Consider the following 72089-nt stretch of genomic DNA (forward strand, 5'->3'; position numbering starts at 1 on the left):
CCTCTCCTTCCTGTGAGCTGGCTCTCCTCGTCCTCTCCTTCCTGCGAGCTGGATCTCCTCTTCCTCTCCTTACTGTGAGCTGGCTCTCCTCTTCCTCTCCTTCCTGTGAGCTGGCTCTCCTCCTCCTCTCCCTCCTGTTAGCTAGCTCTCCTCCTCCTCTCCTTACTGTGAGCTGGCTCTCCTCTTCCTCTCCTTCCTGTGAGCTGGCTCTCCTCTTCCTCTCCTACTGTGAGATGGCTCTCCTCATCCTCTCCTTACTGTGAGCTTGTCGGCTAATTTGACTCCATCTATGGATAGGAAGAGAAAAACAACACATACAAGCATAACATAATATAAAACCATAGAAGGTGAGATTTATGTTAACTAAATACTGCTTGTGTAGTTAGTGGCATAAATATTAGAACAGTGTGTTGAAGTTGGTAATTATTGCTGTTTACTCATGGAATTTGTATTTCAGATCAAAAGAGGAATATGACAGGAAAATATTTAGATAGCAAACTGTTATTTCAGGGTATTTTATAACCCAGAAACAACAGCTATACATTTGCCTCAAAAAATCCTTTGATCTGAAATACTAATTAGCCTACATGAGTACACTGCAAAAATGACCCAGCTTACTTCACTATCGCAATACTTATGACACTACCTGTGTTGTGTGTGTGGGGGGGGGGGGGTGTACCATTGGACACTTGTCCCGCTATCTACCCTACTATCGTGGACACTTGTCCCACTATCTGCCCTACTATCGTGGACACTTGTCCCACTATCTACCCTACTATCGTGTACACTTGTCCCACTATCTACCCTACTATCTTGGACACTTGTCCCACTATCTACCCTACTATCGTGGACACTTGTCCCACTATCTACCCTACTATCTTGGGGACTTGTCCCACTATCTACCCTACTATCGTGGACACTTGTCCCACTATCTACCCTACTATTGTGGAAACCTGTCCCACTATCTACCCTACTATCATGGACACTTGTCCCTCTATCTACCCTACTATCATGGACACTTGTCCCACTACCTACCCCACTATCGTGGACACTTGTCCCACTATCTACCCTACTATCGTGGACACTGTCCCACTATCTACCCTACTATCGTGGACACTTGTCCCACTATCTACCCTACTATCGTGGACACTTGTCCCACTATCTACCCTACTATCGTGGACACTTGTCCCACTATCTACCCTACTATCGTGGACACTTGTCCCACTATCTACCCTACTATCGTGGACACTGTCCCACTATCTACCCTACTATCGTGGACACTTGTCCCACTATCTACCCTACTATCGTGTACACTTGTCCCACTATCAACCCTACTATCGTGGACACTTGTCCCACTATCTACCCTACTATCTTGGACACTTGTCCCACTATCTACCCTACTATCGTGGAAACTTGTCCCACTATCTACCCTACTATCATGGACACTTGTCCCACTATCAACCCTACTATCGTGGACACTTGTCCCACTATCTACCCTACTATCGTGGACACTTGTCCCACTATCTACCCTACTATCGTGTACACTTGTACCACTATCAACCCTACTATCGTGTACACTTGTCCCACTATCAACCCTACAATCGTGTACACTTGTCCCACTATCAACCCTACTATCGTGGACACTTGTACCACTATCAACCCTACTATCGTGGACACTTGTACCACTATCTTCCTTACTATCTTGGACACATGTCCCACTATCTACCCTACTATCGTGTACACTTGTCCCACTATCTACCCTACTATCGTGGACACTTGTCCCACTATCTACCCTACTATCGTGTACACTTGTCCCACTATCGTGGACACTTGTCCCACTATCTACCCTACTATCGTGGACACTTGTCCCACTCTCGTGGACACTTGTCCCACTATCTACCCTACTATCGTGGACACTTGTCCCACTATCTACCCTACTATCGTGGACACTTATCCCACTATCTACCCTACTATCGTGGACACTTGTCCCACTATCTACCCTACTATCGTGGACACTTGTCCCACTATCTACCCTTTTATCGTGGACACTTATCCCACTATCTACCCTACTATCGTGGACACTTGTCCCACTATCTACCCTACTATCGTGGACACTTGTCCCACTATCTACCCTACTATCGTGGACACTTGTCCCACTATCTACCTTACTATCTTGGACACTTGTCCCACTATCTACCCTACTATCTTGGACACTTGTCCCACTATCTACCCTACTATCGTGTATACTTGTCCCACTATCTACCCTACTATCTTGGACACTTGTCCCACTATCTACCCTACTATCTTGGACACTTATCCCACTATCTACCCTACTATCTTGGACACTTGTCCCTCTATCTACCCTACTATCTTGGACACTTATCCCACTATCTACCCTACTATCTTGGACACTTGTCCCACTATCTACCCTACTATCGTGAACACTTGTCCCACTATCTACCCTACTATCGTGGACACTTGTCCCACTATCTACCCTACTATCTTGGACACTTGTCCCACTCTCTACCCTACTATCTTGGACACTTGTCCCACTATCTACCCTACTATCGTGGACACTTGTCCCATTATCTACCCTACTATCTTGGACACTTGTCTCCAAGCAGCATTTTTTTATGTTTATGTCCCTTTAGCTGTCAGCAGTTGTTTCAAAAAGACACTTTTTTGAAGATGCTGCGAAAATGATTCTCTCCTCCATGTGTCCAACAACTGCATGCGACCATCTGCAACACCTGTCGATACCTGTATTCAGTATTGTTGCGTTGTTGCACAAAATGTTATGCAGCAGTGATGCAATGACGCTGTCGGTGTGATTAAGGCGTTACTCCCGTTCCTATTGCAGAATGCAGCCTTTTGACAGCATGTACTAAAGTCGATTTAATCCACACTTGCATTAGTCCCCTCCTTTGGTGATTGTCATTTAGGCTGTGACAACCAAAAGGCAGCAGACAATCCTACAGTATGTTTTAGCAGGGACGTTTGGTCGGGCAACCTGATTTGTAACTATGAAAATATTTTGTGAACCCTAAAGTGTAAATTTGATTCTAGAGTGGTGACAATACATAGAAAAAAAATTCAGTTAGGGTGTAGGGGCAGATTAATGTCATTTTATCTTCAGGAGATTCTATTGTCTATTAACTTTATTTAGTCTGTTCAGTGGAACAATTGTCATTCTTAACAATGGGCTAAAAATATATGGGTATTTATTTTACTGTTCTTGTCAGCAAGAATACTACTGCTATTCCCCACACCTATTTTATTATTCCACTTCTTCACAGTTCTGCCAGTGTATTCACATATTTGACATCGGATATGCCTAGTTGTGTCTTTAAAAAACGAATGATATGAGGCTTTGTATTTTTGCAGCCATTCATGGACAGTTTTGAATAAGCATTGAAATAAAATATAATTAGACAGTTTAGTATTGTGCACATGCTAGACAGAGATGGAAAGGAGACTCACAACTCATAAACTGATTATATGTTGTTTATATAGCGTAAGATGACGGCAAGTATCTTCAACTAGTAGGCGTAAACCACCTGAATATTGATATTTATTGGATTTTCTTTTTAAGTGGTGATTTTGAGAAATGTATTGTTATAACAAGAACATTTTCAAACACCCAGGAATTGGGAAACATAGCTCAGGGGTGGCCAAACCTCCTGGAGAGCAAGCAGGATTTTCTTCCAGACCTCATTTGAAGAGAGAGTTCACACCAATTACAAAATGTTTGTAACCTTGAAAGCAATATATGGACAAGGAGACTGCAATCTATGATTTGGTTACCCACTGCAATTAATATTACTATTTATTGTGCAGAACCTTGGTGTAGTGGTAACACTATCTGGCAAGTGTCACATACAACATTCCACCTGAGAACAGGGATCCATCCCTTCTTCCTACTGTTTCCACTGTCCTGTAGGATTTCACTCCAACCCCAGTTGTAACTAACCATCTGTAATGGCTGTCTTCGGGTGAAAGAGAGGAGGACCAAGATGCAGCGTGGTGATTATCCATAATTTAATAGGATATTTAAACGACGAACAAAAACAACAAACTGACAGAAGGAACCGAAAACGCTACAGTCCTGAACATGGGAACACAGACAACACAGGAACACACGAACAGGAACAATCACCCACAAACAAACAGTGAACACAGGCTACCTTAATATGGTTCCCAATCAGAGACAATGACAAACAGGCTACCTTAATATGGTTCCCAATCAGAGACAATGACAAACACCTGACTCTGATTGAGAACCATATTAGGCCAAACAATAAACCCAACATAGAAACACAAAACATAGAATGCCCACCCAGCTCACGTCCTGACCAACTAAACAAAGACTAAACAAAGGAAATAAGGTCAGGAACGTGACACCATCTTATAAACCAGAATCAGGTGCGCTAGATCAGGGTTCGAATGAAAACCTGCAGGATGGTACTATAGCTCTCCTGGAAAAGGGTTGGACATCACTGTTATAAACTAAGCATATAAAATGAATCCTCCAATTGCAACGTCTGCCTATGAACACACATATTGTCTCAAGAAAATGTTATATTTTTAATACCCTCAAACACCAAGTTACAGTAGACACTACCTATAGGCCATCATCGCTGTCAATCATGAATGATAATCAATCACGTTTTACCGGCGAAACTGCATCTGCATGCCAATCATTTGATTGATCTCGATCAGTTTCAATAGAACAGCCTATTTTTTTAAATTTCAACTTTATTTAACCAGGCCGGCCAGTTGAGAACATGTTCTCATTTACAACTGCGACCTGGCCAAGATAAAGTAAAGCAGTGCGACAACAACAACACAGAGTTACACGTGGAATAAACAAACATACAGTCAAGTAACACAATCTATAAAAAATCTATATACAGTGTGTGCAAATGGCATGAGGAGGTAAGGCAATACATTGTCCATAGTAGCGAAGTAATTACAATTTAGCAAATTAACACTGGAGTGATAGATGTGCAGATGGTGATGTGCAAGTAGAGATACTGGTGTGCAAAAGAGCACAAAAAAAGTAAATAAAAACAATATATAGATGAGGTAGGTAGATTGATGGGCTATTTACAGATGGGCTGTGTACAGCTGCAGCGATCGGTCAGCTGCTCAGATAGCTGATGCTTAAAGTTAGTGAGGGAGATATGTCTCCAACTTCAGCAATTTCTGGAATTTATTCCAGTCATTGGCAGCAGAGAACTGGAAGGAAAGGCGGCCAAAGGAGGTGTTGGCTTTGGGGATGGCCAATGAGATATACCTGCTGGAGCGTGTGCTAAGGGTGGGTGTTGCTATGGTGACCAGTGAGCTGAGATAAGGCAGAGCTTTACCTAGCAAAGACGTATAGATGACCTGGAGCCAGTGGGTCTGGCGACGAATATGTAGCGAGGGCCAGCCGACGAGAGCATACAGATCGCAATGGTGGGTGGTATATGGGGCTTTGATGACAAAACGGATGGCACTGTGACAGACTGCATCCAGTTTGCTGAGTAGATTGTTGGAGGCTATTTTGTAAATTACATCTTCGAAGTCGAGGATCGGTAGGATAGTCAGTTTTACGAGGGTATGTTTGGCAGCGTGAGTGAAGTAGGCTTTGTTGCGAAATAGGAAGCCGATTCTAGATTTCATTTTGGATTGGAGATGTTTAATCTGAGTCTGGAAGGAGAGATTACAGTCTAGCCAGACACCTAGGCATTTGTAGTTGTCCACATATTCTAAGTCAGAACCGTCCAGAGTAGTGATGCTAGTCGGGCAGGCGGGTGTGGGCAGCGATCAATTGAAGAGCATGCATTTAGTTTTACTTGCATTTAAGAGCAGTTGGCGGCCACGGAAGAAGTGTTGTATGGCATTGAAGCTCGTTTGGAGGTTTGTTAACCTTTCTGGCGCAGGGGTCCCGCTAGCGACCCACCTCGACAACATCTGGTGAAATTTCAGAGTGCCAAATTCAAAATACAGAAAACGTAATATTAAACCTTCATGATAATACAAGTGTCAAACATGATTCTTTAGCTTCGAGTCTTGGCAATCTAACCGCATCGTCGGATTTCAAAAAGGCTTTTCGGCGAAGCACAGTATTCAATTGTCTGAGGTCAGCGCCCCACAACAGCATATTATCCAAACAAGCACAGCCTCACAAAATCCCAAATAGCAATAAAATAAGTCACTTAGCTTTGAAGATCTTCCTCTGATCACAATCACAAGAGTCCCAGGAACACAACGACTGGTCGTTTTGTTCGATAAATTCCTTCTTTATATCCCAAATAGTCCATTTAGTAGGCGTCATTGAGTTCAGTAATCCACCCGTTCAGAATCCAGACATAGGAGTTCCAAAAGTTACCAGTAAAGTTTATCCAAACCAATCAAACAATGTTTCTAATTCATTATTAGGTACTCTAATATCTAAATAAACAATAATATTTCATACGGAGCGAACTATTTTCAATAGGAAAGGAAAAGAACGCAGCGCGCTCCCTCGGTCACGCACGCAGTGAGACTAGTTTTGCCATAGGACTTCCTCAGGATAAACAACTATTCCTCATTGGTTTTTCAGAATACAAGCCTGAAACCATGTATAAAGACTGTTGACATCTAGTGGAAGCCATAGGAACTGCAATTTGGGAGGAAGCATATCCTAGCTTCTGGGCCTGAGTAACAGGCAGTTTACTTTGGACACCTCAGTCATCCAAAATTCCGAATACTGCCCCCTATATCTAACAAGTTTTAAGAAGTGCCAGATGTATACAGAATGGTGTCGTCTGCGTAGAGGTGGATCAAGGAATCACCAGCAGCAAGAGCGACATCGTTGATATATACAGAGAAAAGAGTCGGCCCGAGAATTTAACCCTGTGGCACCGCCATAGAGACTGCCGGAGGTCCGGACAACACGTCCTCCGATTTGACACACTGAACTCTGTCTGAGAAGTAGTTGGTGAACCAGGCGAGGCAGTCATTTGAGAAACCAAGGTTGTTGAGTCTGCCGATAAGAATGCATTTTCATCTTCTTAAATTACTGTTTCTTGAGCTAATTAGAGCAGATGATAATAACAAACTATTACCCTTTCTTGTATTTTGTTTCAATCAAAGTATATATCATTATAGTGGTACACTTTGTTGAGTTTTGTTGCATGGTCATTTTTGGGGAACTATTCAGCTCCAACCATCCTAAAATCTGATTAGAAATGAGGAGGTGTTGTAGGTTTAACAGTAACATTACAGGCCTACTATGCTATGGTATTATATTCAGTTCTGTTATGTAAAATACTAATGATTCATTATGTGATCTTGCTTGTCCTTTGATTACTATATACCCTATTACAGAATAAAGATTGATTCATCTTTGATCTAACTTTACTAAACAACGAGCATTGTGAGAAGTGATAATATTCTATTTGTAATAATAATAATACGTGATGAGCAGGACTATTAGACGTAGACAACAGATCTTGATGAGGGTTATTTTAAACCATTGGATCGCCCTTGTATGGTGCTGAAAAGGACAGCTTTGATTTGATTAGCTTGATAACATGGTTACAATATACTCTATAAGAGAATAGAATAAAACAGAGGGGTGAACTATAAATTCATGGAATTTATTTACATAGATGTAATCATCAAGTCAATTGACCAAGTAGTGAACATGAATCATTACTACATAGATTTGCAGGAAATTAGTTTTAAAACAGTCATAAAATCAATATGTTGGTGTGGTGTATTCATGCATCTCAATAAACTCGAACCTAAATGCATTATTACCTCCAACTTGGCCCAATTCACATTTCCAATTGACCACCCTGACATACCAAGCTAGAACGGGCCCTGCGGCATCTCAACAAATAGCCAATATAGGCTAAATATCCCAAGCAGGGCTACGGCAACTTCCAGAGAGGGTCAAGCTCTTGGGCTTTGCGGTGGCCACTCTGGTTTGGGTGTCCTCGGCAGAACAGTGTCACTGTATTTGTTACTTTTGTAACTTTTATGTCGTACTTTTTTATTTTTATTGTTGTATTTTTCTTAAAACTGCATTGTTGATTAAGGGCTTGTAAGTAAGCATTTCACTGTAAGGTCTACACCTGTTGTATTCAGCATTTCACTGTGAGGTCTACTACACCTGTTGTATTCAGGATTTCATTGTGAGGTCTACACCTGTTGTATTCAGCATTTCACTGTGAGGTCTACTACACCTGTTGTATTCAGGATTTCATTGTGAGGTCTACACCTGTTGTATTCAGCATTTCACTGTGAGGTCTACTACACCTGTTGTATTCAGCATTTCACTGTAAGGTCTACACCTGTTGTATTCAGCATTTCACTGTAAGGTCTACACCTGTTGTATTCAGCATTTCACTGTAAGGTCTACTACACCTGTTCTATTCAGCATTTCACTGTAAGGTCTACACCTGTTGTATTCGGCGCATGTGACAAATAACATGTGATTTCATTTGGTGGAGTTTTATGAACATCAAGGCAGACACACTGAATTATTTATATTTTTTTCAATGTTCTGAAGTTGTCAAGCATCCAACGGGTCTCTGCAGTGCACACACGTAGCCTACAGTTTTCATAAACGGCCAGAGAGAAGACAGGGAAGAAACCACCATTTTACCTCTAGGCTGCTGCAGATTACATTTTTATTTAGTTTGTAATTCCATCGTTTTTTTTTTCATGGAATTATTGCGGTAATTAAATGTAATTTACTTAGAATCGATCAGAATACATTTTCCTTGTATTCTCAAATTGAAAAAAAAATGTTTTCCCTCAGCACTGCACACCTGCTTACTAGTGAAACCAAGGCAGCTGCACTGCGCTACTTCATCAATAAAAGAGTGTGTGTATGGGGGGGGGGGGGAATTATTCGCTGCACACCAACCGCCAAACTACTTCCTGCGGCTATGAGCCAATTAGAAAAATCCCTTGGCTCTGGAAGAGTTGGTGGAAAATATAGCAAAGAACTGGCAAAGCTCTATATGTAGATTTCTGAGGACAGAACAGTAAGTCCCTCCTACGCTCCAAATGTACAGTATATGGCAACGCAATAGGGACTTCAGAGTATTCTTTCCTGCTCTGACTGGGTGACTCACAGCACATGGCGAGCTAGCAGCATGCTATAATATACTGAACCAAAAAATGTATGCGACATGTAAAGTGTTAGTCCCATGTTTCATGAGCTGAAATAAAATATATCAGAAATGTTTGATGCACACAAAAAGCTTTGTTTACTGAAATGTTGTGCATACATTTGTTTACCTCCCTGTAAATGAGCATTTCTCCATTGCCAAGATAATAAATCCAGCTGACGGGTGTGGCAAGAAGTTGATTAAACAGCATGATCATTACACAGGTGTACCTTGTGCTGGGGGCAATTAAAGGCCACTCAAAAATGTGCAGTTTTGCCACAGATGTCTCAAGTTTTGAGGGAGCTTGCAATTGGCATGCTGACTGCAGGAATGTCCACCAGAGCTGTTGCCAGTTCATTTATTGTTAATTTGGCAGCCACAGACCATGTGTATGGCATTGTGTGGGCGAGCGGTTTGCTGATGTCAACGTTGTGATCAAAGTGCTCCATGGTGGCGGTGGCGTTATGGTAGGGGCAGCCATATTTGTATTTATTTATTTATTTTATTTAACCTTTGTTTAACTAGCCAAGTCAGTTAAGAACAAATTCTTATTTACAACGATGGCCTAGGAACAGGGAGTTAAACTGCCCTGTTCAGGGGCAGAATGACAGATTTTTACCTTGTCAGATCTGGGATTCGATCTAGCTATGGACAACGAACACAATCCCATTTTATCGATGGCAATTTGAATGCATAGAGATACTGTGACAAGATCCCGAGGCCCATTTGTTTTAAGGTGTCTGTGACCAACAGATCCATAGACTAGAATTTATTTCAATTGACTGATTTCCTTCTATGAACTTTAACGTGTTGCACGTTGCGTTTATATTTTTATTCAGTATACATCAAGCAAATGTTCTTTCCCTGGGCATGTGATGTAGAGACATTCAACTCCAACATGGAGTTCTGTGTGCTTGCTCTTTATTTTTTTAAGGTAAATTGATCTATTTGTGTACAGGTCCAAAAGTATTGGCACCCTTTGTAAAGATCAGCATAAAGACTAGAAAATAAATAATACAAATATGGAGCTATAGTTTACCAAAATAAATTGGGGAAGTTAATTCTTAGAGCTAGGGTCTTTTTTCCTCAATTTCCTCAAACACTGCCTGTTACTCAGGCCCAGAAGCCAGGATATGCATATAATTGGTAGCATTGGATATAAAACACTTAGAAGTTCCTAGAAATTTTAAAATAATGTCTGAGACTATAACACGATTGATATGGTAGGTGAAATGTCTAAGAAAAACCAACCAGAATTTAAAAAAATGGAGCTCCCAGGCTCTTATAATGGAAAGCTATGGGTTCTATGTAATTCCAGCTCCCAGATTGCAATTCCTATGGCTTCCACTAGATGTCAACAGTCTTTGTTCATTGTTTCAGGCTTCTCGTTTCTTCAAGAACGAGCAAGAATTTTGAGTTTTTGTACAAAGACTCCCAGTTCAAAATCAGTCTGTTGGCACACACTTACTAAATGTACTTTTCTATTGAACATACTTCTTTCCGTATGAAATATTATAGTTTTTTTTTACATTTTAGGATACCTGAGGATTAAATAGAAATGTAGTTTGACTTGTTTGAACAAAGTTTAGATTTTCAAAAAAGAGTGATTTGTTTAATCGCAATTTGTGATTTTATGAAGCCTGTGCTGGTTGAAAAATATGTTGATGTGGGGCGCCGTCCTCAAACAATCGCATGGTATGCTTTCACTGTAAAGCCTATTGTAAATCGGATAACACAGTTATATTAACAAGAAGTTAAGCTTTTAAATGATATAAGATACTTGTATGTTCATGAATGTTTAATATTACGATTATTTATTTGAATTGCGCGCCCTCCAATTTCACAGGATGTTGTCGACTGGTGTCCCACTGACGGGACGCCTAGCCCTGTTAAAAACCTCATCTTGCGAGGACAACAACACTGAGCCTTTTTCTGGGAGGGATCTTCGACTGTTCCTTGATACAGAAACGTTCCAGATCTGTGATATCATTCGTCTGCGCTTGTGGACTGCCCCCTTCAATTCAAACCACAGGTTTTCAATGGGGTAAAATTCCGGAGACTGATGGGCATTGCAAAATGTTGATTTGTGGTCAATTCAACCGCTTAAGGATCGGACCCTTTTTTTTACATTTTCTCCTAAAATGACATACCAAATCTAACTGCCTGTAGCTCAGGCCCGGAAGCAAAGATATGCATTTTCTTGGTACCATTTGAAAGGAAACACTTCAATCAAATGTATTTATAAAGCCCTTCTTACATCAGCTGATGTCACAAAGTGCTGTACAGAAACCCAGCCTAAAACCCCAAACAGCAAGCAATGCAGGTGTAGAAGCATGGTGGCTAGGAAAAACTCCCTAGAAAGGCCAGAACCTAGGAAGAAACCTAGAGAGGAACCAGGCTATGAGGGGTGGCCAGTCCTCTTCTGACTGTGCCGGATGAAGATTATAACAGAACATGGCCAAGATGTTCAAATGTTCATAGATGACCAGCAGGGTCAAATAATAATAATCACAGTGGTTGTCGAGGGTGCAACAGTTCAGCACCTCAGGAGTAAATGTCAGTTGGCTTATCATAGCCGATCATTCAGAGTATCTCTACCACTCCTGCTGTTTCTAGAGAGTTGAAAACAGCAGATCTGGGACAGGTAGCATGTCCGGTGAACAGGTCAGGGTTCCATAGCCACAGGCAGAACAGTGGCACGGCCAGGTGGACTGGGGACAGCAAGGAGTCATCAGGCCAGGTAGTCCTGAGGCATGGTCCTAGGGCTCAGATCCTCCTAGAGAGAGAAGGAGAGAAAAAGAGAAAGAAAGAAAGAGAAAGAAAGAAAGAGAGAAAAAGAGAGAGAGAATTAGAGAGGGCATACATAAATTCACACAGGACATCGGATAAGACAGGAGAAATATTCCATATATCACAGACTGACCGTAGCCCCCCAACACATAAACTACTGCAGCATAAATACTAGAGGCTGAGACAGGAGAGGTCAGGAGACACTGTGGCTCCATCTGATGATACACCCGGACAGGGCCAAACAGGCAGGATATAACCCCACCCACTTTGCCAAAGCACAGCCCCCACACCACTGGAGGGATATCTTCAATCACCAACTTACCATCCTGAGACAAGGCCGAGTATAGCCCACAAAGATCTCCGCCATGGCACAACCCAAGGGGGGGCGCCAACCCGGACCGGAAGATCATGTCAGTGACTCAACCCACTCAAGTGACGCACCCCTCCTAGGGACGGCATGGAAGAGCATCAGTAAGCCAGTGACTCAGCCCCTGTAATAGGGTTAGAAGTTTGTGGAAATGTGAAAGGAATGTAGGAGAATATGAAACATTAGATTTGGTAAAACATAATACAAAGAAAAAAACAAAAAAAATGATTTTGTACCATTATCTTTGAAATTTAAGCAAAAGGCCATAATGTATTATTTAGGCCCAGGTGCAATGTAGATATTGGCCACTAGATGGCAGCAGTGTATGTGCAAAGTTTTAGTCTATATTTTATTTTATTTCACCTTTATTTAATCAGGTAGGCCAGTTGAGAACAAGTTCTCATTTACAACTGTGACCTGGCCCAAGATAAAGCAAAGCAGTGCGACAAAAACAACAACACAGAGTTACAAATGGGATTAACAAACCTACAGTCAATAACACAACAGAAAAATCTATCTACAGGCAATAAATAGGCCATAGAGGTGAAATAATTACAATTTAGCATTACCACTAGAGTGATAGATATCTGATCCAATGAACCATTGCATTTCTGTTCAAAATGTTGTATCAAGATTGCCCAAAAGTTCCTAATTTGTTTATTAATAACTTTTCATGTTCAAAACTGTGCACTCTCCTCAAACAATAGCATGGTATTATTTACTGTAATAGCTACTGTAAATTGGACAGTGCAGTTTGATTAACAAGAATTTAAGCTTTCTGCCAATATCAGATATGTCTATGTCCTGGGAAATGATCTTGTTACTTACAACCTCATGCTAATCGCATTAGCCTACATTAGCTCAACCGTCCCGCAGGGGACCCACCAATCCTGTTAGTGTCTTACTGGAAGATCCACTTGCAGTCAAGTTTCAGTCTCCTGGCAGAGGCAACCAGGTATTTGGATAAAATGTCCTGGTACTGGGTAAAGTTCATTATGCCTTTGACCTTATTAAGGACCCCAGGACCAGTGGAAGCAAAATAGCCCCATAACATTGAAGATCCGCCATCACATCCTACAGTAGGTATATCTTTTTTTATTCCGTAAAAGGCATAATTTCTTCGACTCTAAACCCACCACTGTCAAGCTCTATTTTCATGTTTTTTTTTTCATACAATATAGCTGAGTATTTGTATTATTTATTTTACACAGTATTTTTTTCTTACCTTATCAAGGCTGCCAAAAAGATTGAACCTGACTGTCTATAATCCTCTGACACATATCTTATCTAATAAGCTGCATTGGCTGTACAAGAACAGGAAGCCACACATAAGAAGTAATGTAATATGCTGAATCCGATTACAAAGAATGGCCTTGGTTGCTTTGGTTCTTTTTTTACAGAAACATAGAGCACACTTTATTGTCTTTTAGGCCTGCAGATGCATCAAATCATCATAATCAAATCAAATGACATTTTTTTTTGTGTAGACAAACAGCGAAATCCTTACTTACGGACCTTTCCCAACCATGCAGAGAGAAAAATAGAAAAATAATAACTCAAGGAATAAATACACAATGAATATCGATAACTTGGATATTTTATGAACGAAACGAGCTTCTGGATATCAGAACAGCGATTACTCACCTCGAACTGGACAAAGATTTGAGTCCGACGTGAAGGATATACTGCTTCTCCGAGACCAGGCCCAAATCCCAGTCATTCACGTGAAGAAAAGATGGAAATATAAGGGGCAGAGATCGGGGTGCCTTGTGAGAATTCGTTGCAGAGTGGGTAACCCGCCTCGAACCATCCATTCTATTGGTCAACGTGCAATCACTGGAGATCACTGGAGAATAAACTTGTCACGAAGACCGCACTCAACGAGCTGTGTAAGGCCATCAGCAAACAAGAAATTGCTCATCCAGAAGCGACGTTCCTAGTGGCCGGGGACTAATGCAGGCAAACCTAAATCCGTTTGACCTAATTTCTACCAGCATGTCACATGTCCAACCAGAGGAATAAAAACTCTAGACTACCTTTACTCCACACACAGAGATGCATACAAAGCTCTCCCTCACCCTCCATTTGGCAAATCTGACCTTCAAATCAAATGTTGTTTGTCACATGTGCCAAATACAACAAGTGTAGACCTTAACGTGAAATGCTTACTTACAAGCCCTTAACCAACAGTGCAGTTCAAGAAAAGAGTTAAGAAAATATTTACCAAATTAACTAAAGTAAAAAATATTATAAAGTAACACAATAAAATAAAAATAACGAGGCTATATACAGGGTGAACCGGTACCGAGTCAATGTGTGGGTGTACATGTTAGTTGAATAATTTGTAGATAAAGGTAGAGGTAAAGTGACTATGCATAGATAATAAACAGCGAGTAGCAGCAGTGTAACAACAAATGGGGGGGGTCAATGTAAATAGTCCAGGTGGCCATTTGAGGGGGTATACACCGCATGGTATAGAGGTCCTCGACGGCAGGAAAGCTTGGCCCCAGTGATGTACTGGGTCATACGCACTACACTCTGTATGGTCAGATGCCGAGCAGTTGCCATAATTCTATCATCCTGATTCCTGCTTGCAAGCAAAAACTAAAGCAGGAAGTACCAGTGACTCGCTCTATACAGAAGTGGTCAGATGGCGCGGATGCAGCGCTACAAGACTGTTTTGCTAGCACAGACTGGAATATGTTCCGGGATTCATTCAACGGCATTGAGGAGTATACCACCTCAGTCACTGGCTTCAGCAATAAGTGCATCGACGACATCATATCCACACTGACCGTACATATATATCCCAATCAAAAGCCATTGATTAGCTTGGTGCGGATGTTGCCTGTAAAGGGTAGAACTGCTCCATTCAAGGAGCAGGACACTTATAAGAAATCCCGCTATGCCCGCTATGAACCATCAAACAGGCAAGGCGTCAATACAGGACTAAGATTGAATCATACTACACCAGCTCTGACGCTCGTAAGATGTGGCAGGGCTTGCAAACTATTACAGACTACAAAAGGAAGTGAGCTGCCCAGTGAGCTGCCCAGTGACACGAGCCAACCCGATGAGCTAAATGCCTTTTATGCTCGCTTCGAGGCAAGCAACACTGCAGCATGCATGAGAGCACCAGCTGTTCCAGAGGACTGTGTGGTCATGCTCTCTGCAGCCGATGTGAGCAAGACCTTTAAACAGGTCAACATTCACAAGGCCGTGGGGCCAGACATAATACCAGGACGTGTACTCAGAGCATGCTCGGACCAACTGACAAGTGTCTTCACTGACATTTTAAACCTCTCCCTGACCGAGTCTGTAATACCTACATGTTTCAAGCAGACCACCATAGTCCATCTGCCAACGAAAGCGAAGGTAACCTGCCTAAATGAATACCAACCCGGAGCACTCACGTCGGTAGCCATGAAGTACTTTAAAAGGCTGGTCATGTCTTTCATCAGCACCATCATCCCAGAAACCCTAGAACCACTTCAATTCGCATACCGCCCAAATAGATCCACAGATGACGCAAACTGCCCTTTCCCACCTGGACAAAAGGAACACCTATGTGAGAATGCTATTCATTGACTGCAGCTCAGCGTTCAACATCATAGTGCCCACAAAGCTCATCACTAAGCTAAGTACCCTGGGACTAAACACCTCCCTCTGCAACTGGATCCTGGACCACCTGACGGACCGTCCCGTCAGGGTAGGGAACAACACATCTGCCATGCTGATCCTCAACACGGGGCCCCTCAGGGGTGTGTGCTTAGTCCCCTCCTGTACTCCCTGTTCACCCACAACTGTGGGGCCAAGCACGACTCCAACACCTTCATTAAGTTTGCTGATGACACAACAGCCGTAGGTCTGATTACCAACAACAATGAGACAGCCTATAAGGAGGAGGTCAGAGACCTGGCAGTGTGGTGCCAGGACAACAACCTCTCCCTCAACGTGAGGAAGACTAAGGAGCTGATCGTAGACTACAGAAAAAGGAGGTCTGAACACGTCCCCATTCACATCGACGGGGCTGAAGTGGAGCGGGTCGAGAGTTTCAAGCTCCTTGGTGTCCACATCACCAACAAACGATCATGGTCCAAACACACCAAGACAGTCTTGAAGAGGATAGAACAACACCTTTTCCCCCTCAGGAGACTGAAATGATTTGAAATGGGTCTCCAGATCCTCAAAAAGTGCTGCAGCTGCACCACCGAGAGAATCCTGACCGGTTGCATCACCACCTGGTATGCGAACTGCTCGGCATCCGACCGTGAGGTGCTACAGAGGATAGTGTGTATGGCCCAGTACATCACTGGGGCCAAGCTTCCTGCCATCCAGGATCTATATACTAGGCGGTGTCAGATGAAGGCCCCAAAAATTGTCAAAGTCTCCAGTCACCCAAGTAATAGACTGTTCTCTTTGCTACCGCATGGCAAGTGGTACCAGAGGGCCAAGTCTAGGACCAAAAGGCTCCTTAACAACTTCTACCCCAAGCCATAAGTCTGCTGAACAATTAATCAACTGGCCACCCGGACTATTTACATTGAACTCCCCTTTGTTTTTACACTGTTACTAGTCGCTGTTTATTATCTATGCATAGTCACTTCACCCCTACCTAAATGTACTAATTACCTCGCCTAACCTGTACCACCGCACATTGACTCAGTATATACCCCCTATATATGGCCTTGTTATTGTTATTTTATCGTGTACCTTATATTTTATTTTTAACTTTAGTTTATTTTGTAAATATTTTCTTAACTCTATTTCTTGAACTGCATTCTTGGTTAAGTGCTTGTAAGTAAGCATTTCAAGGAAAGGTCTACACCTGTTGTATTCGGCGCATTTGACAAATACAATTCGATTTTATTATATTTGATATATACACAGGGTACCAGTTGATATGCAGGGGTACAAGGTAATTCAGTTAGATATGTACATATAGGTAGGATTAAAGTGACTAGGCACTTTAATGAGAAAAACTGATGATGAACAACCATATGTAGAAATTGCACATGGTGTATTCTACTATTGTTGCTCACAATAGTAAGTTGAAACCCCGACTGTGTCCACCCCCCCTGCTAGGTTTTTCACGCTCAATAGTTTCCTGTGTGTATCAAGAATGGTCCACCACCCAAAGGACATCCTGCCAACTTGACACAACTGTGGGAAGCATTGGAGTCAACATAGGCCAACATCCCTGTGGAACGCTTTCAACACATTTTAGAGTCCATGCCCTGACAAATTGAGGGTTTGGCCGTTGTAGGCCATCATTTTAAATAAGAATTTGTTCTTAACTGACTTGCCTAGTTGAATAAAGGTTAAACGTAAAACCTTTCAGCATAGCTCAGTGCTTTCTGTGGTGGTGGGGCAAGCAAGCACAATATACGGAGCGTTGCACCGTGATTGGCTCAGTGATCTGTCACTGATGGGGACACTATGTCACCGCCAAGTCTAAGGGTAGAGCTAGAAAATTCAAGCCCCGTGGGTGCTGCCATAGAGTTACATTAGAAGTGCCCATCCAAGAAGGCTCAATGTCATTGGCCACAGATAAAATGAAGTCAAATCACATATTTACAGTAGCTTTGATTGGACTGATCATGTCAACATCATGTTTTCAAAATATAGCAGTCATCATCTTGAATCAAGTCGACAATCTACTGGTAAATCCTTTTTAATCCTTGTCATATGAAGAGGTATAATGAAGAGAAGTTATAGATAAAACGTATTGGTGCTCATCGGCCATTGGACATAAATATTACACAACAAGTTGGAAATCGCAAATTCAACAATGAGTGGTTTGGAAGGAATCAGTGTGGTTAACTGCAAGCATTGCAAAGCAATCATTAGCCTGCTATTCAGTGGAGTGGCTGTGTGGTCCCACATCTGGGATTAAGGGTCCCTTTTCCTAGTTCAAAATGATAAACATTCAACATTGACCATGCAGTCAATGAAGCATGATTTGTGCTGTGCTCAAAACAACTGTTAACTCGGAATTGCAAAATCTGACTTTTTTTGAGTTCAAGAAAACTGGGAACTTGGGAAAAACGAGCTACAGCTGGGAAAATACGTTTTGAACTTTCATCCAACTCGGAAGTGTACATTCGGAACTCTGGACACTTTCTAGAGCTACGACCTGAAGATCACAGACGTCATGATTCAACCTTTTTTTTGAGTTTCCAGTTGTCTTGAAAGCACCATAAATCCAGAAAATGCCAGAATTTGATGACAAAGTCTGATGACAAAATTTTCCCACGAAGGACTGCCACGCCACCTTCCTATTCAAGTGAGCACAACAAGGTGAGCCCAAAAATGGGTTGTATGCTGCTGAATAAATTATGTAATATGCCAGGGAGATATGTATACTGTAGCTAAGAAAGTAATACTAAGTGTATGTTGTGTAGTAAGATGTTAGTATCCCATGTGCCTCACCCTAATAATTTAGTCTATTTACCCCTCTTAATTTCGCCTACTGTTCTGACTTGGTGGTGCACATGTAGCCTATAACTTGTTTTTGAGAAATGTAGTCATTGAAAATTGTAAGAGCCTTCATTGGCTGTTTATATGCCCCCTTTATTTATCCTACGGTTCTGACTTGGTGTACAGGGAGAATACTGTAAGAAAGGCCCATGTTCTGAATTTCTGATGCTGTACATTTCAAAAGTGCTGAACAAATAGTTATATCGACTACGTCCGTCCTAGCTCGCTCATAAATGTCTTAATCAAAATGACGGATTGCCTCGTATCCGCTTGTCGTCTCCTTATGCCATAGTTTGTACATCTCAATTGTCAGTAGAAACAACATTAGTTTAAGCAATTCAGCCATATCAGCTATGTTTTTTTTAAAGGCAGTAAATGAGGCTGAATGAACTGTTTCACGTCCAGACAAGGCTCCGTTGATAGCCAGGTGTAGCCGTGGTGAGGTGTTGGGACAGCTGTTGGGACTGTAGGCCCTAACAGTTTGTGGGCACCGTTTGTCACCGTTATAGTGCAATTAATGTATTGTTTAGTGTTGTGTTGTGTAGTGGCTTTGTTGGCATGCATCCCACTTCTTTTTTTTTCTCCACCAAGATTTACATCCTAAAATCACCACTGGTCGTATGTATGGGGGACAGAAGAAGGGTTAGTCATTCAAAAACCATGACAACCCTTATTATTTCTATTATTTTTCACAGAGTGACTCCATGTAATGTATTATGTGATTTAGGCTTGCCTAAACAGAGGCTGAATAATTATGCAACGACTATATTTTAGTTAACATTCTTCCACTTTGACATTACATAGTATTTTGTGTAGATTGTTGACATAAAAAAATCACATTTCAATCCATTTTAATCCCACTTTGTAACACAATAAAATGTTAGGAAATCCAAGGGTTCTGAATACTGACAGACGATAGCATACTGTACATGCTCCATTTTCATTGTGCTAAACATGCTACATGCTAAAGCACACAATGATCTTATAGTGTACAAGCAGTGGGATCTCAATGGGTCTCTTATAAAGGTTTCCCACCCTCATACAGACAAATACAACTTGTCTGTGGCTTTGTATTGCACTGTGCTACTGCCTCCCACTTTCTATTAAGTTCATCTGGTCATACGCAAGAAAGAGTGAGTGGGTAATATATTATTGTGAATGGAAAACAATAGAACATTTAATTAATTCTGGCAAGAGGGGCCCGATAATAACATTAATCAAGAGGGTCTGATAATAACATTAATCAAGCGGGTCAGATAATAACATTAATCAATAGGGTCTGATAACAACATTAATCAAGAGAGTCTGATAACAACATTAATCAATAGGGTCTGATAACAACATTAATCAAGAGAGTCTGATAACAACATTAATCAATAGGGTCTGATAACAACATTAATCAAGAGAGTCTGATAACAACATTAATCAAGAGAGTCTGATAACAACATTAATCAAGCGGGTCAGATAATTACATTAATCAAGCGGGTCAGATAATAACATTAATCAAGAGGGTCAGATAATAACATTAATCAAGAGGGGTAGATAATAACATTAATCAAGAGGGTCAGATAATAACATTAAACAAGAGGGCCAGATAATAACATTAATCAAGAGAGTCTGATAATAACATTAATCAAGAGGGTCAGATAATAACATTAATCAATAGGGTCTGATAATAACATTAATCAATAAAATGCATGTGCACACATGTAGATGCACACACACAAACACAGTGAGTCATACAATATTGTCCAATAATAATTTTGATTTCAAAGATCGGCTGACACCATTTCAAATGAATGAACCCAAATTTGATATACAAACAACTCTTAATGGGGCAATCAGCAGTTGGTACATCCACTAACATATACAGTTGAAGTCGGATGTTTACATACTGTACACCTTAGCCAAATACATTTAAACTCAGTTTTTCACAATCCCTGTCATTTAATCATACAAAAAATTCCCTGTCTTAGGTCAGTTAGGATCGCCACTTTATTTTAAGAATGTGAAATGTCAGAATAACAGTAGAGAGAATGATATATTTCAGCTTTTATTTCTTTCATCACATTCCCAGTGGGTCAGAGGTTTACATATCACTCAATTAGTATTTGGTAACATTGCCTTTAAATTGTTTAACTTGGGTCAAATGTTTTGGTTAGCCTTCCACAAGCTTCCCACAATAAGTTGGGTGAATTTTGGCCCATTCCTCCTGACAGAGCTGGTGCAACTGAGTCAGGTTTGTAAGCCTCCTTGCTCGCACAAGCTTTTTCAGTTCTGCCCACAAATGTTCTAAAGGATTGAGGTCAGGGCTTTGTGATGGCCACTCCAATACTTTGAATTTGTTGTCCTTAAGCCATTTTGCCACAACTTTGGAAGTATGCTTTGGGTCATTGTCCATTTGGAAGACCCATTTGCGACTAAGCTATAACATCCTGACTGATGTCTTGAGATGTTGCTTCAATATATCCACATAATTTTCCATCCTCATGATTCCATCTATTTTGTGAAGTGCACCAGTCCCTCCTTCAGCAAAGCACCCCCACAACATGGTGCTGCCACCCCCGTGCTTCACGTTTGGGATGGTGTTCTTCGGGCTTGCAAGCATCCCCCTTTTCCCCCCGAACATCATGGCCAAACAGTTCTATTTTTGTTTCATTAGACCAGAGGACATTTCTACAAAAAGTCAGATCTTTGTCCCCATGTGCAGTTACAAACCATGGTCTGGCTTTTTTATGGCGGTTTTGGAGCAGTGGCTTCTTCCTTGCTGATTTTTTGGGCTGATTTCTTTTGATTTTCCCATGATGTCAAGCAAAGAGGCAATGAGTTTGAAGGTAGGCCACAGGTACACCTCCAATTGACTCAAATGATGTCAATTAGCCTATCAGAAGCTTCTAACGCCATGACATCATTTTCTGGTATTTTCCAAGCTGTTTTAAGGCACAGTCAACTTAGAGTATGTAAACTTCTGACCCACTGGAATTGTGATACAGTGAATTATAAGGTAATAATATGCCTGTAAACAATTGTTGGAAAAATGACTTGTGTCATGCACAAAGTAGATGTCCTAACCGACTTGCCAAAACTATAGTTTGTTATCAAGAAATTTGTGGATGGTTGAAAAACAAGTTTTAATGACTCCAACCTAAGTGTATGTAAACTTCCGACTTCAACTGTAAATGTTTCATGATTTTAGTTCAACTGTCATACCTCATCAGAACCCCAAGTATAATCTTGTTTTAATCCAATGTTTGTAAACAAAGTAAATGTAAACAAACACTGTATAGCCTCAAAACATGGTCCAAACTATACTGTGTATATATATAATGTATGGTCAGTTCTTGCATCCGTACTTCTGTCTATGAATTTGAGAGAGATTACATTTCTCCAGCACCATCCCTCAGCTTTTTACCAAAACAGTGGCGGGTATGACTCTTTGTTATTCTTTTAACTGTTATTGTTTTACCTGCTGATTAATCCTTTAACAGTTCAAACCAATGCATCATGTTATCTGTTGAGTTTAAAAGTGCAATGCAATTACGGAGATAAAGTCGTTTTTGGTACAAAGAGTCTGTTGACGACGTGACAAGAAAACAGGAGCATTTTATACAGTTGGTCTCTTGAGTATTGAGTATGCATGTTTTTATATTAACAGCACTCATAGGATATTAATATCCTTGAATGTAGAAATGACAGGGGATCTGTAATTATCCCCAGGCCTTTTCACAATAGCTGTGGCTATTGAATCATGCTTGAGAATGAAACGCATAGTTTTCTTTGAGTGTAAGGCATGTTCTTTTCACCTTTTCACCTGTTAGTGTATTCATCCAACAGCCCTTTGTGATCAACCTTGCAGTACAGTCATATGTAGCTCGCTTCTAACGTGCTCGTGCTCACCCAAACTTCAGACGTTAATGTTAGTCATTGCCCCGACCAAATACTTTGTTCCTGGCCCCCATAGAGAGATCATAAAACAGACGGGAAAAATACCTGACGGAAAAATACACCAGTGCTCCGCATATTGCCTCAGTGAAAACAAGCCCACGAAAGACCATATGGTTTAACAGATGTAGGTCCCAAGGTGGCTTTGCTGGCATGATATTTCCAATGCCTAAGGTACTCTCAGTATTTCTAATTACCCCATGAATGCAGCCTTGGCATGCACCGTGTTAGACATTAAGTTGTAAAAAAGCACTGTCTTTCACACTCCATAGAGCCTGTGAAGCCTCAGCTCTTTTTGACGAAACATGTCTGGTTCGGTGACTGTAAATGAAACTAAAGTAATTTAAAATTCGGATTATTTTGCCACAATGGAAGCTCCAATGCATCATTATGTGTCGTACGTTTTCCATCTGCCACTGTCTTCAGGGGAAGCCGTGGATGTTTCACTTTTGAAAGCGAAAATAAAGTATATTTTTGATTGGATAAACTTTTGAAATTGATAGCGCGATGTCTGCGCGACGTGTCTTTAGTTGAAAATGAGTCAATCTGTTGTGAAACAGTTTGAAACATAAGACAAGAAAAAAAAAATACCTGAAAAAAACACCAGCACTGCTGCTTGGTTTTTATACACTACATTCGTGATGTAATTGTCACGGGATGGCGTTGATTGGAAACAGCATCAAGGACTCCCAAAGAAGCTACAGTAGAGCCACAGTGGAGGGGAACCTCCCACAAAGCTCCTTTTTGACAGAAAATCTTGGACTTCTGCTGTGTGTGTTTTGGACCACTGACAAAACACACACAGCAAGCATTTCTATGCCTGTGGGCAGTGGTGTTTCTTCTCCAGAGTCAAACGATGCCTCAAGTCCCGTCATGTCAATCAAAGTAACTTGAACCCTGTGGCCTTGGCAACCTACTGCATGCCCGCTATAAGAGAGGTAGCAACAGCAACTTGTTCCTAACGTGGTAAAGATTTTTTTTTTTTTTACATTTTAAATATTATCTGTATTCCTGTAAACTTGGGCCAATAAAAAGTTTGACTCAATAATATGTTTGAATTAACAATCTCATGCAAATAATGTGTTATCTGAACAATACCTTTGCCAAAATCCTGTATAAAAAACGTATGCCAATAATGTGTGAAACCCAATGGATGGTTCTTCTTCAAATGACACCTGCTCTGTCAGGGTATAGAGGCTTCAGAATGACTATCCTGTAGACGCCTGCTCTGTCAGGGTATAAAGATTTCAGAATGACTATCCTGTAGACACCTGCTCTGTCAGGGTATAAAGATTTCAGAATGACTATCCTGTAGACACCTGCTCTGTCAGGGTATAAAGATTTCAGAATGACTATCCTGTAGACACCTGCTCTGTCAGGGTATAAAGATTTCAGAATGACTATCCTGTAGACGCCTGCTCTGTCAGGGTATAAAGATTTCAGAATGACTATCCTGTAGACACCTGCTCTGTCAGGGTATAAAGATTTCAGAATGACTATCCTGTAGACGCCTGCTCTGTCAGGGTATAAAGATTTCAGAATGACTATCCTGTAGACGCCTGCTCTGTCAGGGTATAAAGATTTCAGAATGACTATCCTGTAGACGCCTGCTCTGTCAGGGTATAAAGATTTCAGAATGACTATCCTGTAGACACCTGCTCTGTCAGGGTATAGAGGCTTCAGAATGACTATCCTGTAGACACCTGCTCTGTCAGGGTATAGAGGCTTCAGAATGACTATCCTGTAGACACCTGCTCTGTCAGGGTATAGAGGCTTCAGAATGACTATCCTGTAGACACCTGCTCTGTCAGGGTATAAAGATTTCAGAATGACTATCCTGTAGACACCTGCTCTGTCAGGGTATAAAGATTTCAGAATGACTATCCTGTAGACACCTGCTCTGTCAGGGTATAAAGATTTCAGAATGACTATCCTGTAGACGCCTGCTCTGTCAGGGTATAAAGATTTCAGAATGACTATCCTGTAGACACCTGCTCTGTCAGGGTATAGAGGCTTCAGAATGACTATCCTTACAGGTTTGGCATCGTTTCAGTTAGCAGCTGATTTAGAATTTGGTTTTGTGAAGATTAATGGCTCATCTCTCCAACCGGAGAAGGCGAGGAACTAATTATTTACCACCCTGTTAGATTTGTTAACCACATTGGGAAAACAATGCCAATTTAATGTCAGTCGTGAGAAATATGGGGAATATTCTTTTTTATTTATAACCTCAACTCCTGTACATTCACAGTTCATTGAAATGATTACTACACATCAGTCACCGGATTAAAAAAACAAACAGAATGTCATCAAAATGAATGTCTCCTCCCCTTGTTTTCCACCACAGCTTGACAAAGCTATTGACCTGCTCCTGAATGTGACAACACCTTCTACAGTACAGTTTAGGTAAAGTCCAGCGAACCACTGTGTCAAGGGGAGCGGTTTAGGGTGAATCCCGAATGAAGCCTTTCTTCTGACACACATGTGTCGTGACTTGACTTTTAACATTAATCTAAAGACTGTTGTTTATCTAATTACCTAAATATGTTTAATTGTTACCTTAATTAAATTAATAATGTAACAATTAACTCATTAGGATCTGGGGCAGCACGAGAGCGGATCTTTAAAAAGTTACCATCTCCCGAATTAAAAGCTAAAGCTATTTACCTATCACATCTATAAACAGTCAATGTATTAATCACAACATCATATCATATTATCATTCTGAACAGTCATAACATCCTTGCATCTGCAAAAACCCGAGGCTTACTTATGATTCAGTACTACACAAATTGGTTGGATTTTTATTTACTAGCTAAGTAAATGGTAACACATGATAAACTTGCTCACTTAATACATTAAAACAGGTCTCTAGCGGACTGACAACAATATGGCTCCTTGTTACAAAAGACACGGAGAGGGCGAGAGAGAGAGGGACAGAGACACTTAACGTTGGTACATTTAGAAACTACTCCCACTTACAGTTAATCCTATACTTTGCACACAAACCGCCACCCACTTGGAGTAAGAAATCATGTATGTATTTACGTGAAATGCCTTGGTTTGCCTATATCTCTCACGGAACCGGGCCACCTTGGAAAGGGGGTTGAGCCTTTTCCCGACAGGCTTGTAAGGCTCTGATTGTCCAAAAATGGTTCCAACAAGTCTTCTACTGTTGTTCTCCTTTGTAGTTGTCAAGTATCCGGTGACTTGTCGTGTAGTCCTGAACAGAACTACAGAGTTGATTTTCCTTCCAATCGCTCCTGAAGATGCTTCTTTGAAGATAGGCTAGCCAGCCGTGTCGAGGGTTCGCAGTGGTGTGATGAGAGTAGCCTAATACGATGTTTGAACAGAGTAGTAGAATGGTCCCACTTAAATTCACATTTCTAGATACTTTACTTAGGACAGTTAATCAGCCGTACCAGTGATTGTCTGGGAGGTGAGTTTATCATCTCTACCTCGTGTTGAGATTCAAAGTTCATACCACTTTAAACATGCAGCGGCAGGTCAACGCTTTTCTGGTCTGATGTGTTTTTTCTTAACCCATCATTTTGTACAGTGTGTTCAAAAGGGGCGGTGACTTGTGTTCACTCAGGGGCGTGACTTGTGTTCACTCAGGGGCGTGACTTGTGTTCACTCAGGGGCGTGACTTGTGTTCACTCAGGGGCGTGACTTGTGTTCACTCAGGGGCGTGACTTGTGTTCACTCAGGGGCGTGACTTGTCACGGTGCAAAGCTTATGTAAAACAATGATCTCTTATAGCTTCAGAAATCACATCACTCTCTTAACAAAAACACTTGAATTATTTTTCATATTTTATGCACAACCTATAGGATTGGACACTTCATACATGTAGTGGGCATTCTTTCCAAGTTACAGTATTTATATATTTTTTAATAACATCACAAAATAACCCCCAAATTACATTAGTGTTCTATAGGTCGCCTCTGACCATTCCCCACGTTCTATGTTAGAAATATTGTTCCTGTATTCGCTTTTGAACATTAGAGTTTCAGCGGGAAAAGGTACATTCCTTTGGGGAGGGAGACCTGAATCTTCTCCTTTTGATTTACAACAGGACGTGAGCTGTTAACCCCCGCCAGTTCCCTCCTCCCCCCTCTGAGAGGGGGTCTGGTTGAAGATATTCATTGCAAACCTGATCTGACCTATTTTGAATCTCGTGGAAAAGTCCTGACACACAGCTTTAGATCCCCATCTCATCCTGTGTTCTTATAGCAGGAACTAGATAGAAATGAGGCTAATGAGACAGAGATTATCACTGGTTAGACGGCAAATCAATTGACAGATAATCTGGAATTTGAGTTTGAAGACAATTTCTCAGTCAGGTCAATTTTTTAAAAGCAATAACAGTCCAGACACCCTAGCCATTTACCCTGAGCAGAATGTAAACAATCACCTAATTATTTGCGTATTTCCAAAGATGCTATAACCACCATGTCAGGCATCTGCCTCCAAAATGGTTCTTAATTCATTTGATCTCCCAGCTCTAAGCCTGCGTGATTAAGCCTATGAGACAATTAGACGTGAGAGAGTGAATTCGCTGAAACGTAGGCATGTGCATGACATTTTAATTCCTCAAGAAACTGTTTATTTCACCCGCACCATTATCTAACACATGTCTGTCCAGTAAACTGTCATCTATTATAATGTCAACTTACAAAGCAGTAATACCATGTTTGCAGACTGAAAACCATTCTGGGATTTAATTTGACCATGAGAGCTGCTCTCTGAAAATCAGTCAGACTTACTTACAGAAAACATATTTGAGAGCTTCATATCCTTGTCATTTGTTATCACCAACCATATCTGTAGTTGGTTGGCTTTAGCTACACTATATACTGTATACAAAAGTATGTGGACATCCATTCAAATTGGGGCTTCCGAATGGCACAGCCGTCTAAGGCACTGCATCTCAGTGTTAGAGGCATCACTGCAAACACCCTAGGTTCCAATCCAGGCTGTATCACAACCGGCCGTGATTGGGAGTCCCATAGGGCGACGCACAATTGGCACAGCATCGTCCGGGCTTGCCCGGTGTAGGCCATCATTATAAATCAGATTTTGTTCTTGACTGACTTGCCTAGTTAAATCAAGGTTGAATAAAAAACATTTGTGGATTTGGCTATTTCAGCCACACCCATTGCTGACCGGTGTATAACATTTAGCACATAGCCATGCGATCTCCATTGGAAAACATTGGCAGTAGAATGGCCTTACTGAAGAGTTCAGTGTCTTTCAACATGGCACCATCATACGATACCACCTTTCTAACAAGTCAGTTAGTCAAATTTCTGCGCCGCTAGAGCTGCCCCAGTCAACTGTAAGTGCTTTTAATGTGAAGTGGTAACGTCTAGGAGCAACAACGGCTTAGCTGCGAAGTGGTTGGCCACATAAACTCACAGAACAAGACCGCCGATTTGCTGAAACGCGTAGCCCATAAAAAATAATCTGTCCTCGGTTGCAACACTCACTGCCGAGTTCCAAACTGTCTCTGGAAGCAACGTTAGCACAATAACTTTTTATTGGGAGCTTCATGAAATTAGTTTCCATGGCTGAGACGCCACACACAATCCTAAAACCATCATCAAATCAAAGATGTTAATGCGAGTGTAGCGAAATGCTTGTGCTTCTAGTTCCAACCATGCAGTAATATCTAACAAGTAATCTAACAATTTCATAACAACAAAGGAATGAATAAGAATATGTACACATAAATAAATGGATGAGCGATGGCCGAACGGCATAGGCAAGATGCAGTAGATGGTATAGAGTACAGTATATACATATGAGATGATTCATGTAGGGTATGTAAACATTGTATAACGTGGCATTGTTTAAGTGACTAGTGATACATGTATTACATCCAATTTCTTATTATTCAAGTGGCTAGAGATTTGAGTCAGTATGTTGGCAGCAGCCACTCAATGTTAGCGATGGCTGTTTAACAGTCTGATGGCCTTGAGATAGAAGCTGTATTTCAGTCTCTCGGTCCCAGCTTTGATACACCTGTACTGACCTCGCCTTCTGGGTGATAGCGAGGTGAACAGGCAGTGGCTCAGGTGGTTGTTGTCCTTGATGATCTTTTTGGCCTTCCTGTGACATCAGGCAGGTAGTTTGCCCCCAGTGATGCGTTGTGCAGACCTCACTACCCTCTGGAGAGCCTTACGGTTGTGGGCGGAGCAGCTGCCGTACCAGGCGGTGATACAGCCCGACAGGATGCTCTCGATTGTGCATCTGTAATAGTTTGTGAGTTTTTTTGGTGACAAGACAAATTTCTTCAGCCTCCTGAGGTTGAAGAGACGCTGTTGCGCCTTCTTCACCACGCTGTCTGTGTGGGTGGACCATTTCATTTTGTCCGTGATGTGTACGCCGAGGAACTTAAAACTTTCCACTACTGTCCCGTCGATGTGGATAGGGGGGTGCTCCCTCTGCTGTTTCCTGAAGTCCACGATCATGTCCTTTGTTTTGTTGATGTTGAGTGTGAGGTTATTTTCCTGCCACCACACTCCGAGGGCCCTCACCTCCTCCCTGTAGGCCATCTCGTCGTTGTATATAATCAAGCCTTTCACTGTAGTGTCGTCTACAAACTTGATGATTGAGTTGGAGGCGTGCATGGCCACGCAGTCATGGGTGAACAGGGAGTACGGAAGAGGGCTGAGAACGCACCCTTGTGGGGCCCCAGTGTTGAGGATCAGCGGGGTGGAGATGTTGATTCCCTACCCTCACCACCTGGGGGCATCCCGTCAAAAATTCCAGGACCCAGTTGCACAGGGCGGGGTCGAGACCCAGGGTTAATGATGAGTTTGGAGGGCACTATGGTGTTAAATGCTGAGCTGTAGTTGATGAACAGCATTCTTACATAGGCATTCCTCTTGTCCAGATGGGTTAGGGCAGTGTGCAGTGTGATTACGATTGCGTCATCTGTGGACCTTTTGGGGCGGTAAGCAAATTGGAGTGGGTCTAGGGTGTCGGGTAGGGAGGTGATATGACCCTTGACTAGTCTCTCAAAGCACTTCATGATGACGGAAGTGAGTGCTACAGGGCGATAGTCGTTTAGCTCAGTGACCTTAGCTTTCTTGAGAAGAGGAACAAGCCTTGCGAGGGTTAACTCGATTAAATGTTTTACTCACGTTGGCTGCGGTGAAGGAAAGCCTGCAGGTTTTGGTAGCGGGCCGTGTCTGTGGCACTGTATTGTCCTCAAAGCGAGCAAAGAAGTTGTTTAGTTTGTCTGGGAGCAAGACATCGGGGTCCGCAAAGGGGCTGGTTTTCTTTTTGTAGTCCGTGATTGACTGTAGACCCTGCCACATACCTCTTGTGTCTGAGCCGTTGAATTGCGACTCTACTTTGTATCTATACTGACGCTTAGCTTGTTTGATTGCCTTGCAGAGGGAATAGCTACACTGTTTGTATTCGGTCATGTTTCATGTCACCTTACCCTGATTAAAAGCAGTGGATTGCGCTGTCAGTTTTGCGTGAATGCCGCCCTCAATCCACGGTTTCTGGTTGGGGAAGGTTTTAATATTCGCCGTGGGCACAACATCACCGATGCACAACAATACATCAATGTTGTTGTTTGACGCTATCTGGAATATATCCCAGTCCACGTGATCGAATCAATCTTGAAGTGTGGAATCAGATTGGTCGAACCTGCGTTGAACAGACTTGAGCAAGGATGTTTCCTGTTTTAGTTTCTGTCTATAGGCTGGGAGCAACAACATGGAGTCATGGTCAGGTTTGCCAAAAGGAGGGCGAGGAATGTCAAGCGTTGGCTGGAGTGGTGTAAAGCTCACCTCCACTGGACTCTGGAGCAGTAGAAACCCGTTCTTTGGAGTGATGAATCACACTTCGCCATCTGGCAGTCCGACTTACGAATCTGGGTTTAGCGGATGCCAGGGGAACACTATCTGCTAGAATGCATAGTAAACTTTTGTAAAGTTTGGTGGAGGAGGAATAATGCTATGGGGCTGTTTTCCATGGTTTTGGCTTGGCCCCTTAGTTCCAGTGATGGGAAATCTTAACGCTACAGCATACAATGACATTCAAAACAATTCTGCGCTTCCAACTTTGTGGAAACAGTTTGGGGAAGTCCCTTTCCTATTTTAGCATGACAATACCCCCGTGCACAAAGCAATTCTACTGAGCTATATGGAATTTTTTTAAGAAGGTCATAACAAGGATACTTTGGCTATTTGATTTTTTTCATAGGACGACATTCGGAAGCGTTTCAAATGAACAGGAAATGCCCCAATCCACTACGACATTGCTCTTTAAAGGGGCGATTCACAGTTGAAACAATAGCATAGCGTTTTCCCTGCCACTGTTTCGGTAAAAAATTGAGGGATGGGGCTGGAGAAATATAACCACTCTCAAATTCATAGACAGAACTATGGATGCAGGGATTGACCATCCAATAAAAAATCCTTATCAATCTACACACAATACCCCATAATGACAACGCAAAAAAAACTACGGAAATACATTATTTACATAAATAGTCAGCCCCTTCGCTATGAGACTCAGGTGCATCCTGTTTCCATTGATCAACCTTGAGATGTTTCTACAACTTGATTGGAGTCCACCTGTTGTAAATTAAATTGATTGGACATGATTTGGAAAGTCACACACCTGTCTATATAAGGTCCCACAGTTGACAGTGCATGTCTGAGCAAAAACTAGGCCATGAGGTCGAAGGAATTGTCCATAGAGCTCCGAGACAGGATTGTGTCGAGGCACAGATCTGGGGAAGGGCACAAAAAAATGTCTGCAGCATTGATGGTCCCCAAGAACACAGTCACCTCCATTCTTAAAGGGAAGAAGTTTGGAACCACGAAGACCCTAGAACTGGCCGCCCGGCCACACTGAACAATCGAGTTCCTCTGTGGAGATGGGAGAACCTTCCAGAAGGACAACCATCTCTTCAGCACTACACCAGTCCACCAATCAGCCCACTTAGAGTTTGTCAAAAGGCATCTAAAGGACTCTCAGACCATGAGGAACAAGATTCTCTAGTCTGATGAAACCAAGATTGAACTCTTTGGCCTGAATGCCAAATGTCACGTCTGGAGGAAACCTGGCACCATCCCTACAGTGAAGCATGGTGGTGGCAGCATCATGCTGTGGGGATGTTTTTTAGCAAAACAGACTGAGAAAAAAGTCAGGATCGAGAGAAAGATGTACATAGAAATCCTTGATGAAAACCTGCTCCAGAGTGCTCAGGACCTCCATCTGGGGTGAAGGTTCACCTTCCAACAGGACAACGTCCCTAAGCACACAGCCAAGACAATGCAGGAGTGGCTCGCGACAAGTCTCTGAATGTCCTTGAGTGGCCCAGCCTGAGCTTGGACTTGAACCCGATCGAACATTTCCGGAGAGACCTGAAAAATAGCTGTGCCACGACGTTCCCAATACAACCTGACAGAGCTTGAGAGGATCTGCAGAGAACAAAGGGAGAAAATCCCCAAATACAGGTGTATTTGTATTTATTAGGGATCCCCATTAGTTCCTGCCAAGCCAGCAGCTGCTCTTCCTGGGGTACAAACACATTAAGGCACATTGTGTGTGTGTCTCTTCACTGTCCCCGCTGTTCCATAAGGTGTATTTTAACCTGTTTTTAAATCTGATTCTACTGCTTGCACTGATGTGGAAAAGAGTTCCATGTAGTCATGGTTCTATGTAGTACTGTGCTCCTCCCATAGTCTGTTCTGGACTTGACGATTGTGAAGAGACCTCTAGTGGCATGTTTTGTGGGGTATGCACGGGTGTCCGAGCTGTGTGCTAGTAGTTTAAACAGACAGCTCGGTACATTCAGCTTGTCAACACTTCTCACAAAAACAAGTAGCGATGAAGTCAATCTCTCTTCCACTTTGAGCCATGAGAGCTTGACATGCATATCAATTAATGTTAGCTTGTTGGTTATTACTGCATTGTCGGAACTAGAAGCACAAGCATTTCGCTACACTCACATTAACATCTGCTAACCATGTGTATGTGAAAAATAAATTTGATTTGATTTTGATTTCGCTCCTCATTTTCTTTTAAGGACCAGCCATGCTGCAATGTTCTGAGCCAATTGCAATTTTCCTATGTCCCTTTTGGGGCACCTGACCACACGACTGAACAGTAGTCTAGGTGCTACAAAACTAGGGCTTATAGGATCTGCCTTGTTGATAGTGTTGTTAAGAAGGAAGAGCATCGCTTTATTATAGACAGACTTCTCCCATCTTAGCTTGTGTTGTATCAATATGTTTTGTCCATTACAGTTTACAATCCAGGGTTACTCCAAACAGTTGAGTCACCTCAATTTCCGCATGATTCATTACAAAATGTAGCTGTGGTTTGGGGTTTAGTGAATGATTTGTCACAAATACAATGCTTTTAGTTTTGAAATATTTAGGACTAACTTTTTCCTTGCCACCCATTCTGAAACTAACTGCAGCTCTTTGTTGAGTGTTGCAGTTATTTCAGTCGGTGCAGTAGCTGACGTGCATAGTGTTGAGTCATCCTCATACATAGACACACTGGCTTTACTCAAAGCCAGTGGCATGTCGTTAATAAAGATTGAAAAGAGTAAGGGGCCTAGACAGCTGCTCAGCTGCTCTCAACTAATTCCTGACTCTACCTGGAATATGTTGGAGAGGCTTCCATTAAAGTAACTCTTTATCCACATTGTAGCAGGGGGTGTAAAGCCATAACACAAGTTTTTCCAGCAGCAGACTATGATCGATAAGTCTAACAAAACAGCCCCCCCAAACTTTTTATCATCAATTTCTTTCATCCAATCATCAGTCATTTGTGTAAGTGCTGTGCTTGTTGAATGTCCTTTCCTATAAGCCTGCTGAAAGTCTGTTGTCCTGTAAAAAAGCATTGTATCTGGTCAAGCACAATTCTTTCCAAAACTTTACTAAGGGTTGGTAGCAGGCTGATTGGTCGGCTATTTCAGCCAGTTAAAGGGGCTTTACTATGCTTGGGTAGCAGAATGACTTTTGCTTCCAGCGAGGCCTGAGGGCACACACATTTTCTAGTAGGCTTAAATTGAAGATATGGCACATAGGAGTGGAAATATCGTCTGCTATTATCCTCTGTAATTTTCCATCCAGGTTGTCAGACCCCGGTGGTTTATTTTTTTTTTACCTCATCCACACTCACTTTATCGAATTCAAAAGTACAGTGCTTGTCTTTCATAATTTGGTCAGATATATACAGTACTTGGATTTGTAGTGCCAGTGTTTGTTGCTGACATGTCATGCCTAAGTTTGCTTATCTTGCCAGTTAAAAAATCATGAAAGTAGTTGGCAATATTAGTGGGTTTTGTGATGAATGAGCCTTTTTGGGGCCACGGATAAGCTTGTCACGGATCCCTCCGGAACTGTCCTTACGCACACCTGGTCCCTATTCCCAGTGATTAGTAATTGTATAAGTGTGCCCCTTGTTCACCATTGCCCTGTCAATTATTGCTCCAAAAGCCCATTGGTTCGTGTGAGTACCTGTGCTATGTTTTGGCTTTCGTGCCACGTTTATTGTGCAGACGATTACGGGTCTCGTCCCGTGTGATAATCATTGTGCGATTGTGTATTTATTCGAGGCACTCGTTCGCTCTTTTGTTTTGGGTTTCTACCCTGTGATTTGTATACGTGTTTGTTTGGTCTTCTTCCCCGTGCCTTTACACGGAACGCTGTAATTTGGGAAATAAAAACCCCTATTACGCATTCCTACGCCTGTCTCCTGATCCGTATACCAACCTGACATAGGTCTTCAAGTTTTTTACATTCTTTATATAATTCATATCTGTTTAGATAGTTTAGTTTCTTCTTATTGTTATTTAGTTTACTTTATTTAGTTCACATGCTTTCTCAATTTGCAGTATGTTTTCCAATCGGTTGTGCTAACAAACTTATTTGCCATACCGTTTGCCTCATCCCTCTCAACCATACCATTTTTTAATTCCTCATCAATCCAAAGGGATTTAACCTTTGTGTAGTCTTAACATTCTGTATACCCCCCTTGTCCTAAGGGTCAAAAATGACCAGCCTTCACTAAAACCCTAAAATAAAGCAGCTTCAATTAATTTTAAATCCCAAATCTATTTTGCATGAAGAAAACAACCTTTCATTTATCACAAACTTTGTGAATATCTGGGTTTTCCCTCTTTATAATGCAGAAAGACTGCATTTAATCAGTGGACACCACTCGTTTTTATTACAACACACCTGTCATAATTGTTTTCTTTACTAAAGTAGAGGTTTATTGTTATTATTATTATTATTGCTAAAGGTACTGCATAGGTGTAAAGATTTAAAAAAAAATGTTTGCAAGAGATAGCACTTGTATAGCCTAAGAAAGTAGCAGAAAGTAGTTTTGAATGCTTTTTATTGAAGGGAAACAATAACAGTCTAACTTTTTTGACAACATAGTGATATATTCTTATATACAATGAGGAATTCAACTACAAAATACTAGTCTTCTCCTATTTTTTTACTATTTTTTCCCCACCCGCAAGGTGTATAAACAACAACAATAAGAATAAAATAAGATAATACACACAAAACAAAAACATGAGGCACATAAATCAATCAACAAATGTAGGACAGTATGCAAGTGTGTGTGTGCATGGAATTTGCAGATGTATTTCTCACATGTGCAGCACATAGTATTTGTTTTACAGTCCATCTTTGGGGGGCAGAATTGGCTTCTCCTCCTCTTGCCTGCCCCAGCTGCAGCCTCAGGTGGATCAGGACAAGATTCAGGCCCTTGAAAAGCTTTCACAAGCGCTGCAGAGGCTGATGTGCAGGGGAGGCGATCACTTCTTTGAATGTGTGGGGTTACAAGTGCCTTTCCCAGCTGCTCCAGGAACACCCTCCTCTTGTTCTGCTTATCAGGCATCCAGGTAGGGTTGATCTTGTTCCATATCACGAAGGCATTGTATGAGGACACATCAATGACATTATGGAAGATGACCAGGGGCCAGCGGGCAGTGATCCTCCTGCAGCTGTAAGTTCCAATCACATTGTCCAGGTTGTCCACGCCTCTTTTGTTGTGGTTGTAGTCCAGGATGATGGATGGCTTCTTGTCCTCACGATCACATCTCAGCCGTTTTGTGCAGTGTGCTCAGGAGGACCACATTCTTGTTCCTCTTTGGGAGGTAAGAAACTAGAGTGCTGGTGGGGGTGAAGGCAAACTTTGATGAGAAGGCCACTCTCCCCCTTGTTGCGAGGAGTGCAGGGGGAGCTCAGGCTTCTTTTTCTAACTGTGCCAACCATGGTGATCTTCCCCTTCAGGAGCTGCTGGCTGAGTTCAATCAGTAGCACACATAATCTCAATTTCTCATTTTGTGTGTGTGTGTGTGTGTGTGTGTGTGTCTTTGTGGTTTTTGTGGTGTGTAAATGATTTTATAACTGCAACCTTTGTACCCTTGTGGTGTACCGCTTTCATGGAAATATGAAAAAAGGCGATGTTTCACTTTTTCTAATGTTGGGGTGTTTGTCTCAATGTTCATAAACTGAACTTCAATTAAACTACTCAGTCTGCAACCCAGAATTTGTAAGATTCTAGTTGAATGAAACAGACGGAGTCCAAGCTTACAATAGTCAGAATGTTTATTTACGAGAGCTCTGAAAATCATACAATGCACATAGCCTTTTATACCTCACATTTGGTCACAAATGTCCCTCTTCTCCTAATACTGTCAATATTGTTTATCATATCCTGCCATATATTACACAATCTACTGCAAGCCCAATGGTTTCTCTCCTCCCTGGGTAGGAAGACCTCCTTCCCTGTTATCAGATTCACAGTTGTCACAAGTTCTCTGCCACAGTCTCTTGTCTGGTAACAGGTCCTCTTTTTTATGCACATACATATAAGAATTCTAGTCTTATGATTCAAACACATTTTAGTCCATTATACAGTGACAGGGTGGAATACTGTTAGTTATGGCCTTAACATTAATTGGAACATATTAATAATTTAGTCATTATCTTACCATTACCTTAAACAAATTAATCTCCATAACATGGGGTTACTAGGAAAAGCCATCAAATTTGAAGTTGAAAAAATATAATTTCTGCTGTTAAACATAGTGGAATGTCATTTTTAAAATCAAATCAAATGTATTTATATAGCCCTTCTTAGATCAGCTGATATCTCAAAGTGCTGTACAGAAACCCAGCCTAAAACCCCAAACAGCAAGCAATGCAGGTGTAGAAGAAAAAAATTCCCTAGAAAGGCCGAAACCTAGAGAGGAACCAGGCTATGAGGGGTGGCCAGTCCTCTTCTGGCTGTGCCGGGTGGAGATTATAACAGAATATGGCCAAGATGTTCAAATGTTCATAAATGACCAGCATGGTCAATAATAATAACAGTAGTTGTCGAGGGGGCAACAAGTCAGCACCTCAGGAGTAAATGTCAGTTGGCTTTTCATAGCCGATCATTGAGAGTATCTCTACCGCTCCTGCTGTCTCTAGAGAGTTGAAAACAGCAAGTCTGGGACAGGTAGCACGTCCAGTGAACAGGTCAGGGTTCCATAGCCGCAGGCAGAACAGTTGAAACTGGAGCAGCAGCACGGCCAGTTGGACTGGGGACAACAAGGAGTCATCATGCCAGGTAGTCCTGAGGCTCAGGTCCTCCGAGAGAGAGAAAGAGAGAATTAGAGAGCGCATACTTAAATTCACACAGGACACCGGATAAGACAGGAGAAATACTCCAGATATAACTGACTGACCCTAGCCCCCCAACACATAAAGTACTGCAGCATAAATACTGGAGGCTGAGACAGGAGGGGTCAGAAGACACTGTGGCCCCATCCGATGATACCCCCGGACAGGGCCAAACAGGCAGGATATAACCCCACCCACTTTGCCAAAGCACAGCCCCCACACCACCAGAGGGATATCTTCAACCGCCAACTTACCATCCTGAGACAAGGCCGAGTATTTCCCCAAGGCCGAGTTTTACCCTTAAGACAACACAAGGGTTAGCCGTTTTTACAGTCCTTTTCTGAATGGGTGCGTGCTTATTAGTGACTTGAATAAGCAATTTCATAAATGTGTCAAGTGCAGCGTCTGGTTACTCCTAACATACCACAGACCAGCAAATATTCTTTATGTCATCAACATAAGAATCACTACATAACGTATTGTATGACCTCTTATACACTAATATTAGGCACAGCCTTTGGAACTTTGGTTTTCCTAGAAATCCTATGGATTTGGATACTGATTTAAGGCAAATTACTGCACCAATAGTAAAGATGTGACCAACACATGTTGATTAATCAATTCCCGTGCTGTTTGTAACTACCCTGGTAGGTTGACTGATAATCTGAACCAGGTTGCAGGCACTGCAGGCACTTTTGAGTGGGCAGCTTGATGAAAGCCTGTCAATATTTAAATCAACCAGAAAATATACCTCTCTGTTGATATCACATACATTATCAAGCATTTCACACGTGTTATCCAGATATTGACTGTTAGCACTTGGTGGTCGGTCTATAGCAGCTTCCCACGATAATGGGCTTTAGGTGAGGCAGATGATCCTGTAGCCATATTACTTCAACAGTATTTAACATGAGATACTCTCTAAGCTTTACAGGAATGTGGTTCTGAATATAAACAGCAACACCGCCCCCATTGACATTTCTGTCTTTTCGGTAGATGTTATAACCATGTATTGCTACTACTGTATCATCAAAGGTATTATCTAAGTGAGTTTCAGAGACAGTTATTGACTTTATGAACCTTGTTTCTTTGGCTACATATATTAATATGGGCTATTTCTAGCACTTTTCTGTGTTGCTTGATTATTTTTAATGCTTCCTGGGAAGCTTATCAGAAGTAGACTTGCTCATGTTATTTATATTGGAGTTGATAATGCAGGGTGCGCTACACACAGTGGACTTCCTGCTAGGGTACACCGCCACGGGGAGGGATCCTTGCAGAGTACCAGCCGGTCGGCTGTGGCGAGCCGACACGGCAACAACACTTCCACCAGACCAGAGCGGCGTCCGGTTTCTGGGGTAGAAGAAAAAAGAGAAAGTAGGCAGGTGTGGATTCCCCAGTAGCTTGTGTAGGTTCTCTACTTGTTTGCTAAGAGGAGCCACTTCGCCCCTGTAGTCCTTTGCAAATAAACAGTTGCTACATTGAAAGTCTGGGCGGTCCACAATGTCCCGGGAAAAAAGCTAAATAAAGACAGCTCCTGCAGCATTGAAAACATTCAGTAGCGACCTCCATTTGAGACTGCCGGCCAGCTAGGCTAGCTGGGATTCCATGACTCTCTCTTTACATGGAAATCTCAACTAAGTGAACAATAAGAGCCCACACAAAAATAGAACATTTTGAAAAACGGAAATATATATCCTCCTTAAAATCCTCTCACAGCTGTAAGCACGAAAGCAATGCCTTTGCACGTACTGTTGGTAGCAGCATCGGTTAACTTTGGTAGCTATACAACGCAGTTCGAACCCAGGTCAGGTTGCAGGGACAAAAGCAGCAGGGAATACAGCCACTAACAGCGTGGGACACCTCACTGGTCCCAGCCACAAGGGCTAATCATTCCGCGGGCTGTGTTCAAATTGTTTGTGGATAACCCTGCTAGTTTGATAGTGATTGTGACCAGCTAGGCTAATAGCTAGCTTCGGTAAACTACTTCAGACTTTTTGGTCTGGCAGGATCCCGGAACAGATAGTAGCGGTCTCAGCGACTAAGGCCAACCGAGCTGCGGGATCCAAAATCAAAAAGTATATAAATCAAACTTTGCGTGACAAGCTTATAGCGTCATCTGCAGAGAAGAATGGGAGAAACTCCTCAAATACAGTTGTGCCAAGCGTATGGCATTGTACCCAAGAAGACTCAAGTCTGTAAACGCTGCCAAAGGTGCTTCAACAAAGTACTGAGTAAAGTAGAAGGTCTGAATACTTACGTAAATATGATATTGCTGTTTTTTTTATTTTTTTTATAAATGTTCACAAATGTTGCTTTGTCATTATGGGTTATTGTGTGTTGATTGATGAGGGGAGAAAAACAATTGAATACATTTTCGAATAAGGCTGTAACGTAACAAAATGGACTGTATCTGTAACTGAGAGATACACACACTACATGTAAAATATTTTGTCTGTAATGTCTTTTTCGTTATATGTCGGACCCCAGTAAGATTAGCTGCCACCATTGGCGTCGGCTAATGGAGATCCTAGTAAATCAATTGAAATGATAGTTTTAACCATGTTTTGAGGCTATACAGGGTTTGTTTTACATGTACTTTGTTTACAAACATTGAAGTAATATAAACATACTGTACATTTTGTGTTCTGGTGGAGTGTGACAGTTGAACTAAGTTAATGAGGCATTTATAAGATATATTTTTCAAGAATCAATGGGTACATATAATTGTTTTGAGTCCAAAAATGTATGTAGCCACCTGAAAATTGACTCATTAAAGGGTAGCAGCCAGGCGACACTGTTGACAAATTTACAAAGGCTCAAACTATGTTTATTTCAACGACAGATAGGCAAATACCCTACATGTTGTTTCTTTTACTGAGAATGCCTTGTTTTACATTGTGTTTTCCTCACTTTTTGGGGGGGACAGGCCAGTCTGACCTAGCCCTGAGTTATGGGGGTTGGATGATTAACAGAACATGTTACCAAAATCAAGTGGTAGGAGAATTTGAAGGACATGCGGTAGGGGTTGTCTGTAGAAGCAATTCGTGGAGGATTTACTTGGCCTAAACATAACAGAGCCGTCACTAGCAGGGTGGATTTTTTTGAAGCTGCCACACTGACATCCAGGACGTTATTCTCTGGTCTCACTGCTTTCCAATAACGCAGTGCCAAAGTAAGCAACCTCAGAGGAGCTTTTCCATTTATACAATCCTATTTACCTCAGCAGGAGCCACATCCACAGCTGGCACTCCTTTCAATCTAATCCTAACAAAGAGTCTTAGTAATGCCTCATTCAAATCTGTCAGGATTTGATTCCTATGGGAAAGAGTCTTAGTAATGCCTCATCCAAATCTGTTAGGATTTGATTCCTATGGGAAAGCGAAGACACAATAAAAAGTCAAGAGGGTTAATGACTCTCCTGAATAACGGTGAGAGTGGGCAATTTGATACAATGTTTTCCGAGAGAGGACTCAGAGCCCAGTTTATTGGGAATATAATCAGGCAGCACTGCTTTGGCTATTAAAAAATAATTAAGCGAAACTCAATTAATGGGCATTGTCATGCAAATTTTGGGAGATGTATTGTTGTCTTTGGGAACACATGTTTTAATGTAATTAAAGGTACCTCTAGGTTGTTGATCTGAAAGAAAAACAGAGAGAAGCATGTCGGGGAGGACACACTCCAGTTTCGCTTCATCAGTTATTAACTTGAGTCTTCATGCCTGGAGAGCTTTATGAAGAGAAAGTTCTATGTATATTTATCTAGTTGGAGCTGTTATTGAACCAAGGTTATCCTCCATGAGCAATGAAATCACTGCAACATTTACAGTTGAAGTCGGAAGTTTACATAGACCTAGGTTGGAGTCATTAAAACTCATTTTTCAACCACTCCACACATTTCTTGATAACAAAGGCATTACTAAGGCATTAGTAAGACTCTTTCCCATAGGAATCAAATCCTGACAGATTTGAATGAGGCATTACTAAGACTCTTTGTTTGGATTAGATTGAAAGTTTTGGCAAGTCGGTGAGGACATCTACTTTGTGCATGACACAAGTATTTTTTCCAACAATTGTTTGCAAACAGATTTTTTCACTTATAATTCACTGTATTACAATTCCAGTGGGTCAGAAGTTTACATACACAAAGTTTATGTGAGACAGGGGGGGTCAGGAGACACTGTGGCCCCATCCGATGATACCCCCGGACAGGGCCAAACAGGCAGGATATAACCCCACCCACTTTGCCAAAGCACAGCCCCCAAACCACTAGAGGGATGTCTCCAACCACCAACTTACCATCCTGTGACAAGGCCGAGTATATCCCACAAAGATCTCCACCATGGCACAACCCAAGGGCGGGCGCCAACCCAGACAGATAGACCACGTCAGCGACTCAACCCACTCAAGTGACGCACCCCTCCTAGGGACGGCATGGAAGAGCACCAGTAAGCCAGTGACTCAGCCCCTGTAATATTGTTAGAGGCTGAGAATCCCAGTGGAGAGAGGGGAACCGGCCAGGCAGAGACAGCAAGGGCGGTTCGTTTCTCCAGAGCCTTTCCGTTCACCTTCACAATCCTGGGCCAGACTACGCTCAATCATATGACTTACTGAAGAGATGAGTCTTCAGTAAAGACTTAAAAGTTGAGACCGAGTCTGCGTCTCTCACATGGGTAGGCAGACCATTCCATAAAAATGGAGATCTATAGGAGAAAGCCCTGCCTCCAGCTGTTTGCTTAGAAATTCTAGGGACAATTAGGAGGCCTGCGTCTTGTGACCGTAGCGTACGTGTAGGTATGTACGGCAGGACCAAATCGGAAAGATAGGTAGGAGCAAGTGTGACAGGTTAAAGGAAGCTCAAGTAAAACCTTGAAATCAGCCCTTGCCTTAACAGGAAGCCAGTGTAGGGAGGCTAGCACTGGAGTAATATGATAAAAAATGTTGCTTCTAGTCAGGATTCTAGCAGCTGTATTTAGCACTAACTGAAGTTTATTTAGTGCTTTATCCGGGTAGCCGGAAAGTAGAGCATTGCAGTAGTCTAGGTTAGAAGTAACAAAAGCATAAATACATTTTTCTGCATCATTTGTGGACAGAAAGTTTCTGATTTTTGCAATGTTACATAGATGGAAAAAAGCTGTCCTTCAAACAGTCTTGATATGTTCGTCAAAAGAGAGATCAGGGTCCAGAGTAACCCCAAGGTCTTTCAGTTTTATTTGAGAAGACTGTACAACCATCAAGATTAATTGTCAGATTCAACAGAAGATCTCTTTGTTTCTTGGGACCTAGAACAAGCATCTCTGTTTTGTCCGAGTTTAAAAGTAGAAAGTTTGCAGCCATCCACTTCCTTATGTCTGAAACACAGGCTTCTAGCGAGGGCAATTTTGGGGCTTCACCATGTTTCATTGAAATGTACAGCTGTGTGTCATCCGCATAGCAGTGAAAGTTAACATTATGTTTTTGAATGACATCCCCGAGAGGTAAAATATATAGTGAAAACAATAGTGGTCCTAAAACGGAACCTTGAGGAACACAGGAATGTACAGGTGATTTGTGAGAGGACAAACCATTCACAGAGACAAATTGATATCTTTCGACAGATAAGATCTAAACCAGGCCAGAACTTGTCCGTGTAGACCAATTTGGGTTTCCAATCTCTCCAAAAGAATGTGGTGATCGATGGTATCAAAAGCAGCACTAAGGTCTAGCAGCATGAGGACAGATGCAGAGTCTCGGTCTGACGCCGTTAAAAGGTAATTTACCACCTTCACAATTGCAGTGTCAGTGCTATGATGGAGTCTAAAACCAGACTGAAGCATTTCGTATACATTGTTTGTCTTCAGGAAGGCAATGAGTTGCTGCGCAACAGCTTTTTCAAAAATTTTAGAGAGGAATGGAAGATTCGATATAGGCCGATAGTTTTTTATATTTTCTGGGTCAAGGTTTGGCTTTCTCAAGAGAGGCTTTATTACTGCCACTTTTAGTGAGTTTGGTACACATCCGGTGGATAGAGAGCCGTTTATTATGTTCAACATAGGAGGGCCAAGCACAGGAAGCAGCTCTTTCAGTAGTTTAGTTGGAATAGGATCCAGTATGCAGCTTGAACGTTTAGAGGCCATGATTTTTTTCATCATTGTGTCAAGAGATATAGTACTAAAACACTTGAGTGTCTCCCTTGATCCTAGGTCCTGGCAGAGTTGTGCAGACTCAGGACAACTGAGCTTTGGAGGAATACGCAGATTTAAAGGGAAGTCTGTAATTTGCTTTCTAATGATCATGATCTTTTCCTCAAAGAAGTTCATGAATTTATTACTGCTGAAGTGAAAGCCATCCTCTCTTGGGGAATGCTGCTTTTTAGTTAGCTTTGCGACAGTATCAAAAATACATCTCGGATTGTTCTTATTTTCCTCAATTAAGTTGTAAAAATAGGATGATCGAGCAGCAGTGAGGGCTCTTCGATACTGCACGGTACTGTCTTTCCAAGCTATTCGGAAGACTTCCAGTTTGGTGTGGCGCAATTTCTGTTCCAATTTTCTGGAAGCTTGTGTCAGAGCTCGGGTATTTTCTGTATACCAGGGAGCTAGTTTCTTATGACAAATGTTTTTAGTTTTTAGGGGTGCAACTGAATCTAGGGTATTGCGCAAGGTTAAATTGAGTTAATCAGTTAGGTGGTTAACTGATTTTTGTCCTCTGACGTCCTTGGGTAGGCAGAGGGAGTCTGGAAGGGCATCAAGGAATCTTTGGGTTGTCTGAGAATTTATAGCACGACTTTTGATGCTCCTTGGTTGGGGTCTGAGCAGATTATTTGTTGCGATTGCAAAAGTAATGGTGGTCCGATAGTCCAGGGTTATGAGGAAAAACATTAAGATCCACAACATTTATTCCATGGAACAAACTAGGTCCAGAGTATGACTGTGGCAGTGAGTAGATCCAGAGACATGTTGGACAAAACCCACTGAGTCGATGATGGCTCCGAAAGCCTTTTGGAGTGGGTCTGGACTTTTCCATGTGAATATTAAAATCACCAAAACTTGGAATATTATCTGCTATGACTACAAGGTCCGATAGGAATTCAGGGAACTCAGTGAGGAACGCTGTATATGGCCCCGGAGGCCTGTAAACAGTAGCTATAAAACGTGATTGGGTAGGCTGCATAGATTTCATGACTAGAAGCTCAAAAGACGAAAACTTTGTTTTTTTTGTGTAAATTGAAATTTGCTATCGTAAATGTTAGCAACACCTCCACCTTTGCAGGATGCATGGGGGATATGGTCACTAGTGTAACCAGGAGGTGAGGCCTCATTTAACACAGTCAATTCATCAGGCTTAAGCCATGTTTCAGTCAGGCCAATCGCATCAAGATTATGATCAGTGATTAGTTCATTGACTATAACTTTCTTTGAAGTGAGGGATCTAACATTAAGTAGCCCTATTTTGATAATGGCAGGAATGGAGGAGGTCTTAATTCTAGTGACATTGCTAAAGCGAACACCGCCATGTTTAGTTTGGCCCAACCTAGGTCGAGGCACATGGGATAACTGAGCTGACTACACTGACTGTGCTAGTGGCAGACTCCACTAAGCTGGCAGGCTGGCTGACAGCCTGCTGCCTGGCCTGCACCCTATTTCATTGTGGAGCTAGGGGAGTTAGAGCCCTGTCTATGTTCGTAGATAAGATTAGAGCACCCCTCCAGCTAGGATGGAGTCCGTCACTCCTCAACAGGCCAGGCTTGGTCCTGTTTGTGGGTGAGTCCCAGAAAGAGGGCCAATTATCTACAAATTCTATATTTTGGGAGGGGCAGAAAACAGTTTTCAACCAGCGATTGAGTTGTGAGACTCTGCTGTAGTGCTCATCACTCCCCCTAACTGGGAGGGGGCCAGAGACAATTACTCGATGCTGACACATCTTTCTAGCTGATTTACACGCTGAAGCTATGTTGCGCTTGGTTACCTCTGACTGTTTCATCCTAACATCGTTGGTGCCGACGTGGATAACAATATCTCTATACTCTCTACACTCGCTAGTTTTAGCTTTAGCCAGCACCATCTTCAGATTAGCCTTAACGTTGGTAGCCCTGCCCCCTGGTAAACAGTGTATGATCGCTGGATGATTCGTTTTAAGTCTTATACTGCGGGTAATGGAGTCGCCAATGACTAGGGTTTTCAATTTGTCAGAGCTAATGGTGGGAGCCTTCGGTGTCTCAGACCCCGTAACGGGAGGTGTAGAGACCAGAGAAGGCTCGGCATCTGACTCCGACTTGCTGCTTAATGGGTAGAACCAGTTGAAAGTTTGTCGGCTGAATGAGCGACACCGGTTGAGCATTCCTACAGCATTTCCCTCCAGAAACCATGAGAAAGTTGTCTGGCTGCGGGTACCGTGCGAGGGGATATATACTAACGTTACTATCTGTACTTACTGGTGGCACAGACGCTGTTTCATCCTTTCCTACACTGAAATTACCATTGCCTAACGATTGCGTCTGAAGCTGGGCTTGCAGCACAGCTATCCTCGCCGTAAGGCGATTGTTCTCCCTCCTATATATTATGAGTACAGCGAGTGCAATTAGAAGGCATCATGTTAATGTTACTACTTAGCTTCGGCTGACGAACCATGTCCTGACGAACCATGTCCAGAAAAAACGTCCGGAGTAAAAAAAGTTGAGTGAGGGAAAAACTAAACATTTAAACGGTAATTAAGTCAGGAAGTTAAAGCTTGGTCGCAAATGTGTCTTCCAAATGGACAATGACCCCAAGCATACTTCCAAAGTTGTGGAAAAATGGCTTAAGGACAACAAAGTCAAGGTATTGGAGTGGCCATCACAAAGACCTGACCTCAATCCTATAGAAGATTTGTGGGCAGAACTGAAAAGGCGTGTGTGAGCAAGGAGGCCTACAAACCTGACTCAGTTACACCAGCTCTGTCAGGAGAAATTGGACAAAATTCACCCAACTTATTGTGGGAAGCTTGTGGAAGGCTACCCGAAACGTTTGACCCAAGTTAAACAATTTAAAGGCAATGCTACCAAATACTATTTGAATGTATGTAAACTTTTGACCCACTGGGAATGTGATAAAAGAAATAAAAGCTGAAATAAATCATTCTCTCTACTATTATTCTGACATTTCACATTCTTAAAGTAAAGTGGCGATTCTAACTGACCTAAGACAGGGAATTTTTACTAGGATTAAGTGTCAGGAATTGTGAAAAACTGAGTTTAAATGTATTTGGCTAAGGTGTATGTAAACTTTCGACTTCAACTGTGAACAAGAGCAGCAGTCAGTTCCAGAATGGGTGGCAAATAATAAGTTAGTCCTACATATTTCAAAAGCTAAAAGCATTGTATTTGGGACATTCACTAAACCCTTAACCTCAACTAAATAATGTGGATTTCGAGCAAGTTGAGGAGACTTAACTGCTTGAACTGTAAACAGACACACACTCGCACAGACACACGCACACATACACATGATAACATATGGACTATACACACATGTACACATGTATTCTATGTTGTAGATATGTGGTAGTAGAGTACTGAGGGCTCACACTTAATGTTTTGTGAAATGTAATGTTTTTGTACCTCACCAGGATACCAAATTTCCATGAAAAACATCCAAAATGTTTTCAGTCTAAATAAGTGAATGATTTGCCAAAGTATATCCCCAGCTCTATTTGCTGTCTTACATGCCAAGCCGCATTAACATCAAAGATGTCACCCCATTGAATTACACTGGGAGTGTTTGTCAAACAGCGTCGCTTTTTAGTATGCTCTGTGCAGGCGTACTGTGGGCTCATCAGTACCAAAGCAGGGACATTAGGCCTCGGTAACTGATGCAATATATTTGCTCTGGTTAATTGGATTTTTGTTTACGCAAGTGGCCATAACGCATTCTTAGCAACTCAGACTACCATGTAATCAGAAGATCCCCGCTTCGTTCATTGTAACAGCGATACACTTCTAAGCATGTTGATTTAAACCACTTCACATCCAGACACTATTTGCCTCACCAAAACAAGTGGGATCAATGAGCGACAATGGCCTGAATCACCCAGTAAAGATGATTATATCTCACTAATGTCTTTTACCTCTATGTGACGTACCTTGACACTTGGTAAAGCCCAGAGCTATCATTTGCTTTACCTCCTTCATTTCCAAATTCAACACATTTCCACTAATTATCTGTTCAAGAGAAACACTCCTGGGACGCTGTTCCTTTACACTTTTAAAGACCGCAGAGTCTTTGATTTCCACAATGCAAGAATTATGATAATCATTCTAAAAACAGAAGGTTCTCTTGAACTGCCACTTCCCTACTCTTTGCAAAGCTCAGATGAAGGCACAGAAATATACAATTTCGGGGGTTTTTCAAACAAGGTGAGCCGTATTATAGGTACAGTACACCTGATTGACTTTAATACATTCAAGTCATTTAGCTGACACACTTATCCAGAGCAACATGCAGTACTGAGTGGATATGTTTTTGTACTGGTCCCCTGTTGGAATTGAACCCACAACCCTGATGTTGAAAGCATCATGGTCAGCCAACTGAGCCACACAAGAGGGTGCAGAGCTTTCTAGTTTGCCAGTGCACATTTCTAGTTTGTCCTGAAGTGTCACGCCATAAGCTAATCTATGCAGTTGATCAATATGAAATGTCAGCTGCAGGCAGCTTGTTTACATGTGTTGTTTCCACTGAAATATATTCTGCTAGATTGTCATAACCAACAAGGTAAAGGGTAATAAACACATCATGAAATACTTTTGATTAAATGGACCAACTGCTTGAGTCACAGAGCGGGTTGCAACGAGCAAACAAGTAATTCCACCCTGCACAATCTATATCTAAAAGATGCAGGTGACCAAGGCAAGAGTTAGAAACCCAATAATCTGTTGACAAATTAACAATGAGTCTTTTGCATGCCGTGGCCTAATGCCAATAGTTCCAAATGATACAGCAAATAAAGGGCGTCACCATGAAAGGTGAATGGAGGGTGTTTTCCAGGCAGAGTTTTTACACTCGTTCACGTGAGCACAGTTTTACTAAAGGTCTGCTTTATAAAGGGGAAACAAGAATGGCGTGCGGCAAGTTTATAAATCTCAATATTTTGTACGTGCTTTGACTTTGTAGAAATGGAGTGGGCAGAAATGGAGTGTGAAATTTATGCAACGGTTCTAAATGAGGACTCTGGGCTTTCTGAATGAGATTCCATTTTTAGAAAGCTTGAAAGGGGCTTGGCCCTAAAGACATTCTACAGAACAGAGTGGAAATGACTAAAACAAAAGCTGCACGGTTTTTGTATGTAAACCTCTTTCCCTCGAAGGCATTTAAAAATGCAGACAAAACGGGGGGGGGGGGGGGGGGGGGCAACATGGTTGAAGCAGCAATATGGGAAACCATTCTTTTCCTTGTTTAACAAACCATATTTATTTCTGAAGTACCTAACAGATGTTACGCGGTCATGCCCATCAACGAAGGGGGTATCTTATGTGTCCAAAGTGATACGCAGGTTTGAAGAAATTTGGTTGGAAAGAAAAATGTCATTCACTTAAACGTTGATGTGAACGTGATACCTAATAGAGATGTCTAACTAACTAATATTACTGACCTCAGCTACTGAGCATACTTTGTCATTTTGCCTAACTACACGTTCAGACATTTGTGTGCAGCAAAGAAGACACACAGGCTCCTTGTTCGACAAAATAATTGATTGGCTTCATTACTTGAAAAAGAAGTAGAGCATTTTTTTTATAAAGGTCATTGATAAAAAAAAAAAGAGGTACTAAAACCTCAAACAGATAAATGATCAGCGGCTAATCTACCCGAGCCCTTCCCGAATCAAACTAACGGGGAGGTAGATAAAAAAATAACTGATTATGAATTATATATAAAAAAGAAACATTCATTATCTCCCCTTGTTCTTTGATAAGTTCACAAGGGATCTTGTTAGTCTGAGCACACCAGTTCATTACATATTCAGTGCATATTGAAGGTGGGCTCCCTATTATTTTTACCTTATCTAACGATCAGGTGTTGACATTAAATTAGATGGTGCGTGGGGGAGAATCACTGAACAAAGTGTAGACTATCATAGTCTGGGCTATCACAGCCTCATCGTACAGTACATCCGCTCCAAAGAAGCCACCTACGTACATGTCTGTAGATGTAGTGACGCACAATGCTGCCCTTATATATATCTTACATCCGTAGCTAAATCAGTTCTCTACTTTTCATACTGAGCTGTCACTAATCAACACGGTCTCCGTAGAGCTTATTTGCCAGTATGAAATTATGTTTCACTTACTGAATGGAAATACCAAGGACATGTACGTTCCATTAAGTTTGTGTTACTAAGTACACTATCGTTCAAAAGTTTGGGGTAACTTAGAAATGTCCTTGTTTTTGAAAGGAATGCACTTTTTTTGACCATTTAAAATAACATCAAATTAATCAGAAATACAGTGTAGACATTTTTAATGTTGTAAATGACTATTGTAGCTGGAAACAGCTGGTTTTTAGTGGAACATCTACGAAGCCGTACAGAGGCCCATTATCAGCAACCATCACTCCTGTGTTCCAATGGCATGTTGTGTTAGCTAATCCAAGTTCATAATTTTATAAGGCTAATTGATCATTAGAAAACCCTATTTCAAAATTACGTTAGGACAGCTGAAAACGGTCTTATTTATCATGATAGCATACACAGTTACATTGTAAGAAGGGAAGCAATTTACCCCATACACATCATTGACATTGGTTTTTCACTGTAACCTAAATTGGGCTTTAGCATCCTGACTTAGATATAAAGCATTGCAGACAAATATTTGACTTTGCTTTGTCAAATAATCCTCAAGGCAACCATTAATTAGCTTAAGATAAGTAATAAGTTAGTTAATGCAGGAATTTAATCCTTTACATGTTACAAAATAGCAATACAGTGTCCCTTTAAACTAAGTGGAAACCCCCACATCCCTTTAAACTAAGTGGAAACCCCCACATCCCTTTAAACTAAGTGGAAACCCACCCATATTCTGATGTTTAAGAGATGAGTGACACCATTAATATATAGCACCACTCATTACTGGCTCCAGGCCTGTGATAAATGCCATTATGGGTCAATTGAGGAAGTTTAACATGTGTTTTGCTCACATAAAAAAAAATACATTGTTATTTTTCAGTTCACTTCCATAGCCACTTCAGCCTAATCTCCATGAGATTAAATGAGTGTCCTGATATTTTGTAATTCATGATCCATTGCTTGAAAACTTGGAACAGTACCACGATTGAAATGGATCAGAGCAGCTCATTCCATTTGTGCCTTTTTAATATGGCGAGGAGCTCAAAAATGTAAGTATATTCTTGCCAATGGAGTCAGGCAGTCATTGGAATGCACCTCGTGTCCCTCTTTCCTGTCGTTCATTAATCCCTTGACATTCTGGCAATTGCCGCAAACCTGAAATCTGAAAATACCATCACAACAGGGCGTGTGCTCATGACTCCCAAGCCTGCACCACGTAGAACTGAAGTAGGGAGAGGATTTCAACACAGAACCCTAAAGAACAAGTGACAAAGCAGCAATTGGCCTTGACTAAAGAGCAGAATATGATGCTCTGTCCCAGTTTTGGCCATTAGTATCCTCGTGTTGTCGTATAGCCAGCCGAAACTTCTTGTCAAGTAGAGTTACAGTCAATTAGGAAAACAATAATGATGAACATGAGTTTCCACTTCTAGGAGACATATTCCAACAAACAACCAGATTCGTATTTTATTGCCTCTCTTGACGTAAACACCCCAAATTGGAAAGTGGGTAAAGATAATGTAATGATGAGTTTTCCTAAATTACTTCCCACATTTCAACACCAATTTTACAGTAAAAATGGGCATATTATTTTCTTAAGGTCTATTGCTGGTATTATTGCCATACCCTTACGTTACACACTCACTCTAATGGCATCCAAAGGTACCAACACCATCATAATCGGAGGAAAAACATATTCCTTAGCTTAACAAGGCACAAATGATGTCCCTCGCAGGCAGAGAAAGATGCCAGATGCGACGCAGTGAAGCGACAATGATCACAGATGACATTTGCAAAAATTGGGTTATTTTCAGTATGAGGTTAAAAGGACAGTTCAAAATGTGTTTTTTTTGGGGGGGGGGTTGCTTTGGCGAGAGTTGTGTGTTTTATTGGGCACAGGGGAGGGTAGTGCTTTTTTGGGGGGAGCACAGGGGAGGGTAGTGCATTTTTTTGGGGGGGGTCACAGGGGAGGGTAGTGCATTTTTTGGGGGGGTCACAGGGGAGGGTAGTGCATTTTTCCCCGGTTTACATTTGCTCTTTTGCAGCTTTTACTATGTCATTTCTTCCATCCAAGCCACATTTCCTCATCTGCTTGCATCCGCCTCCCCCATATAAAGGTGTTTTGGTTCTTCCCTCATGCACTACTCTTTTTTTTTTGTTGCTAACTTTTACTATTCCACAGGTCAATATAGTCTACCAGTCTGTCTATCCTGCCCTCTACTCACCATTCATAGTGACAATATATTCTACCAGTCGAACTGTCTATCCTGTCCTCTACTCACCATTCATAGTGACAATATAGTCTACCAGTCTGTCTATCCTGCCCTCTACTCACCATTCATAGTGACAATATAGTCTACCAGTCGAACTGTCTATCCTGTCCTCTACTCACCATTCATAGTGACAATATAGTCTACCAGTCTAACTGTCTATCCTGTCCTCTACTCACCATTCATAGTGACAATATAGTCTACCAGTCTGTCTATCCTGTCCTCTACTCACCATTCATAGTGACAATATAGTCTACCAGTCGAACTGTCTATCCTGTCCTCTACTCACCATTCATAGTGACAATATAGTCTACCAGTCTGTCTATCTTGTCCTCTACTCACCATTCATAGTGACAATATAGTCTACCAGTCTAAATGTCTATCCTTTATAGAAAGTTAGCAAAAATAGATAAGATCTTGCTACCATGGAAAGGAAAATACTTGTCTATTTGTGGAAAAATCACCCTGATTAACTCTTTAGTCATATCACAGTTTACCTATTTGCTTATGGTTTTGCCTACACCTAGTGACCTGCTTTTTAAATTATATGAACAAAAAATATTCCATTTTATTTGGAACGGCAAGCCAGATAAAATTAAAAGGGCCTATTTATATAACGAATATGAATTCGGAGGGCAGAAATTATTAAATATTAAAGCATTAGACCTCTCACTAAAGGCATCAGTCATACAAAAGTTATACTTAAATCCAAACTGGTTCTCTAGTAAATTGGTACGAATGTCTCATCCTATGTTCAAGAAGGGCCTTTTTCCCTTTATTCAGATTACACCTGCTCACTTTCGGTTGTTTGAAAAGGAAATAATCTCCAAAATATCCTTATTTTTTAAACAAGCCTTAGAAAGTTGGTTGCAATTTCAGTTTAATCCACCTGAAAGGACGGAACAAATAGTACAACAAATATTGTGGTTAAATTCAAATATAGTAATTGATAAAAAAACTGTATTTATCGAAGAAATGTTTAAAAAAGGTATAATTTTTGTGAATGATATCATAAATAGGACTGGTGGAGTTATGTCACACATGCAGCTCACACAGACATATGGAAATGTCTGCTCTACCCAAAATTACAACCAATTAATTGCAGCATTACCACAAAAATGGAAGAGGCAAGTAGAAGGGGAAAAAAGTAAGGAACTTGTATGTCGGCCCTGTATTAAAGAACATAAATGGTTAAAGAAAAGTGTGATAAATAAAAACATATACCAATTTCATTTAAGGACCAAAAAACTGACAGCTGTGCCATATAAATTGCAAAATAGTTGGGAAGAGATGTTCGATGTACCCATTCCATGGCACATGGTTTATGAATTGATACGCAAAACAACGCCGGATTCAAAACTTCGAATTTTTCAATTTAAATTATTGTACAAAATTCTTGCAACTAATAGAATGTTATATATATGGGGTATACAATCTTCCCAGCTCTGTAGATTCTGCTGTGAGGAGGCAGAGTCATTAGACCATTTATTTTGGTATTGTCCATATGTAGCTCGTTTTTGGTCACAGGTCCAGGAATGGCTGAAGAATTGCAACATTTGCCTAGAACTAACGCTACAGATAGCAATACTGGGGGATTTGAAAAGCCATAGTCAATCAATCAATAATATAATAATTATTTTAGCAAAAATGTTTATTTTTAATTTACAATCTGTAGAAGCTATGAGAATAGGAAGGTTCAAATCTTTTGTGAAGCATCACAGCACAGTTGAAAAATATATGGCAAATAAAAATCCGAAATGGATGATGTTGGAAGATAGATGGGAAGGGTTGAGTGGAACTGAAGGGTGGGACTAATAACAAGATAAACAATGTAGGGCATACGGGATCTGTGAAATGTGTATAGGTGCGGAGCTTTTGTGAAATAGCACAGTTACAAGTGGAAATAAAATTGGATGGACAACAGAAATAGAGGAAGGACTAAGAACAAACAAGAGAGAACTATTATAAAGTAGTCTGTGTCTGTAAAATAGGTATAAGATGTATAAATTGAAGGTAAAAGCAGAAGTGTTTATTAGTTTACTCCAATTGGGGGAGCGGTGGTAGGGTTGCGGGGAATAATAATAAAGGTATATTCTTTAAAAAAGTATGTATGTCTATATAGGTATGTGTATGTATATATGTATATATGTATGCATGCGTGTATGGATATATATATTTACCCAAAAAATATGGGGGATTGGAAATGATGCAGACAATTACATTGGAAGCAACATTCTTTCCGCAATATTAAGCTGATCCACCCCAAAAAAAAAAAAAAAAAAAAAAAAAAAAAAAAATGTCTATCCTGTCCTCTACTCACCATTCATAGTGACAATATAGTCTACCAGTCTAAATGTCTATCCTGTCCTCTACTCACCATTCATAGTGACAATATAGTCTACCAGTCTGTCTATCCTGTCCTCTACTCACCATTCATAGTGACAATATAGTCTACCAGTCTGTCTTTCCTGTCCTCTACTCACCATTCATAGTGACAATATAGTCTACCAGTCTGTCTATCCTGTCCTCTACTCACCATTCATAGTGACAATATAGTCTACCAGTCTGTCTATCCTGTCCTCTACTCACTATTCATAGTGACACTATAGTCTACCAGTCTGTCTATCCTATTAGGCTACTTCAAAAGTCTCCCGTAGGCATTTGCACATTCATCCTAAATATAATTCTAGCATCCTGAAAAACCAGGTTTCCGCCCAGCCTTTCTATCTGAGTGATGTACATGTCGGATAGAAAATGTCATGACAGGTCAGATGAAAACAGTGCATTTGTCGGTTAACTTTCCAAATGTTGACAAAACAAAATCCACTAGGCAAGGTGGGATCTATTTGTGTAAAATTAGTTATGTGAGAAATGACAGTGGAAACGTTATAATGTGCAAATATTGATATAATAATCATCATATCGAAGTAAACTTGGAGTCAGGCGATGAAATGGTGTGGTCCTCCCACTATAACCCGGGAAACCATGAAGATTATTAGGCTACAAATTATTATAATGTTGACATGGTGGTGAAAGTGCACAGTGATGAGCTTGATGCTCCTTTCAGTAAATATCGAGGGTCTAATTGTGGTGACATGATGATTGATGATTGGCTGCCATTTGACAAATAAAAATAATCTTGCATATTTGTCCATAACCCTTTTGGCTATACCCGCACCGTATCTGCAAGCTATTGGCTAGAGCACAAGTGCCAATACCAGAGTGGGAACATTCACTATACCTACACAACATTTATTTGTGAAAAAATCAGTAGGCCCAGAGTACAATGCAGTGGGAGCCCATTTAACTTGTATTTTTTTTAATTTCAGTACATGGGAATTTAACCGCAAAAGTATTTTTTTTGTGTGCACTAGGTATTTACACACATATTTGTATCTGTAACAAGACAGTTTGATGGAAACACAACTCTGATGGAAACATGTGCATATTGTTTTTATGCGTATTGTAGAATATTCACATGAAAATCTGACGCCAATTAGATGCCTTCAGACAGTTGTCATATCACTTGATTTATTCCACATTTTTGTTGTTACAGCCTGAATTCAGATTGGATTAAATAGATTTTAGACCCATCTATACACAATACCCCATAATGACACAGTCTTTGTTGGTGTTGTTGTTTATTTATGCTAATTTATTGGAAATGAAATAGTCACACCCATGAGTCAATATATGTTAGAATCACCTTTGGCAGCGGTTACAGCTGTCAGTCTTTCTGGGTAAGTCTAAGAGCTTTGCACACCTGGATTGTACAATATTTGCACATTATTATTTTAAAAATTCTTCATGCTCTGTCAAGTTATTTGTTGATCATTGCTAGACAGCCATTTTTTTTAAAAGCGGATGTAAGAAAAAACTGTCTCTAGGCCTCTCAGGAACTTTCAATATCGTTTTGGTAAGCAACTCCAGTGTATATTTGGCCCTGTGTTTTAGTTTATTGTCCTGCTGAAAGGTGAATTTTTCTACCAGTGTCTGTTGGAAAGCAGATTGAGCCAGGTTTTCCTCTAACATTTTGCATATGCTTAGCTCTATTTCATTTTTTTTATCCCCCAACAACGTCCTAGTCCTTGCCAATGACCCATAACATGACATAGCCACCCACAGTGATGTGTTGTGTTGGATTTGCCTCAAACATAACACTTTGTATTCTGGACAAAAAAGTTAATTGCTTTGCCACATTTTTTGCAGTGTTACTTCAGTGCCTTGTTGCAAAGAGGATGCATGTTTTGTAATATTTTTTATTCGGTCCAGGCTTCCTTATTTTCACAGTCATTTTTGGTTAGTATTGTGGAGTAACTACAATGTTGTTGATCCATCCTCAGTATTCTCCTATCACAGCCATTAAACTATTTTAAAGTCACCATTGGCCTCATGGTGAAATCCCTGACCGGTTTCCTTCCTCTCCGGCTACTGAGTTAGGAAGGACGCCTGTATCTTTGTAGTGACTAGGTGTATTGATACACCATCCAAAATGTAATTAATAACTTCACAATGATCAAAGGGATTTCCAATGTCAGTATTTGTTTTTCTCCCATGTACCAATAGATGCCCTTCTTGGCGAGGCATTGGAAAACATGCCTGGTCTTTGTGGTTGAATCTGTGTTTGAAATTCACTGCTCGACTGAGGGACTTTACAGATAATTGTATGTGTGGGGTACAGAGATGAGGTAGTCATTCAAAAATCATGTTAAACACTAGTATTGCACACAGAGTGAGTCAATGCCCCATATTATGTGACGTTTTATGCACATTTTTACTCCTATTTAGGCTTGCCTTAAAGGGGTTGAATACTTACTGACACAAGACATTTCAGATTTTCATGTTTTATTAATTTGTATAAATGAATAAAAACATAGTTCCACCTTGACATTATGGGGTATTGTGTGTAGGCCAGTGACACAACATCTCAATGTAATAAATGTTTAATTTGGGCTGTAACACAACAAAAAGTAGAAAAGGTCAAGGTGTGTGAATACTTCCTGAAGGCACTGTATCTACCTGTGGAAAAAGGAACAGTATTATTTCAACTTGGTCGGTCCACAGAATTATCATGGACTCGAATACCAGAGCCAAAGACTAATATTCACTGTTAAATATAAGAGTTAATCTGGTAAGAACACATTTTTATATACCGGTGCTGTTAAGGAGTACAAAATACCAAAGCAATGCAAAACCATGCCAACCATAACCACTTTTAAAAAGAATGTCAAAAGCTGGCTATTGTGTGAACAATTCATGTCTGTTTCACAGTGATCTGTGATACTGGGTTGGTAATTGTATATGTATTTATGTAAAGAAAAAAGGTACTACAAGTGAAATAAGTCCCCAACATTATTGTGCAATCCTGACTGACTTTTAAACATCTTTGTACTGTGCGTATACACTGCAGGGATGCTGGATGGTGGACCATTCTTCATATACACAGGAAACTGGTGAGCGTAAAAAACCCAGCTGCGTTGCCATTCTCGACACACTCAAACCGGTGTGCTTGGCACCTACTACCATACCCAGTTCAAAGGCACTTACTGTGCCTCTTTTGTCTTGCCCATTCACCCTCTGAATGGCACACAATCCATGTCTCAATTACCTCAAGGCTTAAAAATCCTTCTTTAAACCCCTAAGATCGATGTCCTTGCTCCCAGGAAATCTAATTAGCATAATACATTATTATTATATTTATTTTTTTATCCATCAAGGGGTCTTAAAATTCTAAATCAACTAGTAGAATTATCCTTGGTAAGGCCTTCTTTTTTTGAATTTAAAGTTTTATTCAGTTTTTTCTTGTTTTTCAATCAACCAACAAAACACATTCCACATTCACAGATGTGACGGACTTAAAAAAAAAAATTTAAAAAATAAATAACTAACAATAATAATAAACTTAAAAAAAAAAAAAATATTTAAAAAAATGTTTAAACTTGCAGCAGCACTATCAAGGTTCTTATTAGCTATGTCCAGCCTTAGCTGAGATGACGAGCTAATAAATATTTTTTCCCTAATCACCCCATTCACTCTGTCCAATTTGAAATATAGTTGAGTAGTTGAGACCAGAGTCTATCAAACTTGGGCTGTCTCTTGCGGAGGTCATAAGTGAGCTTTTCAAGAGGGAGAAAGTCAACAATCTGGTCAATCCACATTTTAAATGTAGGATGCACTGCAGTACTTAATGCAGCTGGTGGCCACACCAAATACTGACTGTTACTTTTGATTTTGACCCCCCCCCCCTTTGTTCAGGGACACATTATACAATTTCTATTAGTCACATGACTGTGGAACTTGTTCAGTTTTTGTCTCAGTTGTTTGATCTTGTTTTGTTCATACACATATATACAGACGTTAAGTTTGCTGAAAATAAACGCAGTTGACAGTGAGAGGACATTTCTGCAGCGTTGATATTGCAACGAGTCCTCCATTTTATCAATACAACACAGGAAGCTACCGACAAACAGTTATTGTGCTAATGTTGCTTCCAGAGGCTGCTTGGAACTTGGTGTATCAAATAGATCTTCAAAACACTTTTCTCTCTCTCACAAAGACTCCTACCACCTGCTGCTTGTCCACTTCCTGAAAGTGGAGTAGGTCTAGGGTGTCCGGCATGATGGTGTTGATGTGAGCCATGACCCACCTTTCTAAGCACTCCATGGCTACCAACGTGAGTGCTACGGGGTGGTAATAATTTAAAGAGGTTACCGTCGCTTTCTTGGGCACAGGGACTATGGTGTTCTGTTTGAAACAGGTATTTAAGACTCGATCAGGGAGAAGTTGTCAGTGAAGACACTTGCCAGTTGGTCCGCGCATGCTTTGAGTACACGTCCTGGTAATCCATCTGGCCCTGCGGCTTTGTGAATCTTGACCTGTTTAACCTCTCTGGTACAAGTGGGACGGTAGCATCCCACCTCGACAACAGCCAGTGAAATTGCAGGGCGACAAATTCAAAACAACAGAAATCCCATAATTAAAATTCCTCAAACATACAAGTATTATCCACCATTTTAAAGATAAACTTCTTGTAAATCCAACCACAGTGTTCGATTTCAAAAAGGCTTTACTGCGAAAGCACACCATGCGATTATGTTAGGTCAGCACCTAGTCACAGAAAACCATACAGCCATTTTTACAGCCAAAGAGAGGAGTCACAAAAAGCAGAAATAGAGATAAAATGAATCACTAACCGATAATGTCCCTCTTTATGTCCAAATACCTCCTTTTTGTTCGCACCTTTTGTCCAGTAATCCAGTAATAAAAGGCGCGTGCACTAATTCCAGACGAAAAGTCAAAAAAAGTACATTAAAAGTTAGTAGAAACATGCCAAACGATGTTTAAAATCAATCATCCGGTTGTTTTTGTCATAAATAATCAATTATATTTCAACCGGACAAAAGCTTCGTCAATAGGAAAGGAGAAACAAGAAAGGCGCGTTCCCGATCAGGGCTTATGGCTGATGAACGGAAATGTCCACTGGCCACTGATTGAAAGTGCTGTATCTCCCTCATTTTTCAGAGTAAAAGCATGAAACATTGCCTAAAGACTGGCCACATGTAGAGGAAGACACAGAGCTTGTGAACTGGGTCCTAAGTCTGTGTATGGTGTATAGGCTTTCAATGGAAAAACAGCCTTTCAAAATAATAGTACTTCCTGGTTGGATTTTCCTCGGGTTTTCGCCTGCCATGTCAGTTCTATTATACTCACAGACATTATTTTAAAAGTTTTGGAAACTGTAGAGTGTTGTCTATCCAAATGTACTAATTATATGCATATCCTATCTTCTGGGTCTGAGCAGCAGGCAGTTTAATTTGGGCACGCTTTTCATCCAAAATTCAGAATGCTACCCCCTACCCTAGTGAAGTTAAAAGTCTTGCTCACATCGACTACGGAGAGCGTGATGACACAGTCATCTGGAGTAGCTGGTGATCTCATGCACGCTTCAGTGTATCATCGAAGCGAGCATAAAAGGTATTTAGCTTGTCTGGTAGGCTCGCGTCAATGGGCAGCTCGTGGCTGGGTTTCCCTTTATTTTCTGTAATATTTTTCAAACCCTGCCACATTCGACAAGCATCAGTGCTGGTGTAGTAGGATTCGATCTTAGTCCTGTATTGAAGCTTTGCCTGTTTGATTGTTTGTCTGAGGACATAGCGGGATTTCTTATGTGCATCTGGATTAGTGTCCCATCCTTGAAAGCGGCAGCTCTAGCCTTTAGCTTGGTGCTGATGTTGCCTGTAATCTCTGGCTTCTGGTTTGGAAATGTACGTACGGTCACTGTGGGAACGACGTCGTCGATGCACTTATTGATGAAGCCTGTGATTGAGTTGGTATACTCCTCAATGCCATTGGATGAATCCTGGAACATATTCCATAGCAGTGTGTGGATTAAAGATGATGTAGAGTTTTCTTTCCTCTGGTTGCACATGTGACACGCTGGTAGAAATGAGATAAAACAGATTTAATTTTGCCTGCATTAAATTCCCCGGCCACTAGGAGCGCCGCTTCTGGATGAGCATTCTTTTGTTTGCTTATGGCCTTATACGATGGCCTTATTATTATACTTTTTTTAAATTTAATTTTCATTTTATTTTATGCTGGCATCAAACCTTAGGTTGCACGGGCCTATTGCAACTTTCTGCTCTGTTTCTATACTGTACATCAGACTGGTCTGGAGAGGGTGAGAGAACATGAAAGGCCGAGAGCTCCGAGGGGTCACCCATCACAGTTCAACAACAGGAGGAACACAATTGTTGATAAAGTGCTGGGGGTAAAAATATAATAAAACATGCAAACTGGATCAATAAATGAATAGATAAATAAATGAATAAGTAAGTACATCATTGGAAATCCCACCAAGGGATGAAGGGATTAAGTGCTACAAAGATAAATTCTATGTTAAAGTGCTTGATATAATCAAATTAAATCTAAAAAAGATAAAACCAGATTGAGCAAGTAAATACATCATTTTTTATTGAACTTCGTCCTCGTGTTGGTTGCCCCTCCAACTCTCTTAATTAGGCCCTCACTAACTCCCACTGTCAATGCTTTATCCTACTCTTTACCATGTATACCAAGAGGAGCCAAGGTCTTAAGTTTTTCCATCTGGATTCAGCTGCTCTTCTCTGGCCTATGGTCCAGGAGGCTTTCATCTCCAGATCGGTGATGAGGAGGGAGGTTATAGAGTGTTTTTGAAGGTGTTTAACTTCTTATGGCTGCAAGGGGCAGTATTGAGTAGCCAGATAAAAGATGCCCATTTCAAACGGCCTCGTACTCAATTCTTGCTCGTACAATATGCATATTATTATTACTATTGGATAGAAAACACTCTCTAGTTTCTAAAACCGTTTGAATTATTTCTCTGAGTGAAACAGAACTCATTCTGCAGCACATTTCCTGACCAGGAAGTGGAATGTCTGAAATCGATGCTCTGTTCAACTTCCTGCCTATACATGGGCATGATACGTAAGAGTCTACGTGCACTTCATATACCTTCCTCTGGAAGTCAAGAGGCTGTGAGAGAAGAAATTTCATGTTTATCTTGATCTGAATTTGAATACAAGCTCTTTGTATGACGTATCCCTCATTTCCGGTACTCTTGGCAGCGCCAGGTGGACAGTGGGATTGCCTTCTGTTTAGCTGCCGTTGTGGATGACTACTATCTCCGGCTCTGATTTTATTTGATACATGTGACCATATCATCGTAAAGTATGTTTTTTCAATATAGTTTAATCAGATTATTGACATTTTTTCGGGAGTTTTGCCGTGTTCCGTTCTCTGACTTTGTTGACGTTGGAGAGATCCGTGCCACTTGGCAAGTGCCATTGCTAAATGAAGAGGGAAATTTGCCGTTCCAGATCCAAACAACGACTGTTCTGGACAAAGGACACCTTGTCCAACATTCTGACGGAAGATCTCCAAAAGTAAGAAACATTTTATGATGCTATTTCTAATATCTGTCGTGCATGTGAACTGGTCGTCGGCGCCCAAGTGTTTCTGGCTATTGTGGCTACGCTAATATAACGCTACATTTTGTTTTCGCTGTAAAACATTTAATAAATCGGAAATATTGTCTGGAATCACAAGATGCCTGTCTTTCAATTGCTGTACACTATGTATTTTTCAGAAATGTTTTATGATGAGTAATTAGGTATTTGACGTTGGTGTCTGTAAATATTATGGCTGCTTTCGGTGCAATTTCTGATTGTAGCTGAAATGTAAACTATGATTTATACCTGAAATATGCAAATTTTTCGAACAAAACATATGCTATACAATAAATATGTTATCAGACTGTCATCTGATGAAGTTGTTTCTTGGTTAGTGGCTATTTATATCTTTATTTGGTCGAATTTGTGATAGCTACTGATGGAGTAAAAAACTGGTGGAGTAAAAAAGTGGTGTCTTTTGCTAACGTGGTTAGCTAATAGATTTACATATTGTGTCTTCCCTGTAAAACATTTTAAAAATCGGACATGTTGGCTGGATTCACAAGATGTGTACCTTTCATATGCTGTATTGGACTTGTTAATGTGTGAAAGTTAAATATTTAAAAAAAATATCTTTTGAATTTCGCGCCCTGCACTTGAGCTGGATGTTGTCATAAGTGTACCGACGTCGGGCTGCAGCCAAAACAGGTTAACCAGCTGTGTTTGTAATATGTTTTTTACATTTTTTTATCTAAAAACATACTTCCACTTTGACATTATGGGGTGTGAATACTTTCAGTAGGTACTGTAAATAATTATAATTGGATAGCAACCCTGTGAAGTGTCTTGGCAATGTCCTGTATTACCAAATGAGGAGAGTTACAAACCACACACCAGTCAGAGTTATACTTCTCTGGGATATGTGGGACGCTAACGTCCCACTTGGCCAAAAGCCAGTAAAAATGCAGAGCGCCAAATTCAAATAAATTACTATAAAAATCTAACTTTCATGAAATCACACATGAAAGATACCAAATTAAAGCTACACTTGTTGTGAATCCAGCCAACATGTCAGAATTCAAATAGGCTTTTCGGCGAAAGTAAACAATGCTATTATCTGAGGATAGCAACAGAGTAAACAAAGAGAGAGAAGCATATTTCAACCCTGCAGGCGCGACACAAAACGAAGAAATAAAAATATAATTCATGCCTTACCTTTGACGAGCTTCTGTTGTTGGCACTCCAATATGTCCCATAAACATCACAAATGGTCCTTTTGTTCGATTAATTCCGTCGATATATATCCAAAATGTCCATTTATTTGGCGTGTTTGATCCAGAAAAACACCGGTTCCAACTTGTGCAACGTGACTACAAAATATCTCAAAAGTTACCTGTAGACTTTGCCAAAACATTTCAAACTACTTTTGTAATAAAACTTTAGGTATTTTTTAACGTAAATAATCGATAAAATTTAAGACGGGATGATCTCTGTTCAATACAGGATTAAAACAAACTGTAGCTAGCTTTCTGGTCACGCGCCTCTATCATTGACAGTTCAAGTGACACTCGTTCAAGATGGCCGTACTTCTTCATTACACAAAGGAAAAAACCTCAACCAATTTCTAAAGACTGTTGACATCCAGTGGAAGCGGTAGGAACTGCAAGAAGATCAATTAGAAATCTGGATTCCCAATGAAACACCATTGAAAACAGTGATCTCAAAAACAAACAAAAAATCTGAATGGTTTGTCCTCGGGGTTTCGCCTGCTAAATAAGTTCTGTTATACTCACAGACATCATTCAAACAGTTTTAGAAACTTCAGAGTGTGTTCTATCCAAATCTACTAATGATATGCATATCTTATCTTCTGGGGATGAATAGCTGGCAGTTGAATGTGGGTATGCTTTTCATCCAAATGTGAAAATGCTGCCCCCTATCCTAGCCTCTTTCAGCTAGGGGGAAATATTTTTATGTTTGGAAAAATAACATGCCCAAGGTAAACTGACTATTTCTCAGGCCCAGATGCTAGAATATGCATATAATTGACGGATTAGGATAGAAAACACACTAAAGTTTCCAAAACTGTCAAAATATTGTCTGTGAGTATAACAGAACTGATTTTGCAGGCGAAAACCTGCAGAACTCCATCCAGAAGTGCCTTTTATTTGGAAAAATCCCTGTTCCATTGCTTGCCCCTCCTCCATTTAAAGGGGTATCAACCAGATTCCTTTTCCAATGGCTTCCTCAGGCTGTGACCAGGCTTTAGACATAGTTTCAAGCTTTTATTTTGAAAAATTAGCGAGATTTTTCAAAACGCGTCAGGTGTCCTTTGATTAGTTCCTGCGCGCGACAGATGTAGCTCGACATTTTCTTTCTCTGTAGTATTGAATAGTTTACCGTCCGGTTGAAATATTATCGATTATGTATGTTAAAAACAACCTGAGGATTGACTATAAAAAACATTTGACATATTTCTACGAACATTACGGATACTTTTTGGAATTTTCGTCTGCCCTTCAGGACTGGAACGAGCCTGTGATTTTCTGAACATAACGCGCAAACCAAATGGCGGTTTTTGGTTATAAAACTAATCTTTATCGAACAAAAAGAACACGTATTGTGTAACTGGGAGTCTCGTGACTGCAAACATCCGAAGATCATCAAAGGTAAACGATTAATTTTATTGATTTTCTGACTTTCGTGACCAAGCTAATTTGCGGCTAGCTGTTCTTACAGTTTTTTTTTTTTTTTTGTTGTTGTTTTTTTTCACCCCAATTTTCGTGGTATCCAATCGCTAGTAATTACTATCTTGTCTCATCGCTACAACTCCTGTACGGGCTCGGGAGAGATGAAGGTCGAAAGCCATGCATCCTCCGAAGCACAACCCAACCAAGCCGCACTGCTTCTTAACACAGCGCGCCTCCAACCCGGAAGCCAGCCGCACCAATGTGTCGGAGGAAACACCGTGCACCTGGCCCCCTTGGTTAGCGCGCACTGCGCCCGGCCCGCCACAGGAATCGCTGGAGCGCGATGAGACAAGGATATCCCTACCGGCCAAACCCTCCCTAACCCGGACGACGCTAGGCCAATTGTGCGTCGCCCCACGGACCTCCCGGTCGCGGCCGGCTGCGACAGAGCCTGGGCGCGAACCCAGAGACTCTGGTGGCGCACTGCGATGCAGTGCCCTAGACCACTGCGCCACCCGGGAGGCCCCCTGTTCTTACTGTTTTGTCTAGTGATTGATAAACTCACAAACGCTTCGATTGCTTTCACTGTAAAGCATATTTTCAAAATCTGACACGAAAGGTGGATTAACAACAAGCTAAGCTGTATTTTGGTATATTTCACTTGTGATTTCATGATTATAAATATTTTTAGTATTTTTTTTTATTTGGCGCTCTGCAATTCAGCGGTTGTTTACGAAAATGATCCCGCTAAAGGGAGAGAGAAGAGAAGGTAATCTTCACCTTTAATAATAATTAAGCTTTGCAATAGCATTTGACTTTCAACAATTCACTATCTCTAATGAATAGTTGAGTGTCAACATAATGGCAACTGAGATCTTTTATAGCAAAGATACACCCCTCTCAACTTACATGACGAACCACAGATCTTAGGAAAATTTCACAAAGGGCCTTTTACTTGAGAAAGGAGTATCCCTTAGCCAGATTGCATTCGCTATAAATTATCGCTCAGTTTGGTCTCTAAAACGAGGTTCTAATCTCGTTACTGGTACTTCATAGTATCAAAACATTACCTCACTATCTGGAATGCTCTTTAGGCTTTATTGGCCAAAGACATCGTAAATCTCCTCTGTCAGTGCTATCTCATAGAGGCCCATCCTCAGTGGAACACTGAACACACAATAGTCGACAGATTCTATTCTGTCGAATAAAACAACCATTCTAATGCAATACAAAGATTATAATATAATTTTACAAGCACTATAACATAATCTCGCAATTTTCCACGACAGAAGCTACAAATTATATATTTTTATTTCACTTATTGCGCAAAACAACATCTCGCTGGACTTTATAAATACCCACAGAGGTCAAAGCAACCCATGGAAGAGAGCTCGGGGACATATGGTAAGAGATTCTCACTTTTAATGGCGCAGATTAAGGAAATGTGTAAATCCCCTTCATCGGTGCATGAAAACAAGTCATCTTCTTTTAATAAGCAGTTATAATACTCATTGGGGAAATTATCATAATTTATGGCAATAATAAATAAATAAAATTAGTGGCATCCTTGCTAAAGATGAGCAAAAAACACAAATAAAAAAATTATAGAAATACTGAGCTATATTGAATGTTATTGTTTTTTTGATAATGAAATTGTTTTATACTAAAACAACTGCTCAGAGAAAGATTTTGTTTAACAAGTCATCGTGTTAAAATGATTGCCGCCCTTTAAGATTCTCACAAATGGAATCAAACAAAATTAAATCTGCATTAACATTCTACTTTATTAAGTTAATGTCAGCATAAGGAACAGTACTGTGACATTCCATGATTTCATGTTTCACTGGGGTAGAAAAACGTGGTAACGCATGTAAAATCCCTGTCATCCATCATCATGGGAAAAGGCAAAGAACTCAAAAAACGAAAGGAAACAAATGGCTGACCTTCATAAATCAGGCAATGGGTACAAACAAATAGCAATATATATATACTGTATATATAACACTATTAGGGCATCAATTAAGAAGTTTAAAACCACTGGAACAGTGGTACCCCTGCCTGGTAAGTGTATCTTGTCCCAACGTACAGTGAGGAAGATGGATTGGGAGGAAAAGATCAATTGGAGCATTACAGAACTTTGTCACAAATTCGGGTTGCCAAGTCTCAAAAATCTCCAATTAGATGCCACCTCCATGCCTTTGGAAAGGTTGCCAATAAAAAGCTTTTACTGAGAGCAACCAACATGTAAACGCCTGGAGTTTGCCAAACGGCATTGGCACTTGGATTGGAACCAGTGCTATGTTCAGATGCCACTATAATAGAGCGCTTTGGCCACGCACACCAGTGGTGGGTTTGGTGTCGAAAGAAGGATCCATGTGAATCTTTGTTGTTATTGGGCTGTTTTGCTTCCACTGGTCCTGGGGCCCTTGTTAAGGTCAATGGCACCATGAACTCTACGTTATTAGAGAAAAAGGTGCTATCTAGAATGTAAAAGGGTTCTTCGGATGTCCCCATAGGTGAACCCTTTAAAGAATCATTTTTGGTTCAAGGTAGAACCCTATCCCCAGAGGGTTCTACATGGAACCCAAAATAGTTCTTCCTGGAACCAAATAGGGTTCTAGCTGAAACCAAAAAGGGTTCTCCTATGGGGACAACCGAATAACCTTTTTGGAACCCTTTTTTCTTGAGTGTGCCAAGTACCATGACATTTTAGCCAAAAACCTGGTTGCCTCTGCCAGGAGTCTGAAACTTGGCTGCAAGTGGATCTTCCAGCAAGACAATAACACAAGCACACATGAAAATCCACAAAGAAATGGTTAATAATTGATCACAAAATCGACTTTTAAATGCCCATCTCAGTCTCCAGATTTGAACCCCATTGCAAACCTGTGGTTTGAATCGAAGAGGGCAGTCCAAAAGCACAGACTGTAGGATATCAAGGATCTGGAAAGATGTTGTATGGAGGTATGGTCTAGAAATACAATATCAGTATTTGTGTTATTTATTTGACACAGTCTTTTTGGTCATCTTTATCAAGGGTGCCAATAATTTTGGAGGTGACTATTCTTATTGGACCCTATTGAATGCATGTTGCCACTTGGAATGCGTAGGAGCGATCGTCTCAAGAGAGATCAGCTGGTTAGCATGTGTTGTGGCATGTGGCTCAGCTGTGCAATTGCTATAGGGATTATGACAAGAAATGCAAATGCATAAGGTTTTGTCCTCCCCAACTGTGTAAAGGGTAATCGGAAATCTACAATAACACATTAGCAGACGGTCATAGCAAGTGAACCTGCAAAATGCCTTCTCCCCATCATCCATGGTTTAGAAGATGAGGAAGGCAGTTCAGGAAGCAAAACAAACATTACATAACGCAACATACATAACGCAACATCTTTGGAGGGTAATACATGTCTGGAGTGGTTCACAGGCTAGCCTGTCATGTTTAGGCTGTGCAGGCAGGGCAGGTTGGCCCACTATCTTCCCTCCAGACAGCATTTGGTGCATTGGTGCCTTGCTTCCACTCGCAATGCCTTGCCACTGTAGAGTATAGCACTCTCGCAGCCGTCATGAGCTACACAAACAGCTCGTTCATCAGTGTTCCCTGGTTGTCTCATTTATCAGTGTTCCCTGGTTGTCTCATTTATCAGTGTTCCCTGGTTGTCTCATTTATCAGTGTTCCCTGGTTGTCTCATTTATCAGTGTACCCTGGTTGTCTCATTTATCAGTGTTCCCTGGTTGTCTCATTTATCAGTGTTCCCTGGTTGTCTCATTTATCAGTGTTCCCTGGTTGTCTCATTAATCAGTGTTCCCTGGTTCTCTCATTTATCAGTGTTCCCTGGTTGTCTCATTTATCAGTGTTCCCTGGTTCTCTCATTTATCAGTGTTCCCTGGTTGTCTCATTTATCAGTGTTCCCTGGTTGTCTCATTTATTAGTGTTCCCTGGTTCTCTCATTTATCAGTGTACCCTGGTTGTCTCATTTATCAGTGTACCCTGGTTGTCTCATTTATCAGTGTTCCCTGGTTCTCTCATTTATCAGTGTTCTCTGGTTGTCTCATTTATCAGTGTTCCCTGGTTGTCTCATTTATCAGTGTTCCCTGGTTGTCTCATTTATCAGTGTTCCCTGGTTCTCTCATTTATCAGTGTTCCCTGGTTGTCTCATTTATCAGTGTACCCTGGTTGTCTCATTTATCAGTGTTCCCTGGTTCTCTCATTTATCAGTGTTCCCTGGTTGTCTCATTTATCAGTGTTCCCTGGTTGTCTCATTTATCAGTGTTCCCTGGTTCTCTCATTTATCAGTGTTCCCTGGTTGTCTCATTTATCAGTGTTCCCTGGTTGTCTCATTTATCAGTGTTCCCTGGTTGTCTCATTTATCAGTGTTCCCTGGTTCTCTCATTTATCAGTGTTCCCTGGTTCTCTCATTTATCAGTGTTCCCTGGTTGTCTCATTTATCAGTGTTCCCTGGTTGTCTCATTTATCAGTGTTCCCTGGTTGTCTCATTTATCAGTGTTCCCTGGTTCTCTCATTTATCAGTGTTCCCTGGTTGTCTCATTTATCAGTGTTCCCTGGTTGTCTCATTTATCAGTGTTCCCTGGTTGTCTCATTTATCAGTGTTCCCTGGTTGTCTCATTTATCAGTGTTCCCTGGTTGTCTCATTAATCAGTGTTCCCTGGTTCTCTCATTTATCAGTGTTCCCTGGTTGTCTCATTTATCAGTGTTCCCTGGTTGTCTCATTTATCAGTGTTCCCTGGTTGTCTCATTTATCAGTGTTCCCTGGTTGTCTCATTAATCAGTGTTCCCTGGTTCTCTCATTTATCAGTGTTCCCTGGTTGTCTCATTTATCAGTGTTCCCTGGTTCTCTCATTTATCAGTGTTCCCTGGTTGTCTCATTTATCAGTGTTCCCTGGTTGTCTCATTTATCAGTGTTCCCTGGTTGTCTCATTTATCAGTGTTCCCTGGTTCTTTCATTCATCAGTGTTCCCTGGTTGTCTCATTTATCAGTGTTCCCTGGTTCTTTCATTCATCAGTGTTCCCTGGTTCTCTCATTTATCAGTGTTCCCTGGTTCTCTCATTCATCAGTGTTCCCTGGTTGTCTCATTTATCAGTGTTCCCTGGTTGTCTCATTTATCAGTGTTCCCTGGTTCTCTCATTTATCAGTGTTCCCTGGTTGTCTCATTTATCAGTGTTCCCTGGTTGTCTCATTTATCAGTGTTCCCTGGTTGTCTCATTTATCAGTGTTCCCTGGTTCTCTCATTTATCAGTGTTCCCTGGTTCTCTCATTTATCAGTGTTCCCTGGTTGTCTCATTTATCAGTGTTCCCTGGTTGTCTCATTTATCAGTGTTCCCTGGTTGTCTCATTTATCAGTGTTCCCTGGTTCTCTCATTTATCAGTGTTCCCTGGTTGTCTCATTTATCAGTGTTCCCTGGTTGTCTCATTTATCAGTGTTCCCTGGTTGTCTCATTTATCAGTGTTCCCTGGTTGTCTCATTTATCAGTGTTCCCTGGTTGTCTCATTAATCAGTGTTCCCTGGTTCTCTCATTTATCAGTGTTCCCTGGTTGTCTCATTTATCAGTGTTCCCTGGTTGTCTCATTTATCAGTGTTCCCTGGTTGTCTCATTTATCAGTGTTCCCTGGTTGTCTCATTAATCAGTGTTCCCTGGTTCTCTCATTTATCAGTGTTCCCTGGTTGTCTCATTTATCAGTGTTCCCTGGTTCTCTCATTTATCAGTGTTCCCTGGTTGTCTCATTTATCAGTGTTCCCTGGTTGTCTCATTTATCAGTGTTCCCTGGTTGTCTCATTTATCAGTGTTCCCTGGTTCTTTCATTCATCAGTGTTCCCTGGTTGTCTCATTTATCAGTGTTCCCTGGTTCTTTCATTCATCAGTGTTCCCTGGTTCTCTCATTTATCAGTGTTCCCTGGTTCTCTCATTCATCAGTGTTCCCTGGTTGTCTCATTTATCAGTGTTCCCTGGTTCTCTCATTTATCAGTGTTCCCTGGTTGTCTCATTTATCAGTGTTCCCTGGTTGTCTCATTTATCAGTGTATTCTCGTTCACTCTCGCACTGACTATTTCAATATGGTAGCGACCCTGTGTTTATAAACGTGGATATTCACTTTGCCACTTCAGCATGCTGTTGTGGCACAGTCGATGCCACGCAGGGCTACGGGCCAGAAGTTTTAGGGTTCCCCAACCACCACGGATGAGCTCACTCTCCCTGCCTGTTTCATTACTTCACTATCAGAGCCGCTTGCAGACAATGATCAGCTAGGGAGAAATTCGATAATCAACATTTTGATGCCATATTCTGATCAAAAATATAAATGCAACATGCAACAATTTCAAAGATTATTCTGAGTTACAGTTCAAATAAGGAAATCCGTCAATTCATTAGGCCCTAATCTATGGATTTCACATGACTGGGCAGGGAAGTGGGTGGGCCTGGGAGGTCATAGGGCCCACTTGGGAGCCATGCCCACCCACAATCAGAATTCCTTTTTTCCCAGCAAAAGTGCAGTTTTACAGACAGAAATACTCCTCAGTATCATCAGCTGTCCGGGTGGCTGGCCTCAGATGATACCGCAGATGAAGAAGCTGGATGTGGAGGTCCTGGGCTGGCGTGGTTACACGTGGTCTGTGCTTGTGAGGCCGTTTGGACGTACTGTCGAATTCTCTAAAATGATGTTGATGGCAGCTTATGGTAGAGAAATTAACATTCAATCCTCTGGCAACAGGTCTGGTGGACATTCCTGCAGTCACGCTCTTGAGACATATGTGGCATTGTGTTGTGAGACAAAACTGCACATTTTAGAGTGGCCTTTTATTGTCCCCAGCACAAGATGCACCTGTGTAATGATCATGCTGTTTAATCAGCTTCTTGATATGCCACACCTGTCAAGTGGATGGATTATCTTGGCAAAGGAGAAATGCTCACTAACAGGAATGTAAACAAATGTGTGCACAACATTTGAGAGAAATATGCTTTTTGTGTTTATAGAACATCTTTTATTTCAGCTAATGAAACATAGGACCAACACTTTTCATGTTGCCATTTGTATTATATATAAAACATGCAATGAAATTTCCACCAACAGGTTTCTGTGCCAATGCACCAAACTTTAAAACTTACCGGCTTCGGGCACTTTAATACTTGTATATATATATATTTTTTTTACACCTTTATTTAACTAGGCAAGTCAGTTAAGTGCTCGTAAGTTAGCATTTCACGGTAAGGTCTACAACTGTTGTATGTTACGTTCCCCAGTTCCTGTGTTGTGGTTGTATTTTTATGTGTGTTTCAGGAAAATGGCTTCCTGGATTCACCCAAGCAGCTGATTGGTCGGCCACATCGATGATTGGAGAGCTGACCCCGCCCCTCGTCAGGATACAGCTGTATCCCATTAGACTCCTTCTCCAGCTATATAAGCCAGTGTTCTGTTGCTCAGAAGAGAGCTGAAGGTTAAATCATATGTTGGTTGTTTCTCAGGAAGAGAGTTGATATGTA

Source organism: Salvelinus namaycush, chromosome 33 (genome assembly GCF_016432855.1).
Source record: "Salvelinus namaycush isolate Seneca chromosome 33, SaNama_1.0, whole genome shotgun sequence".
Lineage (NCBI taxonomy): Eukaryota > Metazoa > Chordata > Actinopteri > Salmoniformes > Salmonidae > Salvelinus > Salvelinus namaycush.